This window comes from Apostichopus japonicus, chromosome 2 (genome assembly GCF_037975245.1).
Source record: "Apostichopus japonicus isolate 1M-3 chromosome 2, ASM3797524v1, whole genome shotgun sequence".
Lineage (NCBI taxonomy): Eukaryota > Metazoa > Echinodermata > Holothuroidea > Aspidochirotida > Stichopodidae > Apostichopus > Apostichopus japonicus.
The window spans coordinates 6,757,325-6,829,413 of NC_092562.1; the positions used below are offsets into that span (position 1 = coordinate 6,757,325).

Below are 72,089 nucleotides of genomic sequence, written 5' to 3' on the forward strand. Positions count from 1 at the left end.
CGAACTATAAGTGTACAGCTATCCAATTTTATATGATATTAATATGATAGGTCGAAGTCCTATGCTTTGAGACGTTAGTCTATGGTATTTGCACTACAACGAAGGGCTTTTTGGGTATTTCTATTTCTTTCTGATAGGCTAAGCTTGGCACTTTAAATGCCTTTAAATGTCTGTAAGCGACTTTATACATGTCGTGTACTTTGTTTCCCGTGTTAAATAGTAGTCTCTTATTTTAACATCTATGATGGATACTTCGACGACGTAGGACCTACATCAAAATACCTTTTCGTTTTAGTCAGGTTTCCTATCTTATTTCATGACCTTATTCACACATATTTTCGTGTTTTAATATTGTTCGTAAGCAAATTTTGAAATGGCTTTCCAAATTATTAGATAATTTTACGGCAAGTATATATACGTGCACTTCATATTTTTTACGATAACAAACTGTATGGGTCTAGTATCATTGCTAACGTTGCTCTAACATAAAGGTTGATTTCACCGTTATCATATTCCGTTCTTCCATTTACTGTGTGTTAAACTAATTACGAAATAGTTGTCGTCTTTATCCGAGGTTCGTGGTGACTGGATCGATAGAACAAATATGGCAGAAGCCAGTCATGCAACTGTTGTTGGTATAGTAAAATATATAATTCGTTTCTACTGCATAACTACGGTACTGCGAATGTGCGTTTCAAAATGCTTTTTTTAAAGAATGGTTACTGCTGTTTACTTTTTGCAGAACCTTTGGACTTGATGGATTGTGTTCTCAATTGGTCCTAGAAATGTTTGTAGTTGTATAATGGCTTTTTCATACATTCTGTTCTTGAGTGTACATTGTGTAGGCCTATAGTGTAGCTTCCCCTGCGTGGGAACCTGTGCAACAGGTTGCTAAGCTCGACACGTGCGAGTCTACGCTATTCCAGTTCCATCATTAATTAATTTTTCATTTTATCATCTCAAACAGTTCGTGTTCTATTGCTTAGAGGATTACCGCGGAATAAGAGGCAAGATGTTGGCATAGCTGTTTCATTATAAAACACAGCTTTGCAATATCATGGCCACCTATTTCGTTGGTGCTTGCAACATTGTCATCGAAGTCGTCTGAGCCGAAAGTACCGTTTTAATGCTGGTGAGGAAAAGGCAAGATGTTGGCATAGCTGTAAACTATTTCCATTTTCCGGCTATGCCTACGTACTGCCATTTTCTTGTGCAGGTTTAACACATCACTTCAAGTATAATATCCAGGGTCCAGTCCCATCCCTTCAAGCTACATGTACAGGGATACCATGACATTGGAAGAGGAACCACGCACAGCTTCTTAATCGAACCGAAGGATGAAAAGGCAAGATGTTGGCATAGCTGTGTAGATACTTGTATTTACAGCTATACCGTCGTACTGCCATTTCGCTTATACGGTTAACTCAACTTTAGGACCCTTGACTTGGATAGTTCCAGCAGTCCTTAGTCTGAACGTAAAAGAGGAGAGGTAATTATTTTTACTTAAAATCATCCATCATGTTTTCTTTTTAAATATGAAATCATCGTTCGCTTTAGCATGTAACCTAACCTCCCTTCTCTCCTCTGAACTAATTCGAAAGTTAAAATTGTTAGCTATTTTAGCTCCCTAAAAAATTAGGGCTTATTTATTAGTGGTGATAGAAGTGTACTTTAAAAAATGGAAATAAGAACGAAGTCGGTAGAATACACTATGATAGCAAAGATTTGCAGAATTAGTATTTGAATTAGGATATCAACAGAACTGATAATTTCTGAGCTATATTTGGGGAGCTGTATATCAGAAAGATGTGTCCATGTAAACTAAGATGGCTGGGTTTTTCTCAATTTAGTATTGTTTATTTTATACCACTTAACCACTACTAGCGTTACTATCGATTATGCAAGTTCCTGTGGACTGGATGCTTCCCCGCAATACCACAGGTTGCATGTTTGTCTTCGTGCCAATGACCATAAGATAATGGCAAGTGTTACCCATCCATCATAGCTATACTTTGTATGCAACCTTATTCGGCGAATCTAGCAACACCAAAGAGAAAAGTACATAGTAACGTAGCAACGACCTTTCCGGTCAGAACGAGCAGTTTAATTAAAAGACCACACAACCTCGATTTGAATGATTACATGTACTGCAAATTTATGTTACCGTGTTAGGTTATGTTGATTCAGATATTATCACTCACTGGCTGCTAAAAGGGCGAGTATTATATGACCTCGTGATAGAATATTTTGTATTTACTCTCCAACTTTCAACTCGCATTTCAATGGTAATCTTTGTGATTCTTCTTTCCATCAGCTCCCCCCCCCCCCTCCTGCAAAATAATAAATTAAATGAATACCCCGAAACTTATACTGCCAATCCATATTTACGTTGTTTAAATAAGTAGAACAATGTTTCCTCTTTATTATTAGGAATAATTAGGCCTATTTGGACCCAGAACTCTACATTGGAGAGCAGTTCATTGAATCAGTAAAGACTTTCTATAGTAAACATATGATCTTCTAAAGAGCCCCAGTGTTAAAATGCAAGTCTATGGGGATGTTCAGCACACTCTATAATGAAGGTATATTAAACACAGGACATGGGTACGTAAAGAAAGCACAGTAATTCCATATTGGTATGTTACACATGGCCAATAACCTGTATAATATAAATAAACATAGGCATCTGTGCAAGGGCGTAGGAACCGGGGGGCTGGGGGCGCCAGCCCCCCCACCCCAGTGAAAAATATGGTGGGCGGAAGTATCATTCCACCCCCCGCTTCGCAAGTCAGAAAACCCCTTTTTCACTTCCAAATTAGAAAAAAATCTCATTTGGAGCACCAAATTGCATTTAAGGCCAGGTGAAAATGCAAAATTATTTACAAAATGGAGTTGGTGTTAGAGTGTGCTACATTGCACCAAATTGCATCTGAGGCCACCTGGAAATGCAACAAAAAAATCCAAAGGGGAGGGGGACACCCCCTCCCCTAAGACCCCTCCCCCAGACCGGCCATCAGTCTTCAGCCCACCCCCCACTCAAAAGTACCTTCCTACGCCACTGCACCTGTGTAATGTACTTAACGTAGTCACTTGTGTAATGTAATAAAACATAGCCACCTGAAGTAATGTAAGTCCATGGGTTTGCCATGGCTTATAAGTTCCTATAGTTCATAAGAAGTCCATGTGTACCTTTACCTTAACCCATCGTAGAATAGGTTTAATAGCTCTGTTAAAAAAGCAAAGTTTACAATGTAACTCAATGAGTATGTTAATAAATTTATTGTTCTAACTTTCAAAGTCTTCGGATTTTGGAAAGTTTGCACAAATTAAAAGGCATTAATGTTTGTCTTGTCTCACTTTTGCACATATCTCAGTTTCAGTTTTTCTGTTTCACTTCATTTGACCTGCAATTGTAAGTTTATGGATTTCAATTTGTGATCTCCATTGGTTACCTTTTCGGCACCTACAAGAGCTATCATGTGAGTGTCAGTGTCATTAATCTCCAGCTACAAATATCTAAAAGAGTGTTGTCTACATGTAAAACATATGGGGATCATCTATAGGCAATCAAAGAAAGAGCTCAAGACCCTTATACGCTTCACAAACAGTCAGAAAATTAATTATTCATGGTCGTAATCACGATTACATGCCCATGTAATCGTAATGATCATCATTTTAGTTGTTATCGTAATTATAATCGTAATCGATTACATTTAACGTGAAATCGCCCCAAGCCTGGGGTTTGTATGTCCATGGGAATGTCAAGCATAGCCCACTGTGTAATGTAAACTATGCGTTTGTTACACGTGCTTTAATTCCATGGGTATGTTAAGCATAGCCCACTGTATAATGAAAATCTTTGCGAGAGTAACTCAATGACGTCATTTATTCACTGAGGTGTGATCCACAGAAATTTACACATAGAAGACATATCGGCACCTGCTGACAACAATACGCTTTGCAGCGATTTAAAGGTCACTCGCGCCATTTGATACACCCAAAACAATGACTCTCGTCAAGGAATCCTACCTTATTGTAACAAGGTTTCGACAAACTCCTGATCTTGGCGTCAAAAATATCTTTCATTATCACATTAAGAAACAATTGTGCAGTATATTAGCTATAATTTTGTGGAATAAAATTTATGTTGTAATTTGAAAGTAATTACCACTCACGGGTATTTAAGTCCCTTGCTTACACAGTTGTTCTTACTATTTGAAGCAAAAAAACCTAGCATGTTCCCAAATCTTACGTTAGGTCCTTAACTAGATACATAGGGCACAAAGCCTTACCGTCTATATTGTTCACGATGCTAATTTTGATAACACCGACATGTAGGGGAGACGGCTGTACATAAATGTTTGGGCCCCTGGGTAGCAGGTTCTCAGAGTTGGAGGGGCACTTACAATTTATGGAGGGGCACCACTAATTAAAGGAGGGGCACAGTACTCATGTGCTAAGTTTCGTTCACATGATGGTGGTATAATTAAGGGGGTGGAGTGAGAGAACACTTAGTCTGAAAGTGGAGGGGGACTTTCCCCGGGCCTCAGCTTGGCTACCGGTATGCTGGAGGAACCTTTATTGAACATTAATTAAAGTTACAATGGGACAAGGCACCATCATAGATGTAGGCTATAAACGTGAATTGCATCATTTTTAGCAGTCTGCCACAGTACATTATTGTTTACTTACTAGTAGTCTCTTTCTTCTGTAATATTATATTGTCTTCGGTGATGCATTGTGACTCACTATACTATAACTTGAACTGAAATGCAGTTTATCACAAAGGATGCGTACATTTAACACAAACATTTACTCTTTGTCTTAGCGTAAGGGTACATCCCGGCAGGGTTGGTTTGCCAGGTCTGGAGCAACCTCCCCTTTATTACTAATTCCATTGCTCCTTTAAAGCTTCCAAATTACGTGTGCTGCTTGTCTTCCTCCTCTTCACTATTTCCCCAAAACTGCTGTCTGCTTTATTCAAAAATTTCTAATTAAATTGCTGGAGCCTTGCATTCCACATACATATACCCTTAGAAGTGGTTCATAATTCTGTGTAATTTTTATGTTAGAATTTCTTACAATCTGGAAAATTAATTGAGCACTTCATTGCCTAACGTTAAGACTCTACGTAAAATAGCAGTGTAAGTTGACACTGAAGGGTCAACCTATACAATTGGCAACCGGACGTAGCTTCTACATGTGATCAAGTTCTGTGGTGTGATCACTATGCTTTACAATACCAACTATACAGTTGCATATACTGTTTAAGGACGTGTACGAAATTGTGTACCTGTGAGGTACCAAATTCCTTGTGTAGTGGTGCGTGGCACATCGGTACAAAAGCAACAGCTTCTATAGAAAACTTGTAGATTTCGAATTATCAAGATGCCGGCCTTATATAAGATTTTATCTCTCTCAATAATCGATGTCCTGTGTAATGCTTCGTTATACTACTTGGCACAATATTCCTACTAACACCTGCGTCAGCATTTTCACATGTTGAAACTGAATGACTCATTTTTAAGCTTTTGTGGCCCTTGCATATAAGGAAGAACTGTATAGGCCTATACAAAATGTTCACATTCCGTTAACTATGTGTGGCTAATGGCTATACCGTGTCACTATGCCCAAGCAATGTCATATTTTGATCTATAAAGCTATGCTGTAGAGTAATCGTCTGTTTCCAGCGGCTTGCCCTGGATTTGTAAACATTAAATTACATTGGTGGTAATTTCTTCATTATACTTGTCCCCTTACTATAAATAGTCGTAGTTTTATCAACATACATGTTTTAGTTGAGGGGACCCTTCGATATCTGTGTTACCACCCAACAAAATACATCATTGAAAGCAGTTCGTGAGGAACTCTCTGCACCAACTTATCCAAGATTCCTAAAATGATTAATTTCTGATTTTTCGTAAAAAGTCACCACAAAAATGGAGCCTACATGGTTATAAAAATCCACTCCCCTTAAATCGAAACTTAAACTGTGTGATCATGACGTGCTCCGGCTTGGAAGGTATCACGAATCCCTTCAAAGGGGAGTAGATACCTTCTACCAATGGTCGCGGTTACATGTTGGTGAGCAATATACTGAAGAAGTCCGTTTACGATAGCTAAATAAATTAGCCCGTCCATATAGAACAATAAGTAACTGGAACTCCCTGCTTAGTTAAATCAAATAGTTAAACAGTTCACTGAGTCGCAATGACCTCCCTCTATTGTTTTCTGGTGTTCTTCGTAACAATTGAAAGCTTCCAGATTTTCGTCACTAGAGCGTAACAATTACCCTCCATTGAATATGGCGATATGATGACGAATAAAAGTATCTTTTGTTCGACGGGATGATGACGTCACAGTGGTACTGCAGTGAGAGGACAGAATACACTGAAGTAATAGCTTATGTCTTGTGTTCGATTTGTCCCTTGTCGTGCATACTTCTTTTTTAAACCAAACGCAAATATGCAGCGTGTGACTACAGCCTACAGGGAAGAAACTGAATTCCCTGTATCAACTACGGATAAACTGATCACTTCATTAATGTTACTTTAAAGAAAGCATTCAAAGCATCTCAATGCATTCCAGTATAAACACTAACTAATCGATCCCTACAAATGTGTCAAAATGGGGCAAAACAAGAACATATTTATGATAGTACCAAACAAGACTGTCGAGGTTTTAAATATTAGTGGTTTTAGGTGAACCATAGGTCGACATAAAATGAAGTTATTTCTGTCATTGTACACCGTGGAGTCAGTTTATGCCTATACAGCAAGCTGCAATTCGTTGTAGGAGAAACCCGAGTTGAAGCAAACACTTGTCCCACCAGAGACTGAGTTATCAGAGCAGATAATTCACAACTGATTTAGAGACGAATGGATGAAGTCGTGTACACCAGAGAACAGGGCCAGTGTTACCTCACAAAGACTACCAGATACGAAATTCAATTCCCCTCCTGGCTTCGAACCACTAAGCAAATCATCAAGTGTCGTGTTAACCCAAAATACGTATGAATTGGTGGGATACTTTATTCTCATTTAGTGAAGGAGGTAACATTCGATTGCAGGCTGTAGTCACTCTCGGTTTTTGTTTTCTGGTGCAAACCATTCTAGTTTACTTCTAGGTAACCACTATACCATGGTTACAACACGGCACAAAACATTCGCATCTTGGGTCTTCATGAACTCTCATTTATCCACACATATACCTTCAGTCCCGTGTAAGGGACAAACAAACTGAAGGGCGGGGGAAGCACTTTTATTCTAGGGGGGCACCGACGTCGAAGGGCACTTTTCAGAAATACGATTGGACTGATGCAGCCTGATATTTAGTACCCTTTATAGCTCTTATTGTATAATCTCAAGTTATTTGCGTATACACATCACTCCATCAACGCCCCCCCCCCCCCCCCCGTCAAGGTAATTATGCATACTAGCACTGCAATATCCAATGTGCAAAGGAACAAGTTTTCTTTCTTTCTTTTTCATTCGAAATAGCTTTGAGTTTGACCCACAGAAATTCATTAATAGTTCTAAATTAGGATTAGATCTCTTACTGAAATATCGCTGACCTAATAAGGTGATCAATAGTACAATTTTTATGTAGAAAAGGGCGCATTTTTAACCTGAGGAAAAGTGGGGGCACGTGCCCCCCCCCCTGGTTCCCTGCCCTTGCACAAACCCTACCATAATTACTGATCTATGCGATAGAGATTACTGTCATGAATAACTTCTCCAGCAGTTTAAGACATATCTTATTCCATATGAGATATATCACATAGTTAGTGTTTCTATACACATAGATTGAAGACTGGATCAAGTATAAATATGACATCATCGAGTCAGATGTGCTTCGATTGTGTCATGTTTTCTTTATATTTATTGCAATATTCATTTTCTGTAATGGATTCTGAATTTAAATTATTGAAGCTCTTTACATGACCCAATGATGGCGTTGGTTTAAATGACAACGTTCTACCTTGAGAACATGAAGAAACAAAAAAATTTTAAGAGAAAGTAAAAGGCTTCAGATTCTAGCGGCACTATAACATCACGTAATTACTAAATGACAGCTCTCCCAGACAAGACCTTTTGACTAAAAATATATCTTCCAAATGGATTTGTTCTTCACAAGGATTTCTGAAATATAAGCTGAATATGATGGTTGGGTTTGTGTCAATTTCTTCCTGTAATTGTGCATTGAGTGCTACATATGGTCAATTATTTCCTGTAAGTTTGCATGAAGTGCTACATATGGTAAATTATTTCCTACATGTCATTTTGCATGGAGTGCTATATGGTCTGTAATTTTGCATGGAGTGCTACATATGGTCTGTAATTTTGCATGGAGTGCTACATATGGTAAATTATTTCCTACATGTCATTTTGCATGGAGTGCTACATATGGTCTGTAATTTTGCATGGTGCTACATATGGTCTGTAATTTTGCATGGAGTGCTACATATGGTCTGTAATTTTGCATGGAGTGCTACATATGGTCTGTAATTTTGCATGGAGTGCTACATATGGTCTGTAATTTTGCATGGAGTGCTACATATGGTCTGTAATTTTGCATGGAGTGCTACATATGGTCTGTAATTTTGCATGGAGTGCTACATATGGTCTGTAATTTTGCATGGAGTGCTACATAATGGTTAATTATTTCGAATACGGTACGCGTTTCGTATCTTACTAAATTTAAGTTCCCGTGATCATGCTTGTCGAGCTTCTGGAAAAGGCCCAGTCATGTACGCAGTGATACTTGTACAATGTTGCCGTTCCTCTGACAAACCTCGTCGCTGGCGTATGTTCTTGAGTCATTTCCGGATATGTATCATCAAACTGATAAGTTATAGTTATAAGATAAGATACGATTATACAGTCGGTGTTTCTCTTTACGATTGCTCTTTATGGAATATAAGTTGCTGTCAGTTCTCTTTTTAAGATAATGATTATTAAACACAATACCGTAGACTGTATATATTTTTGCTCCATATAGATATGAATTTTCCAGTTTATTATATTTCAATATCACATGTATATATATATTATAATTGATCTTTCCTTTGTTATATGTTATATGTGTATTTAGAGGTATATACATTGGCCCCTATATGTTTGTTTGTTTGTTTTTTGTTTTAATTTTTACTTTCCTTTAATGGAAAAGTATAGAACACTCCAATCACATGAAGCGAGTAAATTCTACAAGAGTGAGTCTATGCATTTGGCAGCCACTAAATGTTAATCTAAAGAGATACTTTCCCCATTTCCTCTCTCAGTTCAGAATATGAAGCAAAAAATCACATGGTATACGGTAGAATAATGAACATGACAGTACAGTGATTTGATTTACCACATCAGAAAACCCTAAGTAGTCAACAAAACACAAATCTACTATCATCGAGGGGGGATTACCTGACCAAAATGAATAGACCACTATGCATAAAAATTAAACCATGACACATAACTCACCTCCCACCCCACCCCACCCCACCCACCTCATGCACTCTCCTTGAAGAAATGAAGGCTTAATCAAATTACTTATTGATTAGAATATTAAAAGCAAATAAAATGATACGTAACAAAATGTCAACGATTCACCAAGAGAGACCGTGTCATGTTCTGACGCTGAAAGATTATGGAATATTGTACTATGTTTTGTTCGTGACGTCATATCACATTCACTTGTGGTCACATTTAATAAGTTGTAGGGATATTAATGCCGTGGTAGTTAAACCAATTTGAAATAATCGTGAATGTGTTAAAAAGATGATGACAAAAACTGTAAAGCGTTTGAAACGCTTGTACAATAAACATCATGCACGTGGTTGGTTAGTGATGTTGAGAACATTAAGCGACTGACTTTGCTTCGAACGGCCCAATGATTTCCATTTCGCGACTACTCTATAGTACTATAATGCCATGAAGGCAAGTTCATGCAAGTCCCAAGTCATTTATCTGTAAGTAAAGTTGCAATTCATAAGTCACCAAAATCTATGACCAGAGACTGTCTCCAGTCCCAAATCATAGATTGCCTGTGTTTATATGATACTTAAAATACCAATGTTCATAAGAACTCTTCGATAAAGAAAAGGACGAACTATTGGAGCGTTTGTCCACACTACGGTTTAGCTCGGACTTTCAATTTGAAAGCTTGTTTTATATATAGTCGTCATAACATAGCACTACCATGTAGTATTCATCTGTACAAATGGCATGTGAATGTTTAATAACCTTTGTGATATCTAATTCCAACGATGATATGAATGTTCGTAAGCCTATATATCTATTGCTAAAACTGAAGAAAGTATATTTGTTGAAGGCCGTAAACAATGCCTATCCCATTTTGTAATTCTTGAGGGCGTAAACTACACGATTCTCTATTTGTGATGCTCACGCAATAGCATTCTTATCAACAGCAAACACAACCTTTGAGTAATGAGTCACTTGATTTCCTATTCTACGTTGATATCAACTTTTAAGTACACATTATATAAAGTAATCACTCGGTGAGATTAATTAATGTAAACGTCATTACTTTTTGGTCTTACATCTTCATTACAACATTAACAGACAGAGAAGTATGCCAGCAGGATGCCTGCAACCCTTCCCATACATATAATACTAACAACGGTTTCGTATTGTCACCTGCATAACCTACATCATACCTACAACATATAGAGTAACGATATCGTATCATGCATGCAGCGCGCATTACATTGATACTAGATGTGGTTTCAGATCGTCAATATATACGTCGTATGTCATTCCTGCAGTATAAGTCTGCATACATAGCCCGTGACGTGCACATGAAGGCGAGGAGGGATGAACGGTGGTACACCCCCCCCCCACCCCTCCCTCATGCGTACGCCATTAGATATAGTACTATACTGTGTTCAAATTGTGGGTCATTTATGTCAGAAGCTTTTCCCGATAATGGTTACATATTTGTGTGGATGTATAAGGTGGACCTTCATTACTTTATCTGTGGTAAGCTATACGGTACCTATAAGTGTTCATTACAACTCTTGCCCGGGTTGGAGTATCATGTATTTTAGGAATAGCCGGTGTACTCTTTGGAAACATTTTCCGAGGCTGCAGTATACCCTAGTTCGGAATCGAGTACGGTTCGATGTCAGTCACAGTAGGGAATCGTTGGATTCTGTTTCGGCCAAAGTGGGCCGATCGGATGAGCGTGTGTTCAGGATTGGGGGGGGGGGGGGGGCTCAGAAGCTTGTTGGAAGAATATGATGCATAAATTATGATACATTTTTGTATTAAATGCTGATTTTTGGCTTTAAAGCTAGCCAATAGCGATATCCAGCAGGCGTCAACTGACACCTAAATGACATTCTTGTAGCTCCCTTAAATATGTCTTATACTTCAATGTGAGTGTTCGGTTATGATGTACGAGCATGTCATATTCACCTTCAGCTTAGTTTCTTACAAAAGTAATGTATCTATAACTGCAACATTCAAATATGTTGCTTCTTTCTCTAATTGTGGATTATATGCCCTTACTTGTTGAAAACAGATTACTATCCTAACCCGCACATTTTCAATCTCTATTCTGCTTTCGTTATTAACTTCCAACCAGCAATCCCTTTTCCTTTTCTTTTTGATTGTGTGTGCATATATTGTGTAAGTAACACTCGCAAACAACAATATACACGCTACATGCATCGTCCGTAGCACACATACCAAGACGTAGGAGTTTCTCAATTGAATTTATCGACTCCAAGTGGGTTAGCAATAGAAACTCGTCTATTCATTCGTCAAGTGTCCTTTCTTCCATTGTGATATTGACGTATGAGCTTAAAGGTTGATGACACAGGCTCTTTGCCCTATTTGCTTGTGTGTTAGTATGCCTTTACCGTGCAAACGAATTACGTAATCCTGGTACTAACGAATACTTTATGAACATCGTCAGAAAATGTTGACCAACTTGTGCTCAGGGAGTCCAATAGCAAACAAAGTTATGAGGAAAGGAGTGGGTTCTTTAACTCAGTTTCAGCGGCGTGTAAATTCGAGGCTGAAAACGCAGTTTCGCTAATAATGTTATAACCCCGCCGCTGAGTTTGAACAAACTGGATTTTCAGATTGGCGGGAGTCGAAACCTTTGAATGACAGGACGAAGAATTAAGGAGATGCAGCTTCAGCTTCTTCAAACAGTTCTTCTGAAACAAAAAGTTCAGCGGCTGTCACTAAATACAAAAATAAAATTAGTGAGAGAGAGTAATAGAAATCAGCGGATCGGACAATTATTAATTATTAAGATCATACTTCAGGTGTGAATAATAGATCAAAGTCACGATGTGAGTTAGAGACGACATTCCAATAGATTGCAACAAAAAAAAAACATATTAGAACTCATCAGTCATAACGTGCCTATGGAGAGCGTAGGGGTTTGCTGTCGGTGAAATATCGGCAGTTTGTAGTCAGCATGGTATACTAGAAATGTCACCAAAAATAGAGCTGTTGTACGAAAATCTGACAACTTGATCTGCTTTCAACCTCAGTCCTCTTACATCGAGACTGTATACAACATGTATGATGATGACGTAAGTATCACGTGACCCTTCGAAAGGAAATACGATACATGTAGTGAGCTTGGCATAGGGCCTGAAAAAGGCCTTGTATATAGGTCATGATTTGAGATAATTGTATAAGCCCCCCCTCCCCCTCCGGACAGTCGACCTATATGTTTCATGGAAATACACGCCTCTATTTTTTTTTTCAGTGTAATATCTCTTATGAGTTTCAAGATGCCGTACGCCTCTATACGTCAGGCGCTGTCCGACCATGAGCCCTGTCCATGCACAGGCTAGTGGGACCGTGGTGCGGTTAAAGTCAAGGATGCTATGCCTACGTGATACATTCACACACGGAATTCATAGACACAATGCCCTTCCACAACCCTATTCGATAACACAAAGAAAGCTGCTGTCAATAGTTTTTTATTTAGGTATGAGATCGACCCAATGACGTAAGCATGCAAATCAATGTTCCTTTACTTTCACAATTGACTTCAATACTTTCGAATCAGCATATTGAAGACAGAGCGATTTTCGAACAAAACAGCATAGTTAAGTTTAATGGTGTGGTCCGTATCGTAAACTACAGTTCGCAGAAGCTTATAAACGACTTGACCAAGTCCTACTTTATGTTGCTATGTAACGATGTCTAAACTGCCGCCAGCTTTGTCATTCCGTGACTTACTAGAAAGTTTGATTTGGCGGTCAAATTTATATGTTTGCTGCGTTTACAGTACGAAGTTAAAGAAGTTTTAGTCATGGTTAAAATCTTGTAACAAATGTACATACTTCGAAATGGTTTTACAATTTTGTACCACAATGTGCTTTACTATCTGAAAATTAGACACAATAGCACGATTCCAATAGAGAACTAGATAATCTAGAAAATGTGGTAAAGTTTCTTAAAACGACTTATTGGATGTCAGTGCTTTGATTATGTTTCTGGCCTCACTAATTATTTGCATCTCATCGACTGCGTAATGACAGGCATGTGTACTGAAATTGTTGAGCAGTTTTGTATCATATTTGTAAGATATGTAAACAAACAATGAGAGTGGAGCCAATGCATGGAGGTCAAATGTTGACCAGTAATAACAGGCGTGTTCACCACATTTACAGCTAAAACGTATAGATTGGATTATTATACAGGAACATCCATTCGTGGAAATAAACTATTTGAATGGGAAACCCTCACTGAATACCAAAAGCAGCTTAATTGTAAGCTTCTTACATGAGGAGACTCATACAGTGCCCGACAAATATCAGTAAGTTGCAGAGAGAATGAAACGCACGACTGAGATAGTTGTCTTGACAGAGTCTCCGCTCTGAATTCCTTGTCATGTTACAAATTCCCACACATAGTACTAGAGTAGGGAAATGCAAAAGAGAATATGGAGGAATTCACTACAAGTTCGAGAGGGTTACAAGGAAAAAACTAAGTCACAGTGTAAGAGATTTTGCAAAGTATAACATAAAGCATGGAGCAGTGTCCATTGTCGGATCCAAACTATCATTCTAAGTCTTAAAGCTGCCCCTTTTTTCGGTTGTTTTGTAAATTAATATCATTCTGGCCACAGTCATGAAACTAAGTTTCCTTTCACATCACGTGATAAGCCCCTCCCCCTTACCCTCATCAATCATTTAACTGTTCATGCCAGTAGCGAGGTTTAATCAGTTACTAAATCAGAAAAGTGTGTAGCCGGTACAACATAATCTATCATGTTTACTTGTCGCAGCATAGTGTCACAAGTTCGCAATACGATACCTGCTTCAAAATTACAGTATTGAACTTTGGAGAGTCGAGGGTACATCGGTTGACAGGGTATACACCCTCTCCATCTCCCAGAACCCTCTTCGTCGTAAATAGGACCAGGTTGCTTGATTTTAATGTATCAGTAGCCGGCTAGTTCTACGTGAAATGTAAGACCTAAACCTCATTACCGAACCATTTATATTTGATATGATCATTGATCTTGGTCGCAGTAGCAATACATATCAAAAGTGACTTCATCATAAATAGGACTTCCCCTTGGATATGATAACACTATCGAGAATTGACCGTGCTCCAACCCCCCCCCACCTCCCCTCTCACCCCACCCTCGTCCTCTATAAAAAAAAAACCACCATGGCTATAAAATACACATTATGCATCATCGAGATAACAAGCCAATGCACCAAAATGACGCGGTCTGTCAATGAACCAGCGGGTTTTAAAGTACCCCCTCTTAAGGTTCACTGCATGTTTATGTAGTCCTAACACTAAGTGTATTTACACACCTCTTGGCCAGTGATGACACGGTCCTGTGTTTTTGATTCAGTGTTCGACGGTTGATGCAAGTGCTTTATATTGTTAACGACACAGATACAGATTTGCAATATGTTGTTTTTTTATCTATATATACCAGTAATTCCCAGCTCTGTTACTAAGTTAACATGATCTTTGATATCCATAACTGGAGGGCATTGGATTATTGTTTCCCTTGTCCTCAATTCTTGAGTTATGTTGCACACGAGCACACGGAATAGAGGGGGCTGTTTACACTGACGTGCCAGAGCCGTAAGTACTGCTCTGTGACGTGTGTAACCATTTGTCGGAGCGTTTACCACATTTTATAACACTGTAATCAGTGACTACACAAACGCTCGAATCCGCTTCTGTCTTTTTCCTCTCTTGACACACTTACATGGAACACGAGTAACTTTGAAGTTTTGTGAAACTCTATACTATATATATACAGCAGAAGATAACCACACAGTGCTCACTGGAGTTATAAATCGGGTTTTATCATCGATCAAGTTGGTACGCTAAGATGTTGACGGAGAGGTCATAAAGTAATTGACATATTTTACCGGCTGTACATAACCACTAGTGTCTATATTTAAAGTACCCTCGTGTGTTTGAAGTAAACCTCAAAGATGGAAATTACATGCAATTAATTTAACTAACTTTAAACATCTCCGACAGAAGATTTTAAACTTCTGGGTCAGACTTAAACTTATGAAAACAGAATTCTGTTTTTCATATCGATGACGTAAGAGGTCTACGACAACATAAAACTAATTATTTGTCTTGTTAATATTTCTGTATAAGCGAATAGATATGGATATTGGCATTTATACTATTATTAAAACGTATCCAGCATGGCCTTCGGGATATGTTGACAATTTCCGACTCTTGTGTATTTTTACGCTAATCAACTGTAATAAACTGTTACGAGAAAACAACCTAATTTTCTCGTGTGTACGTATTTTCTATTTAGCGTTATAAAATGTTTCTTACGTAATGTTTCAGCTAGGAGGTCTCTAGTTTGTGTAACTTGAGTATCAGTTTATTGCTGGCTGCGGAAGTTGGTTCTTGCTGCCGGGGCTTTATGTAAACAGTCCGGTGGACAAGGCCTCCTTTGTTCTTAGTATACGGGTAATTATTAGGGGTGCATAGACAGTGGGGCGGGGTTAGTTCATATTCGTATAGTATTGTAGAGACCGTTGACCGGCTGTCATTGGGCTATGGCGCTTGTCAATCTCACTGGCTTTTTCATAATTGGTTAATTAAATCGTGTATAGGGTTCTATACAGTTACGGGGGTATTTATAATGTCGTGCAAGGAGCGTTTTTAGACAATAGGTTGCGATATATTTAGTGTAATTTGCTAGGCAGAATCTATGCCGAATTTGTATGTTGTTTTAGGGACTTAGATTATTTTTGGCTTGTGCAGAGAATCGAGTAATGCACTCTGCAGCTGCGCTGCGTAACTGCTTGTGCCTGCCGTATTCTGCAGCTGCGCTGCGTAGCTGCTTGTGCCTGCGCAAGGTCGTCGCAGCGTAGGGTTCGCGGGCTGACGAACCTCATCGTTAGCTGCGCTGCGTTGTCCTTACGATGCGTCGCCCTTGACGCAGTACCTATAGATTAGCTGCGGTGTGTCTCTGGGCCGTCTTAAGGCATGGGCCCACTGGGCCCTGGCCCAGGGCCCCGCGATGTCAGGGGCCCCGCAATCGTAGTAACCCCATGTCTTAATCTGGGAGGAAAATTTATTGAATAGGCCATTATGACTGATTGAATTCGATACTTGACAACTTGTGACGAGAGTTGGTGAAACACTTGAGAGTTTTACATTAAATATTCGAATCTGAGTTGGACACCCTGGAATATACAATGCCCGAAGGCTTACAACACCTCAAAACACCTCAGAAAGATTGACTTTCAGCCAATCATACAACAGTTTACGATCAAGATATGGCGCAAGTTCCGTTAGTTCCCCCAGTTAAAAGACTCAACACAAGGGTGTTACAAATGGTGAGTCCAGTATTGTTAGGGAAGGGATGGAGGGCAACTGGAAGATTACTCTTCTATAATGTATTTCTGCTTTTAGATATATCACGTATGTTATTCAGCTAAAGTTTTATGCTTTATGCGCGACATAGGGAGGGGCATAGGCGTAGGAGGCGGGGGGGGGGGCTGCAGCCCCCAAGCAATTTTTTTTAGGTGAAAATTCGGGCAATATGCTGAGAATTTTTCGGGCACCTACTGGAAGAAGAATAATTTGCAGTGTGTTTTTCATTTTTTTTTTGGTGAAAATTCGGCAATATGCTGAGAATTTTTCGGGCATCTACTGAAAGAAGAATAATTTGCAATATGTTTTTCATTTTTTTTGGGGTGAAAATTCGGGCAATATGCTGAGATTTTTTCGAGCACCTACTGAAAGAAGAATAATTTGCAATCCTTTTTTCAAATTTTGGGGTGAAAATTTGGGCAATATGCTGAGAATTTTTTCGGGCACCTACTGAAAGAATAATAATTTGCAGTGTGTTTTTCAATTTTTTGGGTGAAAATTTGGGCAATATGCTGAGAATTTTTCGGACACCTACCAGTGGCGGAGCCTCCATACAGTTAGGGGGATGCCCCCCCCCTCCCCCTGACGGACTCAAATGGACTGCTGGCGCCCTTTTCAGCTTTTTACCACTTTTTACTTATTCGGGATTATTGACTTTTTTATTGCGCTCTCAAATACCTATTGACATTTGTCACATTTTGTTGGTGCAATTTTCTGACAAATGGCGATGACACATATTTATTCTTTGTTTATCTGCAAATTAGCAAGGCATGGAAAGGGTCAATTCCGGCGATCTAGGGAGTATCTTTACTTAAAAAATTTCTGTACGCTCCGCGCCAACCTGTATAGTGGCGCTCCGCTTAGATAGTGTCGAAAGCGCCCCTACAGACCATTCTCTCCCCCTGACCAATACCCCTAGCTCCGCCACTGGCACCTACTGAAAGAAGAATAATTTGTGTTTCCAATGGTTAAACTTATATAATTATTATCATTATTGTTGTAACGACTTCCCAATAATTCTAACCAATATGGAAGGGTAATAACACGGAAAATGATTTTATGATATTGGCATGTGATGATATGCACATTGACACGTGGAACGCGCGCGGAGCGCGTGAAAAATGTTGGTTATATTTTTCGGGCAAGTCGTTGCAGCCCCCCCCCCCAAATCAAATGAGGCTCCTACGCCTATGGGGAGGGGTGGTAAATGCAGGCATGTGTATTCTTGAGCGATTGTCAAGGATGTCAATTTTTCACGCAGCTTTTTTCGAACTCACTTGATTGAGGGGCCCCGCTCCATTGCCGGGCCCAGGGCCCGGTGATCTCTTAAGACGGCCCTGGTGTGTCTGCGTTGTCTTTGACGCAGCGCCTATAGTTAGCTGCGCTGCTAGGCAGCTTACATATTAAGGCTAGTTCATGTATGACGCCCTTGTTATTGTGTTTAGGTTTTATTGTTCTACTTTCTGTATATATTATTTGTTTATCATGCTTTACGAAAGATGTACGGCAGGTACATTGTTTACCTAATTATACTTTTTAAACTCTTAATGCACTGTAAGTGTACTTCTTTTCAACGGTGTCCTCGAGTCTCTTTCTACAACCCCCTTCCTCAATTGCCAACTGGGTACTTCACCATACACACCGAAGCGGAAAGTGTTACAAAACTATAGATCCTGGGTCGCATGATTCTAAAGTATATGGTCATCACAATGCTGGGTTCCAGGGCAAAGATACATGAGTCATAAGAGGTATATAGATCGCCAAAGAACGGACATGATTCAGTAACTTTTTATACAGCTTTTACTCCTTCTACAGTAGTAAATTTTGTGTCGCTTAATGAGAAAAATCTTCGGTGTATATGAGAACCACATCGAGTAAAAGAACCCTCCTGCTTTGTGATGAGGTCTAAGGTCATTTGGGGTCACCAAGGGTCAAATAGTGAAAACCTTGTAGACACGATATCTCAAGAAGGGAAGCTTGGACCAATATCATATTTGGTATATATGAGTTACATATTGGGTAGAAGAACACTTTTGTTTTGTGGGGCGGTCAAATGTCATTTGGGGTCTCTATGGGTCAAATTGTGAAAACATTGTAAGCACGATACATCAAGAAGGGAAGTTTGGACGAGTGTCATATTTAGTATGTAGTTGTGATACGTCCAGTACAAGAAGCATAATATTGTTTGTGGAGGTCAAAGGTCATTTGGAGTCACCAGTGGCCAAATTGTGGAACATTGTTACATAATCTACTGTACCTCCCATCGACCACCTTAGTAAATAACACATGCGTTACGCCTCATAAGCATAGGAGGCTGTTGGCAATTGGATATAAGCTTATATGGGCAACCGTAGAATCCAATCAAGATTCGCGGAAAAGTTCCCTTGGCCTTCAGCGCGTCGCTCCGCAGCATACGTTGGCTTTGGTGGAGGTGTGTAAAGCCACGTACAGTAGTCGGACCTGGTTTTATCATGCCATAGTGTAATTGTACATATAAAAAGTGGTTTGGGCCATTTATATTGTAACAGCTATTTCTGGTTTCCAAGCAGAAGTCTAGTGCAATGAAGCCATCGAAACCTCAATGCGTTTTTCTTTTTGGTTTTTTTCTTGGTCATTATGTGACTGTAAATATTGCCGCAAAATGACTACGTTTTTTCGTGAAGTCATTATGCGGCAGTAGAAACTGCATAATAAAGACAATATGATGTTTGTGAAATGGCGACCTTTCCGAGACAGCTGACAAACTGCCCAATAAAAAACTCAAGCCTTGGTCATTAATCTGCATAAAATGAACCTCACATAATGACTTGTAATTGTTTTTCTCATTATGTGACACAAAATTTACTAGTGTAGAAGGAGTAAAAGCTGCATAAAAAGTGACTGAATAATGTCCGTTTTGGCGTTCCATATTATGAGGAACTTAGGTGGTGTTGGTGGAATGTCATAGGACCTATCTAAAGTTCTCACTGGCACGTGATGTTGAGTCACTTAATCCACGTCGCAAAAGTAATGAATGTTGTAGATTTCAATTTTTAATTTGTTTTGATCACAAAAGTAAACTCTACCTGAAGGTTAAGGTACTGTTTAATTATTGTTGCACAATAATAATTAGAGAGGGTGTTTTTTTAAATCCCCCTATTGTTTTTTTTTTTTCAATTGTTCGAATCCATGTACACCAACCTTAACTATAGAATTCTTCTGAAGATGTGGTGATTCTTGTCAAATGAAAATCATTAACTTGGAACTCCTTTGTTCAAGTCTGAATGCAATAGAATTACACCCATACGCAGACAAAATCACACACACAAACAGTGAGAAACATTGCACCTACTGCGTTCTATTATCGGTAAGCATTTTTTATTGACTTTGTCACAGTCTGCGAGTATCACATATATTTTTTGAGGCCCTCAAACATAATTTACAATTAGAGAAATCAGAATATTGGAATACTAACGGAGACACATGGTACCCAAATAATATAGTCTGTTTCTATAGTTTGCCAAAATCGCCAGAGGGACGATGAAATTAGGGAATTAACTTACCAAAATTGGTTAACTTCCAATATCCAACACTGTTACAATACTTCGTAGCCGTACTCAATTGAAGGTTCACATCTAAAAATTACTTGGGATGTAAACCTCAATACAATGATAAAACTGAAACATGAAAGTCAGAAACGTTCATCAATGGTGCCCTTTTTGTGTCTCGATATTTCTATTTTTAAATTTAACACAGCGCCCTCTCTTTGTAGAAGCGCTTACATGAACACATAGCTTCTTTTTTTCTGCAGTTGGTAAATTACAAGTTACATGGAATAACGGAGAGGGTATGCATGGTAGTGTGGGTGGGGGGGGGGACCGTCATAGTAACAACAGGGGTTATAAATTTAAGATGTGTTCATCACACTGGGGCTATAAATTTAAGAATTGTTCATCACATTGAATCACTATACTGTTAAGAATCATTTCCAACGCCATGCCATGCTGTATCGAAAAGCTAGATAAGACACGGGTAGAAGTCGGCGAATACGAAAGACCTTTATTTACTTGTATCAGCCGTCAAGGGGAGTCACTCTGTAACATTCACTTTTAGAGTCGATATCAAAACGTTTGATTCCGGGAAATGCAAAATAACACGGCGACCAAACCGATTCCTTATCTTGTATTCTTTGACACCATTCTAGGGAAGGCAAGCCTTCCTAAATAGCAAAAACACAAGTTAGGCAAAAACGACTATATGATAATGTAAGGCAATAACTGGCCCTTGGGTGGAGAGGAATGGGTCGCTTAAGCATCTACAGTGTTCACAACTTCATAGTCTGAATACGTTACCAATATCTATATAGTGTCCTCTCACACGCGCTCCGAAATGGCGAACTAGATGGGGTCGACTTGAGATACCATATCAGAATTGGAGGTAATGCACATCTTCGGTTAACCATTGTAGGATACTTGCCTAAAACACCCAGCAATGTGACGTTTTCCAACCTAAGGACGTTCATTTTCCTTGTACACGATCAAGACCCCGATGATTTGGTAATCATTTCAAACACATTCTTTACAACAACATTCAATCAGGACTTCCAAAAACGTTTGCATTCTGGAAACTTTTCTACTACACACTGATATGTGTGCTAGTCGGTGCAGCACTATTTTTGTACTTGGAGTGGGGGGGGGGGGCGGGGATAAGATCTTTTGTCGCCCAGGGGAGTGGTGACCCCTTCCTCCTTTCAGAAAGTTTGGTAAAGTGGAGGTTGCTTGTATGCAAAATGGTGCTATATTTTGCAACTTCTTAAACAATGTTGAAGAATTTTCGACTGTTTAGGTTGCTCCACACATATATACATGTTCATGTTAATGCACTGTGCACTAATGTTGTTGTAATTTTATGTCTTCCAGTGTGGGGGGCTGATCCCCCTGAATTTAACCCCTACCCCTAGAAGTATACGTGGTCCAATGGCACTCCCTCTGTATAAAGGTCTAAGGATGATGATCGCTGTCCGCCAAAATTAAAAGAAAAAGCAAGACATACTGGCCACACCAGAGAGTGAAAAATACAACTGTACTATTTGAGTATCTGTTTTTATGAGTATATTCTATATATCATTTTTGACACAAATCACCCAGTCAACACACAAGGCAAGTTAATAGTGGCACACACGTACATCAGCACATGCATGGTAACAACTCATCACAAAACGGCAGATACAATACTGAAGACAATAAGCACCATCAGAATCGTTAGTTACAAAGTATGTTACTTTTATCTGCTTATCATAACAAATGTCGATTTTAACGTAGTTTAACTTTGATAGAAATACTTCTAGTCTACATATGAGGAAGTGTTAGGTCACAAAATCTCATGTGGGGGATAGACGATGTAAAAATATGCTCAAATGGCGGACTAAACTTCAAAATGTTTCATTTCATATGTAAGCAATTCAATCAATATTGGCAAATGAAACGCAGCCCAAGTTGTTAAGTTACAGAAAAAAAAAAAGTCATATGGGAGAAAGATATACGGCAACCTAGTATTAAATTGGTCCAAATTCAACAAGCACTTCATCCCCCACCCCTGTTTTTACTTGTTTAATATCAGTTTCCTGAATATTTGAAACTCGTAACCATGTCAGTGCGCTAAATGAGTGTCACTTAAACTAAGAATGAAGTAAACAGATTGTGCGCGGACAGTACCCTGTAATGTAATGTAATATTCACAGGATTTCTGTGATATTAAATAACGAATTAATTTGAACATGAAAGTACTTGTAAGAAGTGACAGAAGGAATAAAATGATACTACTGAAATCAATCTAATTGAAAACCATTATGAACATTAATCATGAATATATAATCATGAATAAACAGGGAAGAAACTGAAGGTAATAAATATTGTAAAGAAGAATTAAACAAAAACTAATAAATTATAGGTAAACAGTAAAGCTATAAAAAGGCTGCACTATGGTGAAAGGTTGGATGGAGACACACATACCAAAATAACACAATAGTGAGATCTAAGGAAGCCACAATAAATATTAATAGGGTGATAGGTTGGAGGAAGACACACATTCCAACAAAACAAAACACAATGAGTGAACTATAAAGGAAGCAACAATATAGACTAATAGGGTGATAGGTTCGATGGAGACACACATACCAAAACAACACAATGGTGAGATATGCAGGAAGCAACAATATAGACTGCTACAATCGCGGGTTGGATAGAAACAAAGGCAGCAAAACATCAAGTTAGCTCTCTAAGGTAAAATATTCTCATGAAAACTTACTAAATTGCCCACATAAATAGTACCCTGTTCAGCAAGTAGGAAGTAAAGTTAATTTAAAAGAAACACAAAAGTGTACCGTAGAGTTATAGTTGGTACTGTAGATGGCAGTGAGTATACATGAATATGTAGAAGAGTAACCATTAGCACCATCATTACAACATCTAAGTTTGAACGGTTAATCTCCTCAGTCACACATAGTACATGAGACGGAATATCCAGCACAACAAGGCAATGTATACCGCTCAAAATGTCTATCATAAACCATACATTATGCAAAAAAAAAAATATGAATGACTTTCTTACTGAGAGAATTCACTTACTTGTCCAATTCTCCTGCTTGTTTAAGAACTGAATACTTTTTAATATATGAATGCTCTTGTTCAAATTAGAGGTAACACTCATGGTATCAACATTGTAACCGTTGCATTACTAAGACTTTAATAGCACATTCAACATCACAAGCAAGTCTTTCGGGACTGACAGTATAAACACAGAAGTCTTGGTGAATTCTCTGAAGGTCAAACCAAAAACATGATAGCTGACCAATTTTGGGTTTTCACCAAAAAAAGATATCAGAAAGAATTAATCTTCTCTCCAAACCCTTTAATGTTTCGAGTAATCATTATAATTACAGCCTTCCAAAGAATATAAGCCTGGTAATTAAGAGAGGGTTAATATAAAATGTTATAACCCTTGTATAAACATACAGAAAAGATACTGTAAGTCTAATGATACACCTATGGACATAAACAAATAACATGATGTTATACCATTAAGAGATTACAATTACCAATGACAAAATAACAGAACTGGAGAGTACAGCATTACCAAGATTTAAGTGTTAGATGGGTAAGTGTGTATCATTACTCTGAAACAAATTTAATTTAAGAACAACAAAAAATATGGATGGATGATCCTTAGTGAAATAAAATCACATGAAAAGATGGAAATTTAATGAGTCACTACATTTCATGAACTAAATCTAAAATGAATTATCTTTCAAAACCTTACCCATTTCTAATTGACTTGATGAAACTAAACAATGTTTTGATACCACTACAATGTTTGGTAATGATGAGAGTTTTCCTGATTGAAGCAAAAGGACTAGCTATGGATGCTTCAAAAAACCAAACTTCCTGCACTGAATTTGTTCCAGGTAATGACAGGTAAAGGGTGGAAAAAGATGACTTGGATCATAACAGAGAGTGTCCCATTAGATATTTTATGTTTGAATACTAAGCCTGCAAAACCAACCTATCACAGAATCATTCAGGTTAAGGATATATGTCGAATTGAGGAGATGTAGTAACATTCAAAATAGATTTGATATTAAAGGATTAACATTTCAATATTGGCAAGATTGACAGAAATTTCAAAGACACAATTAAAATGTAAGTCTTGAGGCAAACATTTAAGGATGATAATTGTGTTAGGGGATTTAAACCAATTGATGATTGGTATTAAGTAAGCATCCCAATTAATGTACCTTCTGAGCTATACCCTTCTGGGTGGGCAAACTCATTTTACAACTAGCACAAAAGAAGACTATGAACATCATTATATATGCCTGACACTGCAAACCACTTACATTTTTTCATATACTGTAATTTTATTTCTAATATTTAATCTGTCAGAAAGCTGCACAAACTATTTTTTGACTATTTGTACAATTTTAATAAGCAGCTCACTTGGCTGTAAGGTTTTCAGGTTTGCACACCATTATAAACTTTGCACCCACATATTTAGACACATATATTTTACACAAACATGTTTTTGAAAAGAGCATAGCTTGCACAACATGAAAATTTAACACATCGACCGCCAGAGCTGGAGAGAACCTGATGATCTCTTATTTAATGGTATAACACTACATTACACAGCTGGAGGGAACAATGAACACGATGATCTCTTATTTAATGGTATAACACTACATTGCACTGCTGGAGGGTACAATGACTCTTATTTAATGGTATAACACTGCATTACACTGCTGGAGGGAACAATGAACACGATGATCTCTTATTTAATGGTATAACACTGCATTACACTGCTGGAGGGAACAATGATCCAGATGATCTCTTATTTAATGGTATAACACTACATTACACTGCTGGAGGGTACAATGATCCTGATGATCTCTTATTTAATGGTATAACACTGCATTACACCGCTGGAGGGAACAATGATCCAGATGATCTCTTATTTAATGGTATAACACTACAATGCACCGCTGGAGGGAACAATGATCCAGATGATCTCTTATTTAATGGTATAACACTACATTGCACCCCTGGAGGGAACAATGATCCAGATGATCTCTTATTTAATGGTATAACACTACATTGCACCCCTGGAGGGAACAATGATCCAGATGATCTCTTATTTAATGGTATAACACTACATTGCACTGCTGGAGGGTACAATGATCCCGATGATCTCTTATTTAATGGTATAACACTACAGGTACATTACACTGCTGGAGGGTACAATGATCCCGATGATCTCTTATTTAATGGTATAACACTACAATGCACCGCTGGAGGGAACAATGATCCCGATGATCTCTTATTTAATGGTATAACACTACAATGCACCGCTGGAGGGAACAATGATCCCGATGATCTCTTATTTAATGGTATAACACTACATTACACCGCTGGAGGGTACAATGATCCCGATGATCTCTTATTTAATGGTATAACACTACATTACACCGCTGGAGGGAACAATGATCTCTATGATCTCTTATTTAATGGTATAACACTACATTACACTGCTGGAGGGAACAATGATCCCGATGATCTCTTATTTAATGGTATAACACTACATTACACTGCTGGAGGGAACAATGATCCTCATGATCTCTTATATAATGGTATAACACTACAATGCACTGCTGGAGGGAACAATGATCCCGATGATCTCTTATTTAATGGTATAACACTACAGGTACATTACACTGCTGGAGGGTACAATGATCCAGATGATCTCTTATTTAATGGTATAACACTACATTACACCGCTGGAGGGAACAATGATCACAATGATCTCTTATTTAATGGTATAACACTGCATTACACCGCTGGAGGGAACAATTATCCCGATGATCTCTTATGGTATAACACTACATTACACTGCTGGAGGGTACAATGAACATGATGATCTCTTATTTAATGGTATAACACTGTATTACACCACTGGAGGGTACAATGAACACGATGATCTCTTATTTAATGGTATAACACTACATTACACTTGAAGAGTTGCACAGCCTATACAACAGAAGTACACATATACAAATGTGAGTCTAATAGCTTTAAGTATGATTGAGAACATATCTGTAATACTACTACTACTACTCTATAAGAAGCGACTACAAAGCCTACAAGTAGGCATAAATAAACAACTTTTGGCAAATTAACATCATAAAGAAAATGAGCTGCTAAATGGCCAGATTGAATGGCCAGAAACAATATCACATCATTAGCTATGCAGCTGACCCGCCAAATATCGATGCAAACCAACACTCATCATTATTTCAAACTAGATACTGAAAACCGAGACAGAAAATTTACAAACCATTTAGATCATTTAAGATTAAACATCATCAGTATTATTATCCCAAAATATGCTAGAAAGTCATATGGATGGCCACTCATTTCAAACCAGTTTTATGGCAGCATCAGGGTAAATTCCTCTTCGTTTGGATATTTGGCTCACTTGTCTAATTAAAGGCTTGTTCTAAATATCTGGGATTAATTCAATTGGAGGGTCAGCATAGGCGTAGGAGCCCAACTTGATTTGGGGGGGGGGGGGGCTGTAACGACTTGCCCTAAAATATGACCAATTTTTCGTGATTGGTGCGCGTCCAACATCTTAATGCGCATATCATATAGGCATGCATCGGTTGTTACACCGCATGCCAATTACATACAATCATTTGCCGTCTTATTACCCTTCCATATTGGTTATAATTATTGAGGAAGTCGCTACAATAATAATGATCATAATAATATCAGTATAACCATTGAAAAACACATTGCAAATAATTTTTCTTTCAGTAGGTGCCCGAAAAATTCTCAGCATATTGCCCAAATTTTCACAAAAAGTTTTGGTTGGGGGCTGCAGCCCCCCGGCCTCCTATGCCTATGAGGGTCACAACCTATGGGTAGGTACATTTGAAAAAACAATTTTACACATTTTGCCAGTGATTGTTCCCAGAAATGTTTAATATACATGTATATGATGTGGTTTCCTTGTTCTCCCTGCACTATCACTTAGGCAGCTCAATAAACTTTCATGGTTACAAGAAACGCAACTTTTACAGATATGTTGAAAATTTGTGCCTGCATTATGCCAACCTTATGCGAGAATATCATTATTGTTTTTTATTTCAATTTTTTTAAAATAATTTTGCAATAATTTGGTTTCTAGAATACTAGGTTGATGCAATAACTTACTGTACTGATTTAAACATGACCACCCCCTACTACATCAAACATGTACAAGCAAAATTCAATCATAAACTTTTTGTCCAAATGACAATTACAGACAACTCAAGGGTGGGTCAACAAAATAAACAACTCCCAAAACTCTCTAAAATGCAAACACCATTTGAGTCAATTTGTGCTTACAATTGAAGGAGCAGAAAAATAGCAAAAACCCTCATTTTCTTTTTCTTTTAGAGAGAACTGACAACACTTCAAAGACTGCTTTATTGATATGCTCTTGAGAGGTTACTTGTAGAAAGCTCTGATAATTGGCTCAAGTTCAAACTACATTACCAGACATGACCAGGTATGTATTTCCGGTTCCCACAGAAAGTCAACTGAAGAAAACAATTTTGAGCTACTTCCTATAATGATTCCAAGTTGCAAATTGATTTAATGTCAAAGAGTGGTTGAGCTTGATAATGAGAAAAACTTGTGACTTGCCTCAACATTAATTCTCACCATCATTGAAGAATCCAAATTCAGGAAATGTTTTTGCAACACCCTCTTTACCCATATACTATAGATCCTTGGGTCAACTTGATTAACTTAATATCCCAGATCTTCTAACCACAAAGAGCAAACACATGTGAGCTTAACCTACATAATAGATTCCAGTTTTATAATGACCTCTATTAATAGCCAGCATCATTTTACCCAAACAACAAAATTTGAAATGTTAAAAAATTGTGACCTTCAAAGTTGCGCCGGTCACTAAATTATGTTTTTTTCTTTTTCTTTTAGCCTTTGAAGAAGATCCTGCTAGGATCGAAACGTCAGGCCAACTTACTTTTACACATTCTCTTACACAGGCTCTCTAGTGGATACGCAGTTTGCTAACAGTTTTATCTTATTTTTATTTTGACTAAATAATTACCTCAACTTTTTATCAATTTTGATTATTTATTATCACTTTTAATTACTTTGAAATTCTGTGATTATGGGTACTGAAAACACAAATCTTTAGCAAAATATTCTGTCAGCAATTTTAATAGTACAACCTGGACAGCAAAAAATAGAGTACAAATCAGCATAGCAGATCTGAGAATCCAGCCTTTGAGCCAAGTGCTTCCTTCCATCTTTGAAGTTAATACAATTTTGGAATGCAAAGGTTAAGCAACAAGGGGCTGGTGTCAAGATAAGTGACAGTGAATGTTTCATGGTGGATGATAGTGAAGTATTTCCTCTGGATATCAAATACAGAGATGATGATATTCCCATCACACCAACCCATCAATCAGATCAATATGTATGTGTAGTACTACAGTTAAACTCAGTATGGAGCTGGATTAAACTCTTATGACTTGATCCAACCAAATGAATATTGCATTAAAGACAAGTCATGTATATCAGTCTATCTGATTTGAGACACAGAGTGACAGTGAAGGAGATCACTTACAAGAAAGCTTTGTAGGGGATTGACTCTAACTGATCAAACATTGCAAAGACATATATAAAGGCATTGGATGTGAAGTTATATCAGTTTGCTGCATGATATGTTTAATAACCTCCAGAAAATCTCAGCAAAGTGACTAAAACACTCCCGATAAGCTAGCTGAGAAAATTTTTGGAGGTAACAAATAAAATTTGTTGTTGTCAATTGACTATAAGGCAAGAGCTAATTTGCTCTCAGAGCTATGAATCAGTCTGGAATAATTTACATTATTATTATATTTTTTATTACCAGTTTCACGATTTATGAACAATGTTTGTTAAAAAAAAATATCTTCAAAAACTTTTCTACATGTTCTTGGAAAATACTTTGTACATAATGGAATGATCAATATGAATGGATTTACCTTGTTGCAAATTTACAATTTTAAGTTAGTCCTTTTGCAACAAAAATATCTGTGTTTCCTTTTCTTAGTTTTGCAGAAATTGGCAGGATTTCAAGCACCCTCAAAAATACTTTAAGAAAAGTAGCTAGCAAGAAATAGGTCTGCACAGACACAGGCAACATAAAGCTAGTGTTAATTGTTTACGGAATCACGTGTTTCCTCCACACATGGGTGTATTAAAACTATGGAATCACATGTTTTCTCCACACATGGGTGTATTTCAAGTAAAGCTACATGGAGTCAGTGTTTCCTCCACACTTGGGTATATTTCAAGTAAAACTATGAAGTCATGTATTTCTTCCACACATGGGTGTATTTCAAGTAAAGCTACATGGAATCAAGTGTTTCCTCCACACTTGGGTATATTTCAAGTAAAACTATGGAGTCATGTATTTCTTCCACACATGGGTGTATTTCAAGTAAAGCTATGGAATCAAGTGCTTCCTCCACACTTGGGTATATTTCAAGTAAAACTATGGAGTCATGTATTTCTTCCACACATGGGTGTATTTCAAGTAAAGCTATGGAATCAAGTGCTTCCTCCACACTTGGGTATATTTCAAGTAAAACTATGGAGTCATGTATTTCCTCCATACATGGGTGTATTTCAAGTAAAGCTATGGAATCAAGTGCTTCCTCCACACTTGGGTATATTTCAAGTAAAACTATGTAGCCATGTATTTCCTACATACATGGGTGTATTTCAAGTAAAGCTATGGAATCAAGTGTTTCCTCCACACTTGGGTATATTTCAAGTAAAACTATGGAGTCATGTATTTCCTCCATACATGGGTATATTTCAAGTAAAGCTATGGAATCAAGTGTTTCCTCCACACTTGGGTATATTTCAAGTAAAACTATGGAGTCATGTATTTCCTCCATACATGGGTGTATTTCAAGTAAAGCTATGGAATCAAGTGTTTCCTCCACACTTGGGTATATTTCAAGTAAAACTATGGAGTCATGTATTTCCTCCATACATGGGTGTATTTCAAGTAAAGCTATGGAATCAAGTGTTTCCTCCACACTTGGGTATATTTCAAGTAAAACTATGGAGTCATGTATTTCCTCCATACATGGGTATATTTCAAGTAAAGCTATGGAATCAAGTGTTTCCTCCACACTTGGGTATATTTCAAGTAAAACTATGGAGTCATGTATTTCCTCCATACATGGGTGTATTTCAAGTAAAGCTATGAAATCAAGTGTTTCCTCCACACTTGGGTATATTTCAAGTCAAACTATAAAGTCAAGTATTTCCTCCACACTTTGGTGTATTACACAAATTTGAATGCAAAAGCATTTCAGCTGATTGGGAAGAAAATATTTTAGTAAAAATTGCGATCATAAATTAATGGATACCCTCAACATAACTATGACGTCCACATGGCCCTTTAATGTAACATAAATAATTTGATTCCGCTCAACATAACTAAGAGGTCCACATGGCCCTTTAATATAACATGAATAACTGGATACCCCTCAATGTAACTAAGAGGTCCACATGGCCCTCTTATGTAACATACATAACTGGATACCCCTTAACATAAAGTTCTAAGAGGTCCACATGGCCCTCTAATGTAACATTAATAACTACATACCCATCAAATAAACTAATAGGTCAACATTGCCCTTTAATGTTATATTAATAACTGGATACCCCTCCAACCATTAAGGTCTATGTAACCCTTTAATGTAACATAAATAACTGGATACCCCAGAACCTAACTCAGATGTCCACATGGCCCTTTCAAAAGTTGAGAGTGATAGAATAAAACTGCAGCACACTCAAATCAACATGCAGCTTTAAAGTTGAAGAAAGGACAAAAATATCTATCCTTTAAAATGGTTTTCCATATGTCTGATATTAAAGATGGGAAAACTAGTTATTCATTATAATACCATGTAGATAACATCAGCACTCAAACGTCCATCCATTTTGGTTTGTCTAATCTTGTACACTACTAACAGGACACTTGCTTGGATCATTTTAACAAAACACAACCAGATCGATGATCCTTAAAACTTAAGACTTCTTGAATAAAAACATTGTGTTTTCATTTGGCCTCTCATGAAAAGCATATTCAAAATATACATAACTAGATATGTATATATCTGTAACTCTTTTATGAGACTCATGATCTAAAATCTTGGAATAACAGCATTCCAGTCTTGTGTGAGATTTACAACTCATCTCTTGGTGACATCTGTGTGGCAGCCTCTAAGAATTGGTCCAGCTCTTCAATGGTAACCCAGGGACCCCAGCCATCAATGACACTTCCATCGGGAGCTATTAAATACTTCCAAAAGTTCCACGTTGGTTCCTTGTCAGCAGAATCTGAAGCAAGCAAAATAAGAGATGTATGATTCAAAACCTATGGAATGATTAAGCGTCTCTTTTCCGGAGAGAGGTCTCGTTTCCCGCTTTTTTCAGAAACTTTTTATTTTCACGTTATTTTCAAGTGAATTGCTTACCCTGTAAGAGCAATTATGGGCTAATAACAATGGCATTCTGAATTCCCAAATTTTTACCAGTCATAATTCAGGTGGGGGGGGGGGTCAAGCATTGATTCACTCGTTAACAGGTTATAATTTATCCAGTATCTCATCACAAAATGGTCACATTGCTGGATACAAGCTCAAATATGTATAGAACTTTTGCCTGTACACAGGGAACCATGTGGTACTTATTATGGGACAAAATTAAGAGCCTTCCAAACTGACCTGATTAATATTAACCTGACGCCGTATGCAACATCCTGTGTGCACACGTTAATTGTTCACTGATTCTTCTTCCAAAGTGTGCATTATTTATACAGTACGATGCAGAGTCCTTTAAGAAACCTTAACTTAACATGTAAAGTACTTCCATATGCTTGTGTATATAGGCACAAGAAGGCACAAGAAACTTTGAAAACAATTGTAATTGTTCCAGCAGTAACATTTTCAGGAGATTAATTCCTGCATGTTTGTTGGATAGATTATACTGTGATATTTCAGGTTGACAGGATATTTTGAATGGACCTTTTTTATTTTTGTTTCCTGAGATGGAAACGGTAATTGATTTCCAGTAGTCTCTACCTTAAATGAAAAAGAGAATTCATTGCCACATTTTGCATTTTGTATGAGAACTCTTTATGGTCATCTGACATCAGACAGTTCTTTTACTTGACAAATTAGATCCACATACCAAGTGTGAAGTTGATCAACTGTTACTTTTTGAGTTAGTCTTTACAAGATTTTCAGACTTTGACCTCTGTTGACCTTTGACCTCTAACAGCAAAACAACAGGCTTATTGTACTCAATAAGGTGAATCTATATTCCAAGTATGAAATAAACCAAGCTTGCTTTCTGAGTTAGAGAGTTTACAAAGTTATCAGACTTTGACCTCTGTGACCTCAATTTCCTCAAATGACGTTCAACTCCACAAAATATGATAGGCTTTTCTTGTAGTCAATCAAGTGGATCAAATATGTAGTAAGTCCAAGCTCATATTTTTGAGTTAGGGAGTTTACAAACAAAGGCAGCACAATCACATTACGTACCATCCGCAAAGATTCCTTTTGCTTTTGGCAAGGAATCAAACCTCAACTCCATATAAAGTTGATCATGAAAATTGGATGATATGCAATTTTTTAATTTAAAAAAAATTTTTTTTTTATTGACTGCCAATTTGAAAATTACGATAGGGCATGTCACATGGTCTGTCCAGCTGAAGTGTGGTTACCATTTAACTATTAATATGTGAGAGGAACAGCTGTTATCTGCTTATCAACTGTGCTGTAAAGAAAACGAGAGGAAGATTCTGCTCAGATCCTTCACACGAAAATGTGATCAATTCTTCTAAAGGTGCCTGCTGGTTCTTTGCAAGCAGTTCCCTCAGTAAGACCAGAGTAAGCAAAATGTTAGTTTAAATAACCAGGCCAATCACTGCACAGTCTTCTCAACCTAAGAGAGAGTCAGACCTACCACTGGAGAACCCACTTTGGCTTACCACGAGAAAATATCCCAGGAAATATGAACATGTCAACTATCTTCAGGAAACAACTGTTGGCTATTTATTAGTTCCTGCTATCATCAGTGTTGTGTAATATTGTCAATAGATTGCACTTTGATAGAGGAACGGAACAATAATGCACTGACTGGAAGCAATGAATTCAAGAATATAGTCTTGTGAGTATCCAACTGTGAGTCGGGTGTTGACCCCTATAAACCATTTCTATGAGCACTAGATATGTGCATCTCAAGTCACAGCACCATACGTACTGTACTGTACATAGTAAACAGGTGTTAACACTTCAGTTTCATTCTGGAACACAACTGGTAGGAAAGCAGCAGGGAGGCAATTCAATATAATTCAGCTTTTGGCATACTTATCAGTAAATCAGAAAGCAAAAGGGATTGGACATTCTTGTATATAACCATGGAGGTACCTCCATGATATAACAAACAAAGTACAGCATTTCTGTCACCAAGTGATGTAATACTATACACAGTCAGTTTATTTATGTTGCTCAACCTTTTTCAAAGGAAGAGAAAGGATAGGTTTTAATTCAACAATTTTACATAACTACCTGAAATAGAAGGTTTTAATTCAATAATTTTACAAACTACCTGAAAGAGAAGATTTTCATTCAACAATATCATATCACCTGAATTGAAGGTTTTAATTCAACAATTTTACATTACCTGAAAGAAAGTCAAAGATTGGATCTGCATTGTCACCAACAACATCAACTTTGTTGAAAAGAAGATAGTTTCCAGGGTATTTGGTTTGAATAAAGTCTTGGATTTCCTCAATAGTTCCAGGTTCTTGGTTTCCAAACTGATTGCATGGAAACAAAATAATGTTCAGTCTGTCTCCAAGCCTTGACTGGCTCAGCCTCATCAGTGAGGAGTAGTGGTTTTCTGTGAAACCACATTGACTGGCAACATTGACCACTAAGGATGGCTGTTGAGGAAATTAAAATGAAACTGATGAAAAAGTAAGATGAGATGTTTGTTTAGGGTATGGATGGTGGTGAAACAGGGACCAAATATGGAATAAATATTGATTGCTAACAGGCCCGAAGTCCAGTTTGAAGAAGTGAGAAAGTTAATTGACTTAGGAATTCTCTCAATAATGCAGCGATTGGTAAATTATCATATTGATGGTGAATGGTGTCCTAATTTATGGGTGGTAACTCTCAAATTTATATGTTCAGCAAAAAGAATACATCTTGCCAAATTATAACCAAAAACCATTAATAGCAATCAGCAATAACCATCTAGTGCCTAGACTTTAAAGATCGATGTCATCATCAATGTTACATTAAATGTGCATTGCAGCAAACAGAATTGTTAACTCTTTAGAAGAATAGTTGATACCGAAAATGATCTACGTTAAGTTGTTTCTCAACTGTATAGTAAAAGTAAATCTCAACTGTATAGTAAAATTGGTAAAAACCATTCAGTGAGCCATAAATACCAGCAGTATATATCTCAACACTAAAACATTTGACAAATATAGTCTTTGAAGTTTTTATTGAAGTGCCTTCTATGAAACAAAGAGTTGATTTAGGTTACTGTGCTAAAGCTAATAGTGCTTGTAATCAAACTGGGGGTTCATGACCCAGTTAAGGGTCACTAACAAACTAAGGAGGGTTGCAAAAACAATTCAGAAGAAATTATATAAAATTGCAGATTACAGCATGAACATGAAGTAAAAAATCACAGAGTAATAACCAGTAAGAAGAATATTAAACTGACCTACTGTACTGTATGTGGCTACAACCATCTGGCTGCTCTTTATTAGCAAACAGATTGCTTCACCATTTGCTCCATGGTAGACAAATTTATGTGCCAATAAATAAAAAATGGAATGTTTCATTATGTTTCAGTTTTAATTCCATCTGTAAGTTTGTTTTGCCTGGTGTCTGTTATTATATATTTATATTTTAAGTAACAGATTGCGTTTCAAGAAATTCTAGGTAATGATCGAGTCAGGAACCTGATATCTTTCTTTTAAAAGCAAATCTCATACCGCATACATGCTACCTCCCGATCACTGTCAAATTCAATACAGAGTAATCAAGAGAATACAAAGTTAGTTAAAATCAATTTTAATACAAACTACTCGAAAGAGACTTAAATGAGATATATATGACCTGTACAGTAATGGTATACAGTAATTTGATTCTGTAATGTCAGGATCAGTTCTGGATCTCAATGACAGATTTAAGTAGAAAACCTACAACAAATTATTGAAAGTATAAGTATAACTTAAATTTGACCCAAACAAGCAAATTAAGTATCAGTAGATATGGTATGTTCAGTTAAACATAGAAACTTTTTTAATGACAAATTCTGGATCTTCCATGTCTCTCTTTCCACTATTCCTCAACATCCCCTACCTATACCCCCCCCCCCCACCCCTCTCCATTCAGTTTTTGCACATGAATGTATAGCAAGTTGATCAATCACATCATTATGGTTGTAGGACAATATACAGTGATGTTAGGCCACGCATACATTTGTTCCTTAAAATGTCCAAATTTCCATATCCAATGGGAATTGGGAAGAGTTGGGAAGGGGGATGTTAAAAAAAATGAGGAAACTGACAACACTCTGTTAGCTGACCAGCAATGATTTGTGGACCTAGTTGTGTTTATTTATGGTGTAGCATAAGAGAAGGAGCTATTATTGTAGCTGCATTCCAATGAGGTATAGTACAACTGCAGTAGCTAGGTAAAGTAAAATTAAAGTGTATAGCACATGTATCAATGACACTGCAGATCTGGGTTCTCTACATCCTGGTAATCTGAGATATCAATTTGTTGAGTGAAATTTGTCACTTTGTACAATTGAACATTACTTTCTTGAATTTATACAGTATGTCACTGAAGAGAAAACAATGTGGTTAATGGACACACATGCTCAGATCTTTCAGACAGTTCCTATACCATTCGAGACAGATGTTAGGGAAGTGGTCAAGTTGGTCAACGTACCACTACAGTACAGTAGCTGTCATATTCAATCAAGTTATATGTTCAGGATAGAGCATAAGCCCATTGATGATATGCTTTGATAATAGCTGGAATAATACTATATAGGGCATAAATGCCCTGTAAACTTGGAATGTATCACTACAAAAATTGGTGCATCAAGATATTCAAACCTTACTATGGTAAGGCAACTTTGCAGCTAAAATTTCACTAAAATGTTACTGTTTCGTTAATCACAATTATTCCCAAGTTCAAAATAAAATGCAATGTACTGTAATAACCGATGAATGCCTATATGATATGCACATTCAAATGTAGAACGCGTGCAGAGCACGTAAAAAAAAATTGGTTATAGTTTTCCAGCAAGTCGTTACAGCCCCCCCCCCCCCCCCCAAATCAAATTGGTCTCCTACGCCTATGAACCCTGTTGAAATTGGTAGGTACAGTAGCCATGTCTGCATGTTGAAAACAACTAGACTATGGTACTGGGAGAAGCAAGTGGAAGGCAAGAGCATATTTCCTTTTCCTGTTTGGGATCTACATGTGGTAGTAAAACGGGCAAGCAAAACTTGTTTTTCGCCAGGAAGTTGAAACAAAGTCACATTCTTATGTTAGGACCCATTAAAATAATAGGCTATGCCTTCTTATTTTTACCACAGTAATTGCTAGGAACACATGTTGCCATGAACACAGTGTTGCCCAAAACAAATATAGCCAAGGCTCACAATTCTGTGAATATTCTGAAATGTTCATTCACAAAAATGTATAAACTTTACCGTCATGGTAAAGGCCTAGTTGTTATGCTTGAACTTTATACAGTGTTAGGCCTAGTATCAATTCAAAGTGAGAGGAAATGACTAATCAAAGTTCGGTATGTCACTGAATTTCAACTGGGCCTACCTACACTATGAATCGCTTCTTTGATGAATTCACCTAAGTTATATTCCGTTTAAATTATAATGTTCATTCACAAAAATGTATAAACTTTACCGTCATGGTAAAGGCCTAGTTGTTATGCTGAACTTTATACAGTGTTAGGCCTAGTATCAATTCAAAGTGAGAGGAAAAGACCAAACAAAGTTCGGTATGTCACTGAATTTCAACTGGGCCTACCTACACTATGAATCGCTTCTTTGATGAATTCACCTAAGTTATATTCCGTTTAAATTAAAATGTCTAAAGTGCGAACCTTGAACCTACTGTATTGGCACCATTGCATGTATTTCAATTACGATGAGTACATCATCGAGTCCGGGAAGTTTATAATTGGTATCAGCTCCCTATATCAATGACGAAAGTGTCATTAGGAAGCTGGTGAGAGTCATTTCTCAGTTCTAGTGATTAATAACGAATGGCATGTTGGCTTACCCGCTGGCGATAGTCCCACAAACTCCGATAGTTTCCAGAAATATCTCTTGCAGAATACTGATAAAAGTCATAAAAGTAATCAGCGTCTACCATGACAAAAAGTATGGAAAAGAACAAAGTACAAAACGAAAACATGTTGCTTGTCGTCATTCTTCAGTAGCCTGGCCTATGTTCATACAGCACAAATTGCTCAGCATGGGGCATTAGAAAAGTGTTGATTACAGCAGAAAAAAAAAAGTTGTCAACGTGAACATCGTGCAAACGAATAGCTACCACATACTGCAGCGGATAGGAAGCAATTCATTCACGTTAGCCAACGCAATTAACATCTTTATCTTTTTTATCACTTGGGCTAAGTAAAACTTAAGTTTTGATTATTAGATTTCATGCTTACAAATATGCAGTGGGACAGGTGCATGTTGGCATATATTGGCTTTTCCATTTTAGAAATGTTGCGGAAAATTTAAATTTCATAACATAAGATTATTTCCTCACTATGCAAACTTTAAAAGCGTTTTCCTACCTATCACAGCTTTTGCTTTTTTCTTGCTTTTAAGAACATCGGAAACAATTAAAATTTGGTTATCATACTTGCGTGGTAATTCTATAACTTTTCTAAGTATTGAGTGTGAAAAACAATCGACAACCGCACTGGACCTCAATAGTGTAAAGAAATATTTCGTCCAATCACATACAAGAATCTGCTCAACGTATTAGCGCGTGGTTTAAAACCAAATTTGCATAATCTGCAAGCGTCGCCTTCGTTCGGAGATACACATAGGAAAAATCACGAAATTCGTATCATTTTACGGTCTTAATTTGACCTGAGAACGAGAAAAAAGTGTATCTAGTCTTTTTTGTTTTAGAGCAGTAGAAATTGGGAGCGTTTGGAAAAGGTTTGTTCGTGAACGCACCGTTTTGTTTCATTCGCGGAAATGTTACCAGCAACAGTATTTTCACTTAGGCTAGGTAGTAAGCTTGTTGTATACTACCTGTGGTGTTACTGTTATTTTGTACTAAAACTGTGTTAGGATCGACTAACCTAAGCTACTTCTGGGCTAAATTAGCATAACCCTCATTACTTAGTATAATTATAAGAGAAGAATTAAGGCCTAGCGTGCTACCAGTGTTGCATGAGTAACATGGCAGTAGGCATAGGGTAGGCATATCTTCACAAATTTTATAGGCCACAGTAGGCTTAATTTAGGCCTTAGCCTATGTATGAACAGACACATAACTTATGCAAAATTGTCAATGGAAGCCAGCCAACTGCCTATTTTCTTGTGCTTGAAGTGTTGTAGGATGGAACCAATACAGTAACTTCACATTGCTAATAGAAGAAATGTATTAGTGAGAGTTATTTATTAAAGCAGAAGATTTGTGATCTAAGATGTGCATGAGTACTGGCCAGATAAATGGGGTCTTGCTAACTGAGGTAACTCGTACATGCAGTTGGGTGCGGTGGTTTTTTGGCTGCACCCCATGGGAAGTGGGTGCTGTGTAATTCCGCCATCAGTACATTCTGCCATAGAAAATTTGCTCTTTCCGCCATAGAAAAAGTGCCCTGTTACCCCGATGGCGGTAAAGAAGTTTTGTATGGCTGAAAGAGCAAATTAATTGTAGGTTTACTGTAGACCTATATGCACTGTATATTGCAAAATCGGTCATTTAACCGAAAATAATAAACAATCAACCTAAATTATTTTGATATATTTGAAGACAGTGTATCGACTCAAGATTACGAACTTACTGTACATTTAAAACTATTCAATCAACATGTACATTAAAGACTGTGTATCTATTCCCCAATCTGTCTTAACTACATTCAGTCTATCCAGCAAAACGTCACATTTGAAGACAGTGTACCTATCCTTCCATGCAAATCAAAGAAGTTCATTCCTGTGTAAAATCCATTGCTAAAATGTAGCTTTCCGCCTTAGGTTTCCATCCTTTCCGCCACAGCGGAAAGGATCGAAACCTATGGTGGGAAAGTATGGTATCCAGTCAAAACGTCCCTTTACCAAAACGTCCCCGCTTTTTTAAGACCAAAACGTCCCCGCTTTTTACCAGAACGTCCCCGCAGTCAAAACGTCCCCGTGAGTAAAAACGTCCCTGCTTTTATAATCAGTTGGAATGCAAGTGTGGATGTTTTTAGTTCAAATCAAAGAGTAAGGATAAGTATAGTTTAGGTTGAAAACAGTTTTTAGGAGTGGGAATTGACTGTTATGAGGGCGGAAACATTTTTGAGCATAATTTTTGAGTAAAACATTTAACGTTACCACACTAAAGGTAATCGAACGATATATTCTATACTTCAGAAGGTCAAATATCAACAGGGGCACGTACCCGTGACAAAATTTTACTTCGTAAAAATAAACAATAAGTGATTTCACTCAATTTAAAATATTATATAGATATATATATATATATATTGTATAGTGTACGCATCCAAATTCTTTTTAATTCCTCTTGCATAATATTTTTTGTTTTCCTTTATTCGTTAATTCACTGGAAAATATATAGCGTATACCTTTTTCATACCAATTATAATTAAACGATATAGTCCTTCATGATAGTATTTAGCGACTGTAATCCAATTTGTATGCCGATTACTTAGCCAAATTATAACTTAAAATTAATATATATTTACAACTGTGAATAAATGTGATAGACGGGGACGTTTTGACTTACAGGGACGTTTTGACCAAAAGCGGGGACGTTTTGGTACGGGGACGTTTTGGTAAAGGGATGTTTTGACTGGTAAGCGAAAGTATGGTGGTATGTACATATGGCAGAACGGCACTGGAACCAGGGAAGTTCCCCAGGGGACAGGTAGATGTGGTGCACTGTAGTGCCCCAGGAGGGATTGTTTTAATCATGCACACATACAGTAGGTGTGTAGGTGTAACAAATTACCAATGACCAAGAGCTCAGCTGTTTAGTCTTGTGATGGGGCCTGGGCCTCAAACAAGACTGTAAACCCTTCAACTTTATGTTAACTGATGATCTTGCTTTGCCATCTTACTTTTAACCTTCAACTCCATGATTCTCAAATACTGTACTGTAGGGCTAGTAATACTATTAGTACCTACTGTATACAGGCTGGTTATTAAAGTTTTTGGTCAAAACATTGTCGTTCGTTTGTAAAATTTTACTGTATTACTCTGGTCAATGCCCAGGAATGAAAGTGCCTTGGTATACAAATTGATGCTTCTGTCGGTCACCAAAAAATATTGCAACTTCAGTGTCTATCAGTGCATGTATATATGTTAGGCCTAGGCCTACATACTACGTTTATGTGAAGATAGAGTACACCAACATATTTACACTTCAAGCTCAACCCAATAAACTTATATCTAAGTACTTTAAAAGACAAGTAACTATTTAGACCAAGTGATGTCATTGATCAATGAACACTTGCTAGAAAAATAGCTGATCTGAGATTGGTTTTATTGGATGACTTTGTTGATATGGAGATTTTTCATCTAGATACTTAACACCACTGGTTGCATGTTTTTCAAATGAGAAGCCCACTTATGAGTGACACGTACAGCACAGCAAGTGGATATGGAAAATTGACCTCTTTACATTTCACTAAATTCTGTCTTAAAATGAGAGCTCTGTGATTTTTTTTGTATCTCCCTTAAGTTTGGATTGCAATATCAGGAAGTTTTATCAGCTTTATGTATTTCATTTCATGTTACAACAAATGCATTTCCTTCGCATCTCCTAGAGATTGTGATTATAAAATGAGATTTCTACTAAGTATATACTCAGAACTCTGCAAAACCTTTATGGTTGTTGTACTGAAAGAGCTGTAGTTCATAAATTGTGAAAGACTTAACAAACCTGAGTTCTTTGTCTGCAATGTATGATTTTGTACATGTGTAAAAATTGTTTGCAGAAGAATGTGTATGAGAAAAAACCATGCTGGCAAATAGGTGTCTCAGTGTTCTTGCACATAATACTATTTCTACACAATCTGAAACTCACCAGTTTAATTTTCATAGCAAAACTGCCATATTTATGATCAATTGTACTAAAGCTGTACAAGCTCTGCAACTGTTCTCCAATTTTAATTTACAATGCACGGCAGTGATAAACCGATAGATTTTAGTATGTACAGAAGTGTACTGGCACTGTACTTTTTCTGAACAGTTGATAATGATTAGCCCTTGCCAAACATTGTAAGTTCCTAACCCTACAGTGTGAAGGTTCATATGTATATTTAAGACTTCTGCACTCCTCTTTGTTTGTATTTCAGCATTCTGTGCTGGAAAACATTAGCCAGTGTCTTACTAGATCACCTCACACAATGTCACATCTTGGTGAGGATATCAATCACCTTCTCTGCTTGGATGGTAGCACTGGTGGCCCAGCAATGAGATGGCAGCGTAAAACCAGAGAACTCAACAGTTGTAATACCTCCCTTAATATGAGTGTGAACAGAAGCCTCAATAGAAGTCACAATGCCAGTACATTGGGATCTCCAATGAGAGCACTGAACCAATCACTTGGAGGCAGCAGCAAAACACCCGGGAAAAAGACGCCTGGCAAAAGTAAGGATTCAAGCACTTCTGTTACTTTTTCTGGCAATAAACTATATTTTTGTCAATATCCCTGACACATTGATAAGATATTCTAAGATGTTTCAGAAGGACAATGGCTGCTGTAAGTATGATGAGTTTTGAACTATCTAAGTACTGTGGTATTTACACAATAAAAATAATCCACTATTAAATTAAAAGTCTTCAATGTGTGTGAACGGTTGCCCAAGTAAGTGCACAGCTGATGTCCTGTCATATATTGCATATTAAGTTAATCAACGAAGGAACTCAAAAGCGAACAAAGTGTATTTCAGTAGCTCAAAGACATGTCAAAAGTTCATTTCAGATTTACCAGGCAATTGCCACAATCGAATGTGCATTGAGGTTTTCATAATAAAAATTGTCCAAAATATGCTAATCTCTTCATTTTTGCAAATTACTGTATCTATTTTTCATGCATTTTGTTCCAAAGCCATTAGTTGTGCCTGTACTGTCGGACAGTTATATATTACTCTGACACAAAACTGGTTACAATACTTAAGTACAGTATACTTTGTGTCGAACCATGTATTTAAAGTCTTCATGTATACTCGGCAGAGATCTTGACTGTGACTTTCAAATTTACTTTGACAGAATCAAAGACTCCCACAAGAACACCTGGTGGTGACAGATTTATTCCAAACCGGAATGCAACTGACTTTGAAGTGGGTAACTACAAACTGGTCAGTGATGTCAACCACGAGGACGAACAACTGATGAGTCCTTCCAAGTTAGAGTACAGACGAGTCATGAATGAAAACCTCAACGGGAAAGCTATGGATTCAAAAATTCTAAGATTTAAACAAGCTGTGCCATCTGCTCCTGAAGGTAATATCACTTGAATTTTAAATGTCAATACCACAGTCAAGTAACAATTGCTGTGAACTCAAATATAGTAAATATGCAGTTGTGGTTAAGCATTAACAAAATCACATTGATTGAACAATGCTGGACTGAAGTAGAAAATAAACATTTCAATCAGATTGATAGAATTAAGATAGCTTTTGTAAACAAAGATGTGATTGAACATGGTAGGTAGCATTTTGTCCAATTTGGTTGTGTATATATGGTTCATCATGTGAAAGGCAGTCACATCATTTCATAATTAACCCTTTTAACTTGTATAAGTCTGTAATGATATTATAAAACAAACAGGCAGTGAAGAATATAAGTAATATGATACTTGACATAATTTTAATCTCTGTATTGCTTGTAAAGTGTCATATTAATAATAATATTGAGAACTTATGAACCGCAAAAATATCCATAGTTAACGGTGCTCAAGACGCATAACAATATTACCATGGTCAACGATAACCTGTCAAACATAGAGGCAATCCCTCCACATGGTATCAGCTAAACAGCACCATTATTTATGTCAAAGGTCCCCATTGTTTATACACCTGGGTGAAGAGGGGCAATGGAGATAAAGTTCCTTGCCCAAGGACACAACGTACTGATCTGGCCAGGACTCGAACCTTCAAGCCTTAGATCACAAGTCCACTGCCTTAACCACTTGACCACAACGCTCTCATATTTTATGTGTCTGTATCAAATAGTCCTTTACTCCTTTTGTCAAAGTCCAAAAGCGGTAGGTGCCATGATGTTTTGGTCCTAACGGGATCCTAGTTGGTTAGAAATATGAAGATGTGTGTAATCACTTGAAATTTTAGAATTGTGTAGTTTTTGATCAACAGTGTCATTTCTCAAAAGGCTGCTTTACCGTCTGTAATATGTAACGTTTTGTTTTCAAGAGAAGAAACAAAGCTGACTATATGTGTATATGTGTAATGACCTCTTAACATTATCATTTGGCAGGATTTCAAAACAACTTGAAGGTGCTGTATTCTCAAACAAAGACTCCAAGCTCTGCTCATAAAACCACTCGTCACATCCCTCAAATACCAGAGAGAATTCTAGATGCCCCCGAGATCATGGACGACTATTGTAAGTATATAATACAAAAATAAACTTCGGTTTCTTATCTCAAAAATGCACAGAATGCATTTTTATGCCAGAAAGATCAACCAAAATACCTTTGCCATCATGGATTTGTCAAAAGATGGTAGTGGACCTTGGATTTAATGAACGTCATGTTTTGTATTGAAACTAGTCCAAGGTACAGCATGATGGCTGTGGTCTTGAAGCTGAACAATGCTCGCTACCCAGTTTTGGGGGTCGATTCCCACTTTCCAATCACTTTCCTTTCTCCTTTTGTGTGCATTATTCATAATATCTGCAGTAAAAAGGCAGCATCGGTAATATGTCTCAAATTGCCTCAGAGGTCTTTCCTTGAAATAACTGTAGTATATACACCATAAACTTGAAGTTTTAGTGCCCCAAGAAAACATTTTTGTAAAACAGTTAAAACATAGTGGATTGCCTTGACTGAATGTTCTTGTTTGATGTGTCCATTGCTGTGTCAGTCTTTTCTTTTTAGTATAGTTCTTAAATTTCTGTTCAGCACTGATTCCTGCTTAAATGTTTAATTATAACATTGCTTTATCAGAGAATTGATTGTGTTTCTAGAGCAAGAGAACCATCGTGATTATTATAGTCAAATCTGTTCCACAACCAAAGAAGTTACGTCCTCTTTTTTTCTGCAACTGTCTGTTTAATTTTCTTTTTTAAAGATCTTAATCTCATCGATTGGAGCTGTAGCAATTACCTAGCAGTAGCCTTAGCCAACAATGTTTATCTATGGAATGCAACTAGCGGTGATATCCAACAACTGCTCCAGCTAGAGAACCCAGACGATTACATCTCATGTGTCTCATGGATACCAGAAGGAAACTTCCTTGCTGTCGGCACTAGTTCAGGAACAGTCCAGGTAGATCATCATTTCTATATTACTTGACACTTACAACTGTCACTTACAACGATAGCAGGCAGCAGTTACTTGACACTTACAACTGTCCCTTGCAATGATAGCAAGCAGCAGGGATTTAGGATAACCTGTGAATACAGATTGAATTACTTCTATTTGAAGAGTCTGAAGAGTATTGGTAAACTTTGTACTTCAGGACATGATTGTTATGAATAATTACATTTGCTGTTTCTAATGTGTTCCTTTATCAACTTGCTATACAGTCCCCTCACACTGCAGAGATAGTTTGGTACTCAATGACTCAGAAGCTTTGTTGTAACAAGTATAGCCAGTCAGTGTTTGAGATGCTAGTTACATGTGAAGTCATGTACACATTTAATGGTGTGTCTTGTACAAATGTCATGTCAAGGCATGTTAGACATCTTTGTTGAGACAAGCACAAAGTTTATTTGCAGAAATTTAAGTTCATAAGTGATTCTATGAAAAGATTTTTGTTCCCCAAAATATGGCACCTCGCAAATAGTAATGGATATTCTGTGCATTCTTGTTACCATTTCAAAGGATTGTATTGTATTGTGTGTTTATGCTTTGCAGAGCAGTTACAGAATCATAAGTTAATGAGATTAATAAGTTAATAAGGTTCTTTATGGGAACATTTTACCAAATTACATAGCAAGTTGCTATGCTCAGTACACTGTGTCAGATAAATTATTTATTTCTGGTTTATGCAGTATACACCAGATTTTGAGCACTGAATTATGTGTTAAATTATTCTTATGAAGAGGAGGTTTTTAGCAATGTAGACAAAGAATTCAACATGTAGTTTAATATTTTATCCATTTCTGTGTTTTGCAGCACCTAATTGCCATCATTATGTGTTGCCCCTAAATTTATACTTTTTTATATATTTTTATTTTCTCTCTTTCTCTCCTCAGTTGTGGGATGTGGACCAATCTAAGAGATTGAGGACGATGACAGGTCATGCTGCTAGAGTAGGGTCACTATCTTGGAATTCCTACATACTCAGCAGGTAACATAGCACCACTCTCTGTCACATGAATTCCTTCATACCTAGCAGGTAACATAGCACCACTCTCTGTCAAATGAATTCCTACATACTCAGCAGGTAACATAGCACCACTCTCTGTCACATGAATTCCTACATACTCAGCAGGTAACATAGCACCACTCTCTGTCACATGAATTCCTTCATACTCAGCAGGTAACATAGCACCACTCTCTGTAACATGAATTCCTACATACTCAGCAGTTAACAAGGCACCACTCTCTGTCACATGAATTCCTACATACTTAGCAGGTAACATAGCACCACTCTCTGTCACACAAATTCCTACATACTCAGCAGGTAACATAGCACCACTCTCTGTCACATGAATTCCTACATACTTAGCAGGTAACATAGCACCACTCTCTGTCACATGAATTCCTACATACTCAGCAGGTAACATAGCACCACTCTCTGTCACATGAATTCCTACATACTCAGCAGGTAACATAGCACCACTCTCTGTCACATGAATTCCTACATACTCAGCAGGTAACATAGCACCACTCTCTGTAACATGAATTCCTACATACTCAGCAGTTAACAAGGCACCACTCTCTGTCACATGAATTCCTACATACTCAGCAGGTAACATAGCACCACTCTCTGTCACACGAATTCCTACATACTCAGCAGGTAACATAGCACTACTCTCTGTCACATGAATTCCTACATACTCAGCAGGTAACATAGCACCACTCTCTGTCACACGAATTCCTACATACTCAGCAGGTAACATAGCACCACTCTCTGTCACATGAATTCCTACATACTCAACAGGTAACATAGCACCACTCTCTGTCACATGAATTCCTTCATACCTAGCAGGTAACATAGCACCACTCTCTGTAACATGAATTCCTACATACTCAGCAGGTAACATAGCACCGCTCTCTGTAACATGAATTCCTACATACTCAGCAGGTAACATATCACCCCTTTCTGTCACATGAATTCCTACATACTCAGCATGTAACATATCACCCCTTTCTGTCACATGAATTCCTACATACTCAGCAGGTAACATATCACCGCTCTATGTCACATGAATTCCTGTATACTCAGCAGGTAACATATCACCCCTTTCTGTCACATGAATTCCTACATACTCAGCAGGTAACATATCACCCCTTTCTGTCACATGAATTCCTACATACTCAGCAGGTAACATTGCACCGCTCTCTCTCTGTAACATGAATTCCTACATACTCAGCAGGTAACATATCACCACTCTCTGTCACATGAATTCCTACATACTCAGCAGGTAACATATCACCTGTTTCTGTCACATGAATTCCTGTATACTCAGCAGGTAACATTGCACCGCTCTCTGTAACATGAATTCCTACATACTCAGCAGGTAACATATCACCACTCTCTGTCACATGAATTCCTACATACCCAGCAGGTAACATATCACCGCTTTCTGTCACATGAATTCCTACATACTACATACATGTTTTGTGTTTATGCTCATTTGATAGTGGGTCTCGGACAGGAAACATTCACCACCATGACGTCAGGGCCGCTGAGCATCATGTAGCAACCTTGTCAGGTCATACCCAAGAGGTTTGTGGGCTGAGGTGGTCTCCAGATGGGAAGGTACTTGCCAGTGGGGCTAATGACAACTTACTCAACATCTGGCCCGCGGCTATTGCCACAAGCAACTCACCTCAGTATTCATTCACACAGCACCAAGCTGCAGTCAAGGTACAGTAACAAAGTCATTAGTAGTTAACTTATCAGCCTCAACTCCAGGTACCTTCAACAAATACTATATTGTTCCTTCACATTCGTATTAATTCCAGGTCTGTTACACAACACTTACTGTTTTACAGTATTGGCTCTAGTTAATATCTACAATCTGTTGATTTGTTACACTGTTAATATTGACATCTGTCTTTTATATATATATATATATGTATATATATATATATATATATATATATATATATATATATATATATATATATATATATATATATATATATATAAAAGACAGATGTCAATATATATATATATATATATATATATATATATATATATATATTATTATATATATATATATTATTATATATATATATATATTATTATATATATTATATATATATATAAAAGACAGATGTCAATATATATATATATATATATATATATATTTATATATATATATATATATATATGTAATTGAAATCGTAATGAGTTGGAAATTCAAGAACACTAAAATAACTTCCAGCCTCCTCCGGGATTCGAATCCGGGCCTCCCGCTTTATATGCGGACACCCTAACCACTAGGCTATGTCCGCTGATTGTATGTCCAGAGGTTCGAAACCGATAAGGAAGGTCGTAATTCCACTGTAGGCGTTTGTCGCCTGTATCGAAAATACTAGTTCTGTTTTGGTGACATATTTTGCCTTACTCTAGAGATCAAACATGGTTCAACCAACTCGAAATCATATATATATATATATATTTATGTATATAAATATGTATCTATATATATATATATTATATATGTGTAGTTACAATTATTTGGTTGCACCTAAATCAATAGTTATTAACCATTTACTCCAGCATAGAAGATATTGTGTCTGATTGTTAATGTACTCATGTGTATCAATTACAATGCTAATGCAATTTTGCTGGACCAGGCTCAGTGGGTGCATCGGATTTCAAAAGTGGGTGAGCCAAATTCTAAATTACCCATGACTGATTTAAGTAGGGGCATGAATGTAAGAGCCAGAGATGAATAAAGGAATTCATAAAGGAGGGGATGTACCCCTACATCATTGAAGCTGTATGCCACAAATTTTTGTTTAAAAGGTTCAGACATCAATGGTGCAATCTGAGGCATATGTAGACCATAAATTGGGCCTATTATTAGGTCTAAGAAATTGAAAAGTTTGTGCTATACCATCCCCCTCCCCCCTTGCACAAACTGGCTATCGTAAGATTCTTGGTACCACCAGGTTGTTACAAATTTGCAGTCTAAATTTGCCTCAGGATGTACCATTTGACCCCGACACTTTGCATTTTATATTTAACATTCGTTCATTGTGCATCATTCGTCAGTTGTTTGCTGTGAAGGAGTTAGTTGTATGACTGTGGGTCTTGACGATTACCAAAAGCTAGCTCACAGACTGTTTCAGTTACATTTGCATCTTTCTCAGTCAAAGAGTCTACATAAAGCTTTAGCTTAAGCAATTATGATCTTTTTTTGGAATCAAGATTATTAGGAGTTGTCAAATATTCTTGAAAATTGACAAAAACAAACAATTGATATTACTTGGAAGCCTGAATGAGATGACAGACTATGGGGGATTATTAACTTGTGAAACCTTTATTATCAACCAGTTTCACAGAGAATCGCTTATAATGAAAATGGTCTAATTCACTTTGTTTTATTGTTCTCGTAGGCACTGGCATGGTGCCCTTGGCAGCCAAGCCTTCTCGCCAGCGGTGGAGGAACAGCGGATAGACACATTCGATTCTGGAATGTTAACAACGGGACATGCATAAACAGTGTTGATACAAAATCACAGGTGAGTTAAGCTTGTTTCAACTATTTAAATGTACACTAGGGACGAATCTGGTGAAGTGCTGTGTGTTTCTTCATTTCAGGTTGTAAAAGCAGGTGCAAAGTCTGTTCTTTCTTTCTTTGTTTTCTATTTTCTTTCTCTTTTTTGAAAATAGTTTCTCATTAGGGATATATTATCATTGAAACGCATGTGAGGTTAACTGTAGGAGCTAGCTAGTGACCCAAATGTAAACTTTGATTTCTATACAAGTGCAATTGGTAACTACATTACCAGTTAGTGACAAAAGCAACTTGCGTTATGATTGTTATCAGTATAACAACAATGAAAGCAAGCACTTAGCTTGGGGAGGGGGGGGGAGGTGATGGCAGTGGTTACCCTTCCCAAAATGACAGAAAAAAAGAGAGAGAGAAAAAGGGGTGAAGAGAAAGGGGGACCATGAGCAGGGAGAATTTTGAGAACAACAGAGGGATCTCACACAAAGTTTCAGAAGTGTGAAGATTGAAATATCTCATTCCCATTAATGACTACAACTAGGTCTCATAGCTATAGTGGTATATCTAAGCCTTTTTTCCTACACATTTGAAAAGTTATCTACGCCGACAGCCTATATAGAGTCACCCCATCGAAAAGGAATGCAAACCAACAAAATGTAGGCTACCTATGTATAGGAGCAGAAATAAAAAAAAAATGTTTGTGGCCTTTATTCACTCTAGTCTATTTGGCAGGTAAATCCTGTAAATTTGACCGGGTGTGTTACAGAAATACTGGGAACCCTGCTGCAGTCTATAAACAAGTACAACAACACACCATAACACCATCATGTTGTTTGTTTTGCATTACTCGCTACTGCCACAGTGCCACTGATTGTACTAGGCCACTATTTAACAAGGTTCTACTTTGAGAGAGTTATTAACTACTTGAATAATATCTACCCAACCTATCAATATTGGGCTTATCATATCCAGTATTTTGAACATTTTAATATAATTTTACAAATCTTGTCCGATTGGATAAAAACTGAAAGCTCTGAAGTCTATTAAGTCCACCATAACATATTGCTTACAAAAGAGCAAAGCATTCTCATGGACAGGTGAATCAATTGATTCTGCACCCCCCCCCCCCCCTTGATGTCAATCTTGTAGGGGTTGGCTTTGTGCTGATCGTAGATTCATAAAAATGACAGACTGTTGAGATTTCACTTTGACAGTAATGTTACAGGCTCACATTGTAGATTGTTTTCAGGATTATTTATGTGGCTGCTTGAAGCGGCAACAAAAATAGTTAAGACTGATCATTTGGGCATATTTCTATAAAGGAGGGGTGTGTCCCTAGGGTCATTGACTTACCATATATTGGGGCAAGGGAAAAGATGAATAAAAACTATGCTAATAATTACTTTTGAAGTTTTTGTGAGGTTGGTAAGGGAAGGGGGAGTGCAAGCCAACCTCAACCCCTCTGGAAATACACCTGCTTGCTCCAAAGGAAAAGTCAAATGAAAGAAAAAGTTATACAAATCTGAAGGTAATCTTATGTTACAACATGGAGAGAGGTTATTATGCAATGCCTGATACAGTTGAGTATTATTCATTCATTGAATATTGTTCTTGTAAATTTAACAGTCATTATTGCCATTATTTACAGGTCTGTTCGTTGCTTTGGAGCAAAGAGTACAAGGAGCTGGTCTCTGGTCACGGCTATGCCCAAAACCAAATTGTGATCTGGAAGTACCCCATGATGCAACGGGTGACAGAATTATTAGGTACAGTTGATCATCCTATTGTAATCTTGCCTGCAATAATAGCCTGTAACAATGTAACAAAATGGATTTATATTAGTCTTCATAAATTTAAACATATAAAGCAAATGATTAACAGAAAGCTAACTAAGGGGGTGTTATTCAGAGTTTGCACTGGACTGAAAACAGTGATTTCATGAATACAAGTCCCACGCTTGATCAACTGAGCTGTCCAGCCTTAAAGGGTGTGAAGACTCGGGCACAATGAAACGTCTCATGCCGGTAATCTGACCTAGTTTCGAATAAGGTGTAACAGAAGTGTTAGACACCACCATCTATCCCAGAAAATACACACACAGCTTGCTACCGTCGGTAATGAGACACTAGTGTACAGTCAATACATAGAGCTACAGTCAATACCCACAACACAGTGTACATAGCAGCGATGGACATCTCAGGTCAAGATAAAAGATAACAAGGTATCACGTTTCATTACTGTCTGCATTATGTAGCGACAAGAAGAAAACTTCACTTGCAAGCAACAGAAAGTTAACTTTTCAGAGCGCGGCACGCGGTTTGGGGCGAGTCTTCAATGCCTTTAAGTTGGTGGCAATTACTATTACCTATATGTCTTCATTAGAAGCCATTGCTATTCCTTGAATTATTTGTTTGAATTACATTAATTCTAAAAAAATAAAAATGTATATGTAATTTTTGGATTGTCTCGTTTCCTAGGCCACACAGCAAGAATTCTACACATGTGCATGAGTCCAGATGGCTCAACCATCATTTCAGCAGCAGCAGATGAAACTCTTAGATTATGGAAGTGCTTTGCAACCGACCCTCATCAGAAGAAAAAGATAACAAAACCAAAGATGGGAAGCTTGACAAGAGTTCAAAGCATTCGTTGAGTTTGGTTTGTTCACTGTTCACTGCTGTGTAAAAGCAGCATAAGCTGTATGGACTTACCAAGGTGTGAGCAGCTGTTTATACGCTGAGAAGATTATCCAAAGGAACACGGCTTCATACATTGGGACCTTTCAATAGCACTGATACCTCTTGAACTTATAAGCTGGTCTGTAATGTTCATACTTGCTCTGTAGAGAAGAAAACTAAAATTATATGCAGCAAAAGGGCCTAAAAATATTAATCAATGTTTATAGAAGTCATGTGTCTCCAGGCTTGATAGTTAATACTTCTGTTAAGTGTTGACATTTTTGCTTCTGTCAGGGACCTAGTTTTTAAATCTAGTTTCAAGTGTTTTAAAGACTAAATACTAACATAACATTCAATCACAGATGCTACTGATGTAAATATAAATAGAAAGGCAGTTCACAACCTTGACTGAACAGCGAATAAATTGGGCGTCGGGACAAAAGGATATGAAAATCATAATCAGTGATGAGATAATGATTTATATTTCAAAGGTGTTGTTGAATTCTCTAAGTGGAAACTTAGTCGTGATGATGACTCATAGAATGGTGTGGAAGGGATGAATCATGTCAAAACAAGAATAATACAGATTAATTCTGTTGTAAAGAAATAAATTCAATCTTGAATAAATGAGGTAAAGGGTTTATGTCAATTATGCCACACTTGCAGCTAAAGCCTTTCACCCCCACCCTTCCTTTCAATTTTGAAGTTGCTGAAATCAATGGGGGAAAAATTAAAATCTCATTTACTCATGAGAAAACAGATCATAACTTAGATATGTAATGATAGATGCAAAAGTCATAACTTCATTTTTTCCATTTGAAAATCAATGAAATATCACAGATTTATGACAATTCAGTCAAAGAACCTGCTCCTTAGTTTTGTAAATGTGTCATTTCTAACAGTCCCTGAGAAGCGGTAGTAATGTGCCTTTAATCCTCCATCTTTTATTTCTCCGGTATTTTAATGCTTTTTAATGATGTTCTGAGGGGGGGGGGGGTTTTAACTTTTGTTAAATGCATGCATTTTCACATAGCCTTAACTTTTACAATATCATTTATCCATATATTTATTCCATAATGACGTTATTAAAACATTGGTCTGTCAGTTGAATGTCATCGAAGTACGTTTTGTTTTAATAGCTGCAAAAGAGTTTTAAATGCTGTTCATTATGACATGTTAATTACCAGAGCTATTGAATGCATTATTATAAGCCATGCGTATATGTTTCATATCAAGTTTCATAAGCAAAATACATCACTATGGTTGGGTGTATTTCCAACAATGAAGAAATATGAAAGTGTTATTGTTCTTGCTCTCATTAGTCACAGTTAAGTTGATCGTCAGAGTTTTCAATACTTTCTTGAAATATTTAAAGGTCATCAGCACTGACCTCGTTTTTCAGAATAAGCGATAAAAATGTGTCAAAACATTCAAAGAAAACTATTTTTCTGTAAGTTGCAGGTGCATAGTTTTGATGTAATGTCGACTTACTGAATGTTTTTTGAAGGGATATATAAACGATTTAGGGGGTTTTATGAAACTTATAGGGAAGATATTGTTAGATGATAACTCCATCCCATTATTTTTTTCTAGCAATAGATTTATTTTAAAGTGACTTATTATTGCCCAATAAATTTCTCAAGGAAGTGTAACACAGTAGGTGGTTTGGGAAGTCACATGTTCATGAAAGCTTTAAGTTCCTTGTCAATGTTTCTGACTATTTGTCCTTGTGCTACAAGTGGAATGTTTCTCGTTAAGGTGTCATCAACTCAATTTTTCTAAGAATTATATTTTCGTGTTAATATTTATAGATTAAGTCATCGAAAATAGAGGCATTTTTAAACTCGACTGCCCGGATAATGTCACTCAATCCGCCGATGCCAAATACTTTTATAACAACTCAGTTGGGACAACTTCCTGATGTGTACTGTCCTCGCATGTCGTGCATCAAAGAACCTGTACTGACAGTTTGAACAGTTCCTAAGATTTATTTGATAGAAACCCTGATATTCATACTGCTGATATTATCAGTACGAGTGCTTTGAAGCAGGACATTAAAAAAAATATGATCAAAAATTGTTTCAACTGGGTGAAGAGCTTCGCAAACTTAAATATAGGTCTTCCTATATTCAACTAATTATCAATCTGTGTGCTTACTTATTAGTACAGAACACAAACAGCATTTAAGTTTAAACAGTCCTTTAGTGCTAAAGCACAAGAGATCAACCCTGCAGATCCTCTTTCATAATTCCACATAAAGCGCAGACGATCTTGGTTAGCGATTATTGCTGTATTTAGTGTTTTGTTGCAACGTTCACCGATTTACCAAACCATAAAATCCATCTATGGGGTAACAACCCTATTCATGACTCGAAATCCGCTTCAAACCACAGACCCCAATAGACTAGGCCGCAGCGTACACTGGAGCTACCATATATAGGGTGTTCCGAAAGTTCGTTCCGCCCTAGCGCCCTCCTTCCCTTCAGCATCTCAGCCATACTACAATAGCCCCCTCAATTTCAAACCAGCTGTGATACTCGGTACGAACAGGAGGTAAAAACAGATTTTACTTCCATGGTACGAATAGCCTACGAATTCACGTACGGACACACAACGCACACGTGGTGAATTGAATAGGTACACAAACCTCAACGCCTAAGGGAAACAACAGTGGCTTGGAAAAGGAGAGGGGACTTGCTAGGGAATGGCGGAAGGAAAAACAATGAAGACATCTATACATATATATGTAGCCTATATAAAACAATTACCGTATGCATAGTGTAGCTTTAAACATCTTTTAAAAAATGGGGGGGGGGGGGGGAACACCCTACATGTGCACGGTGTAGTTTCCACTATTTGGCTGGTCGTCTACGGGAATTATTGACCGTTTAGTCCAATCCAGTTTTCATGTCCCACAAATTTCATGTAATATTTTGTTGTTTTGTGTGCAAACGTTTGAAGCTGATATGAGCTAAAGCAACGCCTCATATTTTCAGGTAGCCATAGTCCTCCCTTAATCTATCACTAAACATTGATCACTCATGACCAACTTCAACAAGAGTTGGCTATTACTTCAATGTGATTGTGAAAGTAATTCAATTCAATTACTGTAACAACTAGAGGTGGAGGTAGGGGGCAGGCGCGGCGGAACGGAAAAATTATTGGGGGGGGGGGGCTAATGTGTGGAGACTATCTAAGCGGAGCGCCACCATCGGTTGGCGCGGAGCGTACAAGAAAATTTTGGGTTTTTTCAAACCCCCAGATGGCCGGAAACGGCACTTTCAGAGTGTTTTATGCTGCGAATACCTAGCCCTAAAATATGGGTCTCAAGCCTGCAATTTCTCAGATTGCACGTAAAAGTCTGTAAAAACATTGTAATTTGTATATTCGATGGTTTTTTAAGAGAGTAGCTATTACTCGTAGTGTACTCGCAAAGATGTTTTTGAGTGTAGTAAGGGCAGTGGCAGAGCTAGAGTATTGGTCAGGGAGGGCAAGAATGGTCTGTAGGGGCGCTTTCGACACTATCTAAGCGGAGCGCCACCACAGGTTGGCGCGGAGCGTACAAAAAATTTTTGAGTAAAGATACTTCCTAGATTGCAGGAAATGACCCTCTCCGGGGCCTTGCTAATTTGCAGATAAACGGAGAATAAATAGGTGTCGTCGCCATTTTGTCGGAAAATTACACCAACAGAATATGACAAATGTCAATAGGTATATGAGAGCGCAATAAAATAGTCAAAAATCGCGAATAAATAAAAAGTAGTGAAAAGCTGAAAAGGGCGCCAGCAGTCCATTTGAGTCCGTCAGGGGGGGGGGCATCCGCCCCCTGACTGTATATATGGACGCTCCGCCACTAAGTAAGGGGATGTTGGAGAACTGGCTGAAATGAGGCAAGTCATTGGCCTAAGACGAAGTTGTGTTACGCTTACCGGTACTCACACTCACTGCTTCCACTTTTCACGGGGCGTGAAGACGCGGTTGGGGTGACAATGTGGTCTATAGCCAGGGGACGGGCCGAGGGTCCCCCAGCAATTACTAAAATTATTACACCTATAGACTAAGAGTATACGTGTGCATCGGACAGATCGACAAGTATGCATTGAAAAATGGGCAGATGCACGTTTCGGAGCCTTGGTAAATATTGGGGGGGCTTATCATGCATTTGCCCCCTCAACTTTTTTATTGGGGGGGCTGAGCCCCCCAAGCCCCCCCCCCCCGGTTCCGCCGCCACTGGTAGGGGGGTTGTCCTACAGGCTATGGTTGACAATAAGTGTGATACCGTCGTATGCATAGCATAGAAATGCCCTGTCGGCATGTATCACTCTGCAATTACCGTTAAACTACGTTAACTTGAATCGCAGCCACGGTATCCCTCACACTGGCTCAGATCTATAAACATTTAGGAATAGCGACAACTAAAATCTAAACTATTAAGCGTAAACGTCAGCTCTGCATGTTCAAAGTTTCCTACTCGGGGCAATGGCGTGCGCTGAAAGAGTGTCACTTCCCAGCGTTAGCGGGGGCCAGAGAATGGTTCAGTCGGGAGAATTTTTGCATTCAGCTTCATGGGGAAGAATGTGTGCCGTGCCCCTGGTTTTAGGAAATCCTTGATTCTCCTCTGACCCTTCGATAAAGGCCGAAACCCCATATTTAAATCAGACGAGATATTTTCATTTTTCGCCCCTCCCCAAATTTCGTAACAATTTATTGTTTGGATCGGTTGATTTTGAGAACCACTTGCTGCAAATAATTAAGTGAAACCCAAGGAATGTGTTAGATTGCTTAATTCCGGTAATCTTATTAAACATATCTTGTATTACCTTAAATGATTGGGCAATTGCCTTGTGATAACTGTCTAAGACTGAATAATGTGAGCTGTTACAACTCATACCCTAATTATCTGTTTATTGGTTACTACAATCTAAATAATTGCACTACAAGTACAAAGCACTCCTCAAAACTGTTTCAATTTTTGTAAGGGTTGAAGAGTTTTGTATCGGTTTTAAGCGGCATCAACCTCTCATGTACATTCAATTTTTCTTTCACGAGTGATGTGCAAGAGAAACTGCTAATGTTCAATCAGAAAATAATATCAGCCGTTATTTGTGCATCCATTCCTCTTGTTGGGAAGTGTCTACTTATACGCAAGCTTCAGTACTCTGTTTTGTACTTCGACCTGTTGTAAGTAGTTCTTGGAGTTTAATCGATCTTGGAATATCTACTTTCTTTCTTCTTTGTTCGAGCAAAACTAATCAATAGAGGGTTCCCTGTGAATTTATTATCGACGACACATTGCATGGAGATCGTTGTGGTAGTAAGATTATAACATATTTCCGAATTAATATAGCGGACATCTGTAGTTTAGCGAGGACCGTTTTACTGATTGGTTGGTTGAATTCTCTCCAATGCAGACTCCACCGACTATGTCATACGAATTTCCAGTCTTCAGTGCATGCACGACCTTCCTACTAGCACGGTGGGAATTGGGTATATATAATACTGAGTTATGTTCTCTGTTATATATATATATATATATATATATATATATATATATATATATATATATATATATATATATATATATATATATATATATATATATATATATATATATATATATATATATATATATATATATATATATATATATATATAAATATATATATATATATATATATATATATATATATATAATATATATATACATATATATATATATATATATATATATATATATATATAAATATATATATATATATATATATATATATATATAATATATATATACATATATATATATATATATATATATATATATATATATATAAATATATATATATATATATATATATATATATTAACAGAGAACATAACTCAGAAATACAAGAAAGCCGACCCATCTGTCATAACCAATATCAGCAACGATCTCCATATCATTGCCAAGAAGCTATACATTGACGACCGTGTCAATGACATGATTGAAAAGGAAGCCTTCATATCAATCAAGGTTCACAAAAATAACTTCCCAAATTGTGAGTCGTGCAGACTTATAAACCCAGCTAAAAGTGAAATGGGCAAAGTAAGCAAAGTCATGCTGGATAACATCAACCAGAAAGTCAGAAACATAGAGGTTAACCAGTGGAGAAGCACATCCACCGTTATTGACTGGTTCAAATCCTTGAAGGATAAACACCACCGAACCTTTATGATCTTCGACATAGTCGATTTTTATCCGTCAATTACAGAAAAGCTCCTAAACGACGCCCTCAATAGGGCCAAAACCTATGTTAACATTTCTGCCCTCGACCACACAGTATAATAATGCACGCCAGAAAGTCCATTCTCTTTAGTGACGCCAACCCGTCGACCAAGAAGGACAGTAAAAACTTTTTCGACGTGACTTTGGGCAGCCACGATGGCGTGGAAGTGTGTGAACTATTTAGCCTTTATATCTTACACAATCTGAAACAGCACCTCAACCCAGCTGACGTAGGCCTGTACCGTGATGACGGCCTGGCCGCACTTAGGACCCGCTCGGGCCGATTAGCCGACAAGACACGAAAATAAAGTCACTCAACTTTTCAACAAGTTTGGCCTGAAGGTCACCATTGAAACTAACCTGCAAGTGGTGAATTACTTAGACATTACAATGAATCTTGCCAACGGATCGTTCGCCCCCTACAGGAAACCAGACGCCAAACCCCTCTTCGTCCATTCACACTCGGATCACCCACCAGGCATCATAAAGAACATCCCACCAGCCATAAATAAGAGATTAAGCAGCCTATCATGCAAAGAAAGCATATTCAATGGAGCGTCACCAGCATACAAAGAGGCACTCAACTCAAGTGGCTACGACTCATGCACTGCAACCTCAAATTCGAAGCAGAAACCCGACCTACCCCAACAAGAAGGAACAAAAGAACTAGAAAAATCACATGGTTTAACCCCCCATTTAGTAAAACTGTAAAGACAAACATTGGAAACACTTTTTTGAAGTTAGTGGCCAAGTACTTCCCCCAGGACGCAGGCTCCATCAAATATTCAACAAATACTCGCAAATTAAGCTACAGTTGCATGAGAAACACAAAGGCTATTATTAACAGCCACAATAAAAAAGTTCTATCAAAAGTCGTTGAAAATTCACCCAAGCATGGATGCAACTGCAGAATGCGAGAGACCTTCCTCCTAGAAGGAGAGTGCTTGACCCCCTCCATAGGATACAAAGCTGAAGTGACTGCTGGAGATTTTAAGTCAATTTATATTGGTATGTGCGGAGGGCAGTTCAAAACAAGGTTTAATAATCACAAAAAGTCGTTCAACTTGGAGAAATATCACGGAGAAACTGAGCTTTCAAAACATGTTTGGTCTCTAAAAGAAAGTAATAGAGCCTTCCAAATCTCCTGGTCCATTGTCAGGAGATCAAATATATCGATCAACAGCTCAGGTTCTTGTAATTTATGCCAGGCCGAGAAACTAGCGATAATAGATCATTCTAGCCCTAATCTCTTGAACAAAAGATCAGAAATCCTCGCAAGTTGCAGACATCAACCAAAACACCCCCAAAATAAAGTCAAAACTAAGATGAAAGAGAGATAGCTTTTTTTAGTACACCTCCTGACGATTGCTAGTAAGCATGAAACTCTGAGTAGAGGTTTAGTTGTAAAAAACAAATTTATTTATATATATATATATATATATATATATATATATATATATATATATATATATATATATATATATATATATATATACATATATATGGAGAAAAGTATATATATGTTACCGGGCCACCTCTTTTAACTATTTATGTCTATAATGAAAATATGAAAACACTATTGTTTTCCCCATGTTTTCCCGAGAACCTCAAAACCCTCACAAGGTCCGGCCCCTTATTGACTCCGGCCCGGGATGTAGTCTTTCCACTTCCTCTCACCAAGCCTGCATGGATATGTGGTAGGTGACAGAAGAATACAAGTTGTATGTTTACATGTGACACGTTCTGATTAATGGTATATGCCCGGTCTCCTCCCTGGGTGCAAAACGTCAAGTGATGATGGGTATTAACCGAGAATCAGGGAATGAAGCTCTCAATATTTTAGCCTGATGGTTTCACTACAAGTAAAAAATACCCATATGCCGTTTCTCAGTTAGGATTCTCTTTTTTAATATCTCGTATTGAACTATTTACATGATACTGAGTGCATGTACATCACTAAGAACATAATCACAACCATTTATGCATGGAAACACGGCTTTAAAACGCAGTGAGTGCATATAATTATGTAACCATTCCATGATTAATTATAGTGTTACCTCTCAATGACACACCGAAAACAAAATATTCCTTCAAGTTTGGCCGTCGTTGTTTGTATAAACAGAGTAGGCTATATTCTGACACTGTTAAAGAATAGCTTATATACTCTGTACGTACACCATGCAACATATATATCCATAATGTAGTGAATACGATATCATTTGCTGCATATAGCCTATTGAATTAATCGACGTACTAAACTGAAATGTGTGCTGAATACTGACGCAGTCTGGATGCAATATAACCGTCAGCCGTGACGTAGAGAGCACCAATAGGGCCCGGGACAGCATTATAAACTGTGGGCCCTCTAAGGAGAGTCTTCATGCACCCAAGTCAAACCATGAATTGGACTTTGGTGAACTAAACTGGACTGGCGTACTGTACTGGACTGGCCGTCTAATACTATTTTGGTGGATTCAAAGACTAAAGAGTACTCGGGCCCACTTGGTTTAATGACTGCATGTACGTTTAATTAACGCACCTTTAATTAACAATATTGCCGCTTCGCCAGCTTCGCCAGCAAGGCGAATTTACTTTTTCGGTACTTTTCACCGGACCACGGGCCGCCTTCTTATTTCGCCGCGTGGAAATGTACGCCGAATAGTCTCGGGTGAATCTATACGGATAAGTTCTGTGGCCGTCTCACTCGAGCAGGAGTATCATCCAAACATTGTTGATGGGTCATTCATCATCAGTTCCATAAATCCACACCATCTAGAGTCACAAAAGAAAATGTTACAGAACTGGTTTGGCCAATTATTATAACCTTGGTTCTTAATTAATGCATATATAAAGAGTATCGATTGTAATATTGATATTCAATATTGTTCTCGTAACGATCGAGAGTATTGGGACGTCGATGTGAGGGTAAAGTGGCCAGTGACAAGCAACAAGTAGTAGTGCTTGGAACAGACTGGGGCATGATCGAATTGCTACAGGCTCAGGGATCCATCGAATTGCTATAGGCTCAGGGATCCAACCTACCACGATGGGGCATTGGAACAAGTCGCGCATTTGGTGCCTCGGATGAGATTTTTCTTTCTCGACCGAGCGGAAATCTGCACTTTCGGGACCTTAACCTAGCGGCTCTTTCAGCACCCGGTTCAAGCTGGAACGACGGTAGGCCAATCCGCAACGGATAGTGTCATCCTCAGCATTCTCTTTGCTGGGCACATGGATTAAAGATGATGAAGTTTGTTTTATGATAAAAGAAAATCCTGACATTGATAGTTTATTATCAGGGGTGACTGTGTCTAAGTGCAAGATGGATAAGTGACGCAGAGAGTGACGCAGGGAGCGGAATTTGAGGACAGGAAGGTCTGAAAGGTGAGATCACAGGAGATAAGATGGCTTGGTAACAACAATAAACTGACGTAAATCTACGTCATATAGTGGTAAAGTTGATCAAGTGGTTTTTGGTTTCGATGATAATCGTAACCTATGCATTCATGCAGGCGGAGAATGTGTGCGTATATTTGCGTGTGTGCGTATGTATATGTGTGTGTTGGTGTGCGTGTGTGTGCGTGACGCCTCGCGTGTAAACACGATATCTCAAGAAAGGAAGCTTGGACCAATCTCATATTTCGTGAGTAGGAGGACCACATTTAGGAGCAAAAGCTATAGTTTTTGTGGAGGTCAAAGGCCATTTTGGGTCACTAGAGGTGAAATTGTGAAAACCTTGTAAACACGATAACTCAAGAAGGGAAGGTTGGACGAATCTCATATTTAGTATGTATTTGGTACACGTTCAGTACAATATTTTATTGAGGTCAAAGGTCAGTTTAGTCACCAGATGCCAAATTGCGGAAACCCTGTTTTATAAGCTACTGTATCTCCCACAGACCAGCCTATCAGATAACGTTTGCGTTACGCCTCATACGAATATGAGGCTATTGGCAATTGGAAATGAGCTTATGGGCATCCGTAGAATTTTAAACGTACTAACAAGCCTAAAGTCTAGTGCATTGAAGTCATCGAAACCTCAATGCATTTTGCATTCTGTTTTTTTCTTAAACCAGTTCGGTTTGATTCTTCAGGAGTATATAAAAGGTACCAAAAGAAGTATACTTCATGCGATTCAGTGTTTAAAAAGAGTTTTGATTGCGGATTTCAACACAAAAAACGGGAATAAAACTGAAATAATGAAGAAGTATGGAGCTGCCTACTTTCAAAATGAAGGTACCTCGCAAATCCCGTGATTTGTAACAACAATCACGGTTCTCATATGTCATGATATGACGGCATATCGCCGCCGGAAATTCCAATCCCCGGCCCATACATCCTCCATGTATCCTCCATCCTCCCACCGTAACCCTTAACACTCTGACTAACAGGATACGGTTTCAGGAAATGATAGTATCCCCCTTCCCCCCCCCCCCATTCCCCTGTCTCTCTCTCACACACACATAACTTTCAGTGACGAAACGGATACGACAAACAATTGCATGAGAGTCAGCTTCCCAACAAGTTAACTTTGATTTAGTGATAGACCATTGTAGTCAAAGTTCAGTACGTCGTATGGGACATATCTCCAAATTTTGGGTCGATGAAAATATGCCAATCCTGCGTATACCTATACCCACACGTACTATATATGTATTTGTAAATGTTTGATTTCGTTAATATATTAAGGTTCGCGGTCACTGGGAGCATGACACACGCACTGAAAGTATACACGCAAAGGCGTATACAAAAATTGAATAATTTAGGTAAAATTATGGAAATGTTGACCCCATTTTGATATGAGCCCCCTAACCGAAAACATTTCTTAAAGGGGAGAGGGCACCCTTAAACCCCTTTCCCAGAACGACCGCCATACAGCCAAATGTTACGCCCCCACTCTCTAAATCGAATTCATAATACAGATGGTAGAGCCTATGTATGGTGTCATAGGAAGTCATATCAATACAAACGTTAATTACACTTAAATTCCATAAATAGGACACAAAAGTTTGCTTTGCCTCCTCTCACCACGAAGTCAGCGGGGCTACGCGCTAAATTAGATTCAGCTTTAGTACATAGTCCTATGTATAGATATCATGTTAAGATGGTAATATGAAAATGCTTTAATGTTAATATAGATGAAATATGGTTTTGTGTAACTTGAAGGGATAAGAGGGCCTCTTGACAACAAGAACCACCAACTACTCCTATCCGCAATTGTTACTGATTTTGACCTTTAGCCAAGCATACTAGTTTCCAACGCTTGACGGTGTAAAGCCGTCATTTAACCTTGACCTTCAGAATTCCTGGGCCGCCTCAATGATCTTTATCACGCTAGAAATAGCAACTAAGCATTACGTTTTATGATAGGGAAGGGCACCGAGATTTTTATTGCAAAGATTTGTTTGACTTTGTTATACTTTGTAACAGTGTTGATAAAATACACTTGGGTAGGTAGGTCAGTGCGAATAGGTTGTTTTCTTCCACTGTTCCACAAAACAACGTCGTAGGCTGGTATTAGTGACCCCCGTATTAACGATCCAATGAGGAATTTGTGTAAGGGAGACCGTCGAAAACTTGATAACCGTATCATCAATGAAATTTCATATGCTCTTATAATTTAAACGTTACCTTAAACTTTGTTCTAAAATTCATTTGATTTCAATACTGAAACAGACTATAACAAAGTGTTACCCTATGCACGAAATGCCCAGGGTCAGGTTTTTTACATCCAGCTTTAACTGGACGCTTATGAATACATTTTTCGTTTATTCCTTGCAATAATAAATGTTATTTCACTAAATTTATCATATTGATTTGATGTGAAATATATTGAATGACTTATATCAGTTAGTACTTGCCCACACCCCCTTCAGACATTCCCAATAGGTTGCATAGTAAAGGCGTGGTGTCGCCTCAGGGGTAAATTTCAACACCATTTAATATTGGTCTGACTTCACACCCCCCCCCCCACACACACACACCCACACCCTTCTCTCCCCAGTATTAAACCCTGCATGGACCTGTTATTACATAGGGACCTTTCAACTCTTTCGCGGTTGTAAGATATGGTCTGTCATGACGACATATCCTGCATGCTCCACTAATTACTACTGCAGAAGTTCTCTTCGGTCATCCCATTGGTCATCGTACCGTTGTATATCGTAATGGTCACCCTTATTTGTTTACGTAAGGCAGGGTTCACCTTTGAACGCAGTAAATTGTTGGCAAACTGACAAAACCCTGTAGTATTTAAAGGTTGTAATTGGAATCGAGGCATGTCCATTCGATCAGTATGACTTCAAAGCGGTCAGACATATCCAGCACTCCTAACAGGATTTGTCTTTGGGCTCATCCAAGGACTATATCCACTGCCTTTGAGAAATGTATCTCTTTTATCGATGGTGCACAGATATGGCATGAGCCTTACGTGTCCTGTTACTTGAACCAGTTATTTACTAGCCCAGACACCTTTGGCAAGTTTCCAAAGCTGGTTAATTTCTTGCAACAATTTGGGAAAGCGAAAGCGCTACTTGATGCAGGAGGCCATATCTATCAAGGTGGTAACCTACAGCCAGCAACAAATTTCAGGTGAGTGAGCCGGAGAATTTGCGAATAGTCTCGACTTCATCATAAAGCTGTACGCAAATGTTGACATAATTGCATTTTACCTTCTCGCAGTTGGACAAAATAATGAAGTCATTTAAAGGTCATCATTGCCTGCATGTATGGACCCCAAATATCAGTACGATAAATTGGTTCAACCTTTAGTTTATTGAGGTATTTGCCTGGACATCATTCTGACTCTCTTCTTACTAATTATAGGCATTGAAGTGTATTAAAGGCATTGTTCTTGTTGACATTGATGATCGCTATTTAAATTACAATGCTGATGAAGTTTAAGACTACGAGGCCTGGAAGGGTAGACTAATAGTTGGCGCTATTCATGTGGCTGGGCGTACTAACTTACTAGTGTATAATTCAAACCGTTAGAGGTATAGAGTCTTTTACAAATCGTATTAATATTGTTCTTACTGACAAGTTTTTTGTTGATGTGACTGTGTCCTTGAAAAAATCTCTTCGCGCTCCACGTGGAGACAATTTTGTATTCTCCAAGACAGTATCCAACTTGAACACGACCAGCTGGTTTATGTAGTGTTGTGTATTTATGTATGATCACTGTCCCTCTGTATGTGTCAGTCATCACTCTAGTATAGACATTTAAAAAAAAGATTTTGTATTCCGAATTATTAGACTATAATATGGATACGTGTTTGCTTTACAGACTAAACCATGCATTGTTTACTTGCATTGTTTATCTTCACCAAGAGAGTTATCTTAATTAGTTATCATAATCATCTGCTAGTTTCTATTCTTAGAACAGACCATATGAGATTATGTCTCTTATCAAGCCAGCCGTATACTGGAGTTTAAGCTCCTTATCGCAAGATAATCAAAGTCCACAGCAGAGTCAAGTGACAAATAAAAGGTCTATTAATCTGTATCGGAAAATTAATCGACTTGCATTTGTTTGTTTTCTTTATGTAAGTCGTTCTATATTGCCAAGCTATTTCTCGATAGCTTGTAACCTATGTAAAAGACAAATTAGGTGCTTAAACACTTCAAAGAGAATCAGTTCTAATTTTACAATGATAGTAAACATATTGAAGTAATTAAGGTAAATCAATTACCTCTCTGAGTAATTTGCATACAGAAGGTTTCGATGTAGGCTAAAGTTACCTCGATTGCTGAGTACATATGAACGATTATGGTAAACGGCATGCAGTTATAGTGCGACCACAAATCTATGTTACCTATGGCATACATGCATGCAGTAGGTGGCTACCGTTTCTGTTATAAAGGTAGTCAGATACCTCAATTCATTTCGAGTGTGACGCTTCGCTTGGCTGAATTGTCTGTACGTGTGGAGGTGTGTTTATTGTCCGTGTCTATACAGTACAGAATGGGTAATAGGATACGGTACGAGATAACGACCCCTTTGCGCAGGCGTGCAGAAAGGTTCACAAGATCTGTACATATATGACTGTGTTTTATGTGCAGGTTGTGTTACGTGATACTTTACAGCAACAATGAATATAGTTACAAATTAGCTACAGATTAGTATACATCATCGGCATATCTGACTACATTAATTATGATGAACCATATTGCTCAAGGCGTATACATGGGCGTAGCGAAGGGGTTTTTGTTGGGGGGGTGTGGAGAATTTGATTTCCCGACGGATCTGGAAGTGGTGACTGAAATGGGGGAGGGGTCTAAGGGGAGGGGGTGTCCCCCTCCCTTTTGGCAATTTTTTAGTTTTGAAACGTCCTTAGATGCAATCTGGTGCATATTTCAAGTCAAATTTGATTTGCCGACGGATCTGGAAGTGGTGACTGAAATGGGGGAGGGGTCTAATTTTGCAATTTTTTAGTTTTGAAACGTCCTTAGATGCAATCTGGTGCATATTTTAAGTCAAATTTGATTTGCCGACGGATCTGGAAGTGGTGACTGAAATGGGGGAGGGGTCTAAGGGTAGGGGGTCTACCCCTCCCCTTTGGAAAAATTAGTTTGAACGTCCTTAGATGCAATCTGGTGCATATTTTAAGTCAAATTTGGCACGGAAGAAGCTCCCGTTCTCCTTTTTCTATTCAGCTTTCCTTCTTTCTTCCCCTTCCGCTCTCTTCACCTTTTCTCCTTTTGCCGACAGACCCAAAATTTGCCGACAGCGACCAAATTATTGGAGGGGTGTGACACCCCCCACACCCCCCGCTCGCTACGCCCCTGGGCGTATACATATCTTCAACACACCATCATATCTAATGAGCCTCTTGTTTTCTATAAACATCATACCGCTCTTAGGCTGCAGTGAACAGATTGATAAATGCTTTGTGCTACAGCGAAGCATATACCCATACATAATAATAATAAATAGTATCCGGTATTAAGTTATTGATGTATTTTACCAATAACAAGTTAGTAAGTGCAGACAAGATACTTTGTAAAGTCACCCCCCCCCCCTTCCCGTTGGAGTTGAAATCTGTAGCTTTCATGCAATGTCAATTTAAGTCATCATTCCCACTATCATCTTCTGGTGAAAATGTGTGATTATTTAGATGTGTCCATTCCCAGACATCATAGAGTGTCTAATGAGACACCGTCTCATGCAGTGATTAAGAATGCAAGGTTCCGGTAATGAAAAGAGTTGAAAAGTTGGGCCCGATGATAATTACTTTCTATTGTCCTTGGGTCAATAATGTTGACTTGTTTCTGTTTTCTATTTTAGCTATGAGTGGGTTAAGGAACAGCTGGAGAAACCTCTTGAAGGGGGCAAGAAATTCTTGTTTCTCAAAGACATGGCTTTTGGTATCGACGGCAACTATGACAAGCTCCCCGACGTAAGTATGACAATTCTACAGCTGGTGGAGAAAGATTAGGTAGTCAGGTGTAGTCGGATGCAGTTATTTGTAGTCGGATGTATCCGTATGTAGCCGGGCGTAGTAAGATATAGTTGGGTGTTGTACTCTGTAATTTAAACACAACTGAATGCTATTATATAATGATGAAGTACAATAATCCTAGATCTGGGTTGCGGGAGTCTGTAATCTGACTAACATATAACATATCAATCGGTTGTTGTGCTCTGTAATTTAAACACAACTGAATGATATTATATAATGATGAAGTACAATAATCCTAGATCTGGGTTGCGGGAGTCTGTAATCTGACTAACATATAACATATATCGGTTATTGTGCTCTGTAATTTAAACACAACTGAATGCTATTATATAATGATGAAGTACAATAATCCTAGATCTGGGTTGCGGGAGTCTGTAATCTGACTAACATATAACATATCAATCGGTTGTTGTGCATGCTCTGTAATTTAAACACAACTGAATGATATTATATAATGATGAAGTACAATAATCCTAGATCTGGGTTGCGGGAGTCTGTAATCTGACTAACATATAACATATCAATCGGTTGTTGTGCTCTGTAATTTAAACACAACTGAATGCTATTATATAATGATGAAGTACAATAATCCTAGATCTGGGTTGCGGGAGTCTGTATTCTGACTAACATATAACATATCAATAGGTTAAACTGACTGTTTTTCATATTGCGTCAGCAGTAGTATGGTAAGATCCCGTCAAATGGTAATTATTCCTGCAAAATGTTTAATAGCGCCAATATGTATTGTTTTTTTCAGGTACCGCTAAAGCATACATTTTTGATTCGTCATACACACCGTCAAGCCCTATCGGCTAGGAGGTTATTGATGCACCTGTACGACCACCAAGGGGACCCTGATGATTTCGATTTAGGTACAGAGCATCCCTTCATGGCATGGGAGAAACTCTCTCCTGATCCTCTCTACAAATGGTGGAACTACGTCCGTGAAAATATCGATCCAAATCCGATAGTGATCGATGCAGATGATCTCCAAAATCATCCAGAGGAAATTATGCAGAAGTACTGCTCGGCGGTTGGTATTCCATTCGAAAAGAAGCATCTCCAATGGGAATCGAGCGATGAATCTCTAAAACACTTCTATGGTTCACTTGAACAGTTGGTCTGGGGTAAAAATGAACATATCTACGATGCAGCTTTCATGTCTTCTAGCTTCCTACCGTTAAAAGGCAAGATAGTTGAGACTCTTCCCAAGGGAGTTGTTGGATATGAACAAGAATTCCGAGACGGTTATAAAGTGATGTATGAGACCCGGATAAAACCGGACTTGTAAGTAAATTGATAATATACCTGATGTTATCCATAAAGCTAATGAGAGAGATATACTGTGTATGTGAAGGAATCAAGTTAATTACTGCCGGAGGCATTTGGGGTGTATACGATTGTGATAGCTACTGTGATGCCTACCGGCTTGTGAAGACTTAAATACGATCTTAGTGTTTTAACGTCATTCTTGATATGTAGAGCCACCTTAACGAGTGAGATAAACATTGTTATTTTTTGGACTCACCAGACGCGTCAAAACCCTTGTAAAACACAATAAGTTCAATATATGGCTTGCTGATCATTTGAAGTCAATGGTTAAAACTGAAAATATTGTGCACATGTGTTACATTAAAATGTTCCCGTATCAAATGAGGCATAGAAGCACTAAACCTTTTGATTTGGTTTATGTTTTCTGTATATTTTTCTGAAACTCCAATTCAATAGTTCCCTTTATATATACCATAATGCTGTGGTGTCATATGCTTTACATCAAATAACAGGATTAACTATAAATATTAATAAGACACTGAAAACTGTTTTATAAATATTTGATCTGATTCCATGAACCGTAATAAAGACACGAATCAATAAAATCAACAAATGAAGAAATTCACGCAGATTGCCCGATAGACTGAACTCGAGAAAATCACCGACAGTGATTCGACTAACCCTTTAATTATTATTATTCTCTACATATACAGAGTGAATGTAATATGTACTATGATATTCTTCTTAAGCACACATATAGATAAAACAGGGTAGTTATTCAATATTTGGAACGGAATTGTTAAAACAATAACCTATATGGTTCAATTTCATATAATTTAAATGCATAGAGGATATACCATATAACGTTTAATATACACAGCTTGTATTACTGTTTACTTCAGAATGAAAATTCAGATTGTGGCAGTGGAGAATAATGCCAAACATTATTTTACAAGCATGTTATAATTATGAAAATTTATATATTAAAGTAACAAGTGAATCAATATAGCAAAGGTTTGCATTTATATATGTAGCGTAGAAAGTAGTTTGTTCGTAAAATTTTATTACTGCTATATATTAGAACCATGCTGGCATTTCTGCATATATCTTGTTCTTTTACAACTTTTAATATATCTGATATCCGACACAGTATAACTGCATTGATCCTCAATATTACCGGTGATACTCCGTAAGAGAAAATTGGTTGCATTCTGTTGTTGGCAAGTTTAGCATGCAATTACAGTTGCTAACAAGAAGGACACCCATTAAGACTGAGAACTGCCCAATCGGTATAGTATGGTTATTGGGCAGATTGTATTCCATGGAACGCCGAAAGGACTGATATGCTGTTGATGATCTGAAGACATGCCCAGAGTTTAAACTGATTTTGTGGTTGATGTACAACAAATATTTCACTGTTGTAAAATATGACATAACAGTCACATGATCTGCTTGCCAAATCAGTGAGCATGCAGAACAACATGTTTGCCCGATCCCTTCTTTGACGTTCCATAAATCTGTAGAGTCATAGACTTCGCTGTAATGATGTAAATATCACCTACTATACGTATAGATTGATTACTCTATGATACTTTTTGAGAATGTCAATCAATATGCCTGTATAGCTGGCAACGAAAACCAAAGCAGTTAACTATTCTGATACACTATTCTCAGCCAAAGTTCATTTATGATGGCAACTTCGTTAACTATACACATCAGTTCCACATCCGGCAAACTATCTGTCGGTTCACTCCTCAGTTTACAGGTTTCCATGGAAATTGGCGATTGAATATCTAGAAAGAATGAAATCATGATTTTCTGCTTATGAACCATTCAGTGTCGTATAAGATTGTGGAAGCAGCTGTGGGCAATTTACTTACTGCTCATGGCTCACAGACGGGTCGTCCGACGTTATAATCATTATGAAATATGTTGTTGAAGAACACCAAACAAAAGCTAGAAATTCATCATGTCATTGAGAACCAGACAGCAAAACTGCAGTGTGGTTTCGATGATGCTACATGAATAATCTTATATGATTGTGACACACTAGGCTGTAGAGTATAGCCAGGATGAACAACATATACTTCAAAGTATAGTCCAGTAAAAAGCATTGAGATATGACAAACAATATTCACACTTGCAGCTGATAACCGAGATGGACACTTTTCTTGTATTCAGCATACAGATTGATCTCTACCAAAGACAACAGGCTTCTTCCCAAGCCTCGACAAAGATCTTTAAAAGTACTCGCTATTTGGGGACCGTCACTAGAAATAAACTCGCGAAAACGCAAGATTCACTCGCCACTATGATTGCTGTTCAAGTCTCCATAGTACAGATCTACAAAATCAATACTTTCTATGAACAAAGGTTAGGCACTTAGGCAGATACATTGTGCTACGTAATAGCACATTGGAAAATTATATTTTCTGTGCAGTATGAAATTTAAACTTTTTTCAACCAAAAGTACGAGATGAACAAAGTAAAATCGCAGAATCATAAATAAGCAGTTATGCTTTCTGTAGTGTCTCAAACAATTAAACATAAAGCATCTGCAAAAATACTTAAGAAGATACGG

General features: G+C 37.8%; 3 protein-coding genes across 3 annotated transcripts; 2 read left to right on the forward strand and 1 right to left on the reverse strand.

Annotated features, from left to right (window-relative positions):
- Positions 1 to 21,940: 21,940 nt before the first annotated feature.
- Positions 21,941 to 38,986, reverse strand: LOC139976726 (glutathione peroxidase 7-like). Its single transcript, XM_071985414.1, has 5 exons — positions 38,955 to 38,986; positions 38,354 to 38,487; positions 37,831 to 37,916; positions 34,169 to 34,430; positions 21,941 to 31,816 (listed from the first exon to the last, which is right to left on the reverse strand). The coding sequence occupies exons 1-5, from the start codon at positions 38,984 to 38,986 to the stop codon at positions 31,662 to 31,664; spliced, it is 669 nt and encodes a 222-aa protein (XP_071841515.1). The 3' UTR covers positions 21,941 to 31,661.
- Positions 38,557 to 54,175, forward strand: LOC139976286 (cell division cycle protein 20 homolog). The gene is made up of 10 exons (XM_071984944.1): positions 38,557 to 38,726; positions 42,095 to 42,389; positions 43,011 to 43,244; positions 44,235 to 44,363; positions 45,050 to 45,246; positions 46,179 to 46,273; positions 47,794 to 48,019; positions 49,723 to 49,848; positions 51,487 to 51,604; positions 52,316 to 54,175. The coding sequence occupies exons 2-10, from the start codon at positions 42,146 to 42,148 to the stop codon at positions 52,489 to 52,491; spliced, it is 1,545 nt and encodes a 514-aa protein (XP_071841045.1). The 5' UTR covers positions 38,557 to 38,726; positions 42,095 to 42,145; the 3' UTR covers positions 52,492 to 54,175.
- A 10,839-nt stretch (positions 54,176 to 65,014) lies between these two features.
- Positions 65,015 to 70,582, forward strand: LOC139976281 (uncharacterized). Its single transcript, XM_071984931.1, has 3 exons — positions 65,015 to 65,366; positions 68,062 to 68,173; positions 68,994 to 70,582. Exons 1-3 carry the CDS (start codon positions 65,071 to 65,073, stop codon positions 69,525 to 69,527), a joined length of 942 nt encoding a protein of 313 aa, XP_071841032.1. The 5' UTR covers positions 65,015 to 65,070; the 3' UTR covers positions 69,528 to 70,582.
- Positions 70,583 to 72,089: the final 1,507 nt, after the last annotated feature.

Excerpts from the sequence above, each read along its gene's own strand:
- LOC139976726 (XM_071985414.1), bottom strand. The coding sequence starts at position 38,986 with ATGCCTACTGCCATGTTACTCATGCAACACTG. Across the intron at positions 37,917-38,353 it reads AAAAGCAAAAGCTGTGATAG|ACGCTGATTACTTTTATGAC; the intron begins GTAGGAAAACGC and ends TTGTCATGGTAG. Across the intron at positions 34,431-37,830 it reads TGTGGGACTATCGCCAGCGG|CCATCCTTAGTGGTCAATGT; the intron begins GTAAGCCAACAT and ends TTTCCTCAACAG.
- LOC139976286 (XM_071984944.1), top strand. The coding sequence starts at position 42,146 with ATGTCACATCTTGGTGAGGATATCAATCACCTTCTCTGCTTGGATGGT. Across the intron at positions 42,390-43,010 it reads GAAAAAGACGCCTGGCAAAA|AATCAAAGACTCCCACAAGA; the intron begins GTAAGGATTCAA and ends TTACTTTGACAG. Across the intron at positions 43,245-44,234 it reads TGTGCCATCTGCTCCTGAAG|GATTTCAAAACAACTTGAAG; the intron begins GTAATATCACTT and ends ATCATTTGGCAG.
- LOC139976281 (XM_071984931.1), top strand. The coding sequence starts at position 65,071 with ATGACTTCAAAGCGGTCAGACATATCCAGCACTCCTAACAGGATTTGT. Across the intron at positions 65,367-68,061 it reads CAGCCAGCAACAAATTTCAG|CTATGAGTGGGTTAAGGAAC; the intron begins GTGAGTGAGCCG and ends TTTCTATTTTAG. Across the intron at positions 68,174-68,993 it reads ACTATGACAAGCTCCCCGAC|GTACCGCTAAAGCATACATT; the intron begins GTAAGTATGACA and ends TGTTTTTTTCAG.